Here is a 72,089-nt window from a genome sequence, read left to right on the forward strand (position 1 = left end):
GGAGTGTGGTTCGTGTTTGGGTTTAAGTTGTTTTTAATTCTCTGGTTTGAGTTACAAAGCATGAAACTCAAGAGTGAATCTTGGGAATAGTTGGTGAATGGGCTTGAGTATGATGTTTCTAGGTTGTTGTGGGGTTTATTAAGGATTTAGAGTTGGTTTTGGGACTTAGGATGGAGTTTGGGGTGATTTGGAGTGAGTTAGGCTCGGGAAAAACGCGAAGGCCAATTTCAGGACATCAATTTTGGCAATTTTGGCCCTTTGCTCCAAGGGTTCGGGGGATGTCTCCGGGGTATATTTTTAAGGTTTTGGGGGTTCCGAGAGTGTGGGTTAGGTTCTGGGAAGGTAGTTTTGGATTGGTTAGTGACAAAGAATGTTTTATTTGTGTTGTGATTAGGATTTTGGAGAGGCTCGGGGTAGAGGACCGTGCTTGCGGCTACGTGGCATCGAAAACCAGTGAATTGAAAGGTAAGAAAACTGCACCCGAATGTATGATTGTAAAGGGACTAAGTGCTCCCGAGAGTTGTATTGTGTCAATGTTGGTATTATGCCAAGGGACACGTAAAAGCGGTCTAAGAGTACCGTACATGATTTTAGCGCACGGGGTGCGAATTGGCCACCGGGAGCCAGAAACAATAGGATAACAGAGGGAGCAGCCTGTGAGCGCTAGCCCTGGTTATCATCTGTGCATTATGTATTATGAGCTGAGATGCTTAGTATATGAAATACTTGACTGATGATATACTTGAGTTTATGAGATGCTATATGTGTAGTTGACTTGTTTGCTAGTTGTTCATGCTCTGTTGTTGCTGTGTTTTCTTGCTGGGCCTTGGCTCACGGGTGCTTCGTGGTGCAGGTAAGGGCAAGAGCAAGCTGGACCAGGCCTGAGGTGGAGAGCTCCGAGGTGAAATGTACATAGCCAGCTGTTCGATCACCGTGGTCGAGGAGTGTGTCAGGACAGGGAATTACCTAACTGCTCGTTTTTGCCTTAATATGGCCAGTCAATGTATTTAAACTTTGTAACTTTTGTAAATGGCTTTTAAACTGTCATTTTTGGGATCCCATGTAAATAAATAATGTTTAGTAATGAAAACGTAACTTTTGAGACCAAAACACTTTTAACCCTAGTTCCTCTACTGTTTCAGTAACACGCTTTTACTTTAATGACTTGATTAGCAAGTCTGGCACTTTTTAAACACACAATGTAATGGTCTTGGCTATCCAGGGCGTTACAACTTGGTATCAGAGCGTCCTAGGTTTATGGGTCCTGAAGACTGGCTGGGTATGTACATTCGCTGCGGGAGACAAGCTCAACTCAGGGTTTGGTAATTGTATATGCATGATTATGTGCCTAAGTCATTTGATTGAGATATGAATGTTGATATCTGTCTGATGAATAGGGAGCATGAGATTCTGATAGGGCCTGGCCCTTGACTATTGCATGATGCTATTGAGGCGTGCTTATTAGCATTGCTGTGCATGTGGATGAATATCTTAATGAATTGCTATACTTGTTTGCTTGTGGATGAGTGGAGTTTCGGTGGTGGATTATGGAGAGATTATTACCCTGTCATCATAGCCTAATTGTCGAGTCGTTGTTTGCAGATTGACTTGAATAGTTATGCGTTCAAGGAAATCCATACGACAAGCCGGCAGGTCTGGGGCTAGAGAGGATGACCAGGGCCCAACCCCTCCGCCAGTCCCTGAGAACTGGCAATAGTTAATGGCAGAAATGCAAGCTAGGCTTCAGAGCCAAGAGGAATTGATCAGAATTCTGCAGCAGGCTCCATCTGGGAGTGTTGCCCCTGCTGGACCACCAGCACTGGAACCTGTGGTACAGCCCGTTGATGTTGGCAATAAAGTGGAACCGTTGTATGAGCGGTTCAGAAAGCAGCAGCCCCCGATCTTTGAGGGTGGACCAGATCCACTAAAAGCTGAGCAGTGGATGACCCTGATTACCACCATACTTGATTTTATGAAAGTAGAAGGACATGATAGGGTGGCCTGTGCCACTTATATGTTGAGAGAGGATGCCCTAATCTGGTGGGAGGTGGCATCACAGACTAGAAATGTTGCCACGTTGACTTGGGAAGAGTTTAAAGATTTGTTTAATCAGAAGTACTATAACGTTGCTATCAGGGCAACGAAGGTGAATGAGTTTGTGGGGCTGGTTCAGGGCAGTATGACCGTTACAGAATATGCCTTGAAGTTTGACAGACTTGCAAAGTTTGCACCAGATCTTGTGCCTACCGATGCAGCCAGGCTAGACAGATTTGTTAGAGGGCTGAATGTTATGGTAGCTCGAGATGTGAGGATTACCATAGTTCCTGGGGTGACTACTTATGCCCAGGCTGTGGAGAGGGCTCTGACTGCTGAGGAAGCAGAGAATAGGATATGGAGGGATAGTGCAGCAAGAAGGGAGGGTCGTAGGCCGGTGCCTCCATATTCTGGTTCTAGTAGAGGTAGAGGTATCAGTGATTTGAAGAGAAAGACTCCTGATGCCCCAATCGCTCCTAGGTTTGATAGAGGAGGTCGGGGTACTCAGGGTGGCTGTCGGGGAGGCGGTGATTCGTGGAGGACTTATCCAGAATGCACGAGGTGCAGGAGACGCCATTTGGGTGAGTGTCAGGCTAAGGCCTGCTATGTATGCGGGGTGGTGGGACACCTCAGGAAATATTGCCCGACCACGAAGAAGGGGGAGACAGGGAAGGTGGACAACTTGACTCCAGCTCGAGTGTTCACTTTGACGCAGGCAGAGGCCGAGGCTAGTCCCTTGGTAGTGACAGGTCAGCTTTCTAGTGCTGGCACTCCTTTTACTGTTTTGATTGATTCTGGTGCTACGCATTCATTTGTATCTGATAGGGTGATTGATAGACTGTGTAGACCTAGTGAGTATAGTGCTTCAGGGTTTGGGACTATATTGCCTACAGGAGAGCTGGTAGTGTCTAGGAGATGGGTTAGGGCACTGCCAGTGTTAGTTGATGGTAGGGAGTTGTCAGTGGACTTGATTGAGTTGAGTATGGAGGACTTTGATATGATTCTAGGTATGTATTGGCTGGTTAGATATGGAGCTACCATTGATTGTAGAAAGAAAATGGTGACTTTTGAGCCAGAGGGTGAGGATCCCTTCATTTTTGTGGGAGCGGTGCGTGGACCCCGCGTACCCAGGATATCTGCGTTGAGAGCCAGAGATTTGTTACAGGGTGGATGTATAGGCTTCTTGGCTAGTGTGGTGGATACCACCAAAGTTTCACCAGTTGGACCGGAGGAGACCAGACTGGTTTGTGAGTTCTTAGATGTGTTCCCTGAGGATTTGCCTGGGTTGCCGCCGCGTAGGGAGATTGAGTTTGTTATTGAGTTGGCACCCGGGACAGAGCCAGTGTCGAGGGCACCATATAAAATGGCACCGGCGGAACTGAAAGAGTTAAAGATACAATTGCAGGAACTTCTGGACTTAGGATTCATCAGACCTAGCTATTCGCCATGGGGTGCTCTAGTCCTGTTTGTTAAGAAGAAGGATGGGACTCTGAGAATGTGTATCGACTATCGGGAATTGAACAAGTTAACTATTAAGAATAAGTATCCCCTACCGAGGATTGATGACTTGTTCGATCAGTTGCAGGGTAAGATGGTGTTCTCAAAGATTGATCTTCGATCTAGTTATCACCAGCTGAGGATCAAGGATGAGGACATACCCAAGACAACTTTCCGGACGCGGTATGGGCATTATGAGTTCTTGGTCATGTATTTTGGTTTGACCAATGCCCCAGCAGCCTTTATGGACTTAATGAACAGAGTATTCAAAGATTTTCTAGATCAGTTTGTTATAGTCTTCATCGATGACATCCTGGTGTATTCCAGTTCAGAGGCAGAACACGAGTTTCATCTTCGACTGGTTCTTCAGAGATTGAGAGAGCATCAGTTATATGCTAAGTTTAAGAAGTGCGAGTTCTGGTTACCTGAGGTGACATTCTTGGACACATTGTGGGTGCAGATGGGATTAAAGTGGATCCGTCTAAGATAGAGGCAGTTAGAGATTGGCCGAGGCCAAGGAACGCCTCAGAGGTGCGAAGTTTCCTTGGTTTGGCAGGCTACTACAGGCGGTTTGTAGAGGGCTTCTCGAAGATAGCAGCACCGATGACAGAATTGACAAGAAAGAATCTAAAGTTTATTTGGTCAGACAAGTGTGAGGGCAGTTTCCAAGAATTGAAGCGACGACTTATTAATGCACCAGTATTGAGTTTGCCTTCAGGAGAGGGGAAGTTTGTTGTTTATTGTGATGCGTCGAGGTTGGGCTTAGGCTGTGTGTTGATGCAGAATGAGAAGGTCATAGCTTATGCATCGCGACAGCTGAAGGAGTATGAGCAGCGGTATCCTACTCATGACTTGGAGCTGGCAGCGGTGGTTTTTGCACTGAAGATTTGGCGGCATTATCTTTATGGGGAGAAGTGCGAGGTGTACACTGACCATAAGAGCCTGAAATATTTCTTTACACAGAAGGACCTAAATATGAGACAGAGGCGTTGGCTATAGTTGGTGAAATATTATGATTGTGATATTCTTTACCATCCAGGGAAAGCCAATGTGGTGGCTGATGCGTTGAGCCGCAGAGGTCCAGGTCAGTTATATAGTGTTGTTCAGATCTCGAGAGAGTTGGCTAACGAGATTATTAGAGCAGGGATAGAATTGGTTGTGGGCCGATTGGCTAATATTACTCTACAGTCGACCCTGCTAGAGCGGATCAGGGAGAGGCAGTTGACAGACGCTCAGTTACAGAGGGTTAGAGAGGATGTCTTAGCAGTAATAGCTAAGGGCTATTCTGTTTCAGAGGTTGGTTTACTTCAGTACCAGGGGCGGATTTGTGTTCCAGCTGATGAGGGGATCAGACGAGAGATACTAGATGAGTCTCATACGACGCCGTACTCGCTTCATCCGGGTACCACAAAAATGTACCAGGATTTACGGACTTTGTATTGGTGGCCCGGGATGAAGAGGGATGTGGTAGAGTACGTTGCCAGATGCTTAACCTGTCAACAGGTGAAAGCTGAGCATCAGCGACCAGCGGGGTTGCTTCAGCCATTGGGTATTCCTGAGTGGAAATGGGAGGATATTACTATGGATTTCGTAGGAGGGTTACCCAGGACAGTAGGGTTTCATGACTCAGTATGGGTGATAGTGGATAGATACACCAAGTCAGCCCATTTCCTTCCAGTGAGGTCAACTTATACTGTGGATCAGTACGCTGAGTTGTACATAAGAGAGATCGTACGTCTCCATGGGGTTCCTAAGTCTATTGTGTCAGACCGGGATCCTATCTTCACTTCCAAGTTTTGGGGTGGTTTGCAGAAAGCTTTAGGAACTCAGTTGAAGTTCAGTACAGCCTTTCATCCTCAGACTGATGGACAGTCTGAAAGGACGATTCAGGTGCTGGAGGATATGCTCAGAGCTTGTGTGATTGATTTTGAGGGTTCGTGGAGTAAGTACCTTCCGTTGATTGAATTCTCATACAACAATAGTTATCAGTCAACGATTGGAGTGGCTCCCTATGAGATGTTGTATGGGAGGAAGTGCAGATAGCCTATCCATTGGGATGAGATGGGTGAGAGGAGATACTTGGGGCCAGATATGGTTCAGAGGACAGGTGAGGCCATAGAGAAGATCTGGGCTAGGATGCTCGCATCTCAGAGTAGGCAGAAAAGCTACGCTGATCCTAAGCGTAGAGACGTGGAGTTTCAGGTTGGTGATCACGTCTTTCTTCGAGTTTCACCTCTGCGAGGGGTGAGGATGTTTGGTAAGAAGGGCAAGCTAAGCCCTAGATTCATTGGACCATTCGAGATCCTAGAAAGGATTGGTCAGGTGGCTTATAGGTTAGCCTTGCCGCCATCGTTGTCTAGAGTTCATGACGTGTTCCATGTCTCCATGCTTCGGAAGTATGTCTCAGATGTGACTCATGTATTGAGGCATGAAGATCTGGAGTTACAGGCAGATTTGGCTTATGATGAGCGACCAGTTCAGATCTTAGATCGGAAAGACAAGGTGTTGCGAAATAAGACGATTCCTTTGGTTAAAGTGCTGTGGAGAAACAGTAAGGTCGAGGAGGCGACCTGGGAGCTTGAGACAGCTATACGAGACCAGTATCCGGAGTTGTTCAGGTAAATTTCGAGGATGAAATTCTCATTAGGAGGGGATAGTTGTAATGACCCAAATTCACTAATAAGGCTTAAGGGCCTTGATTAGTGTGCCGAGAGGGCATGATGGGAATTATGTGTGATTTTTATGATTAAGACGGATGATTATGATTTTAAGCATGTTATATAATTATGTGAATTATGTTATGTGATAATTATGATGTGTGAATCGTACCACGTGGGTGCTGTGATGCACGTGCCGAGACGGTCCAAGAAAGCTAGATAGTGGTAACTGGTAATTTGGTAACCTGTGTAACTATTAGTAACCATAGAGAGTAACAGGTTTTATGGGGAAAGTGGTAGAATTGCAAAGCTGGCAAAAGGACGAGTATGCCCTTGGGGTTTAGTTAGGAAGGGGTATTAGTGGAAGGGTAGAATAGTCATTTGGTAGGATAAATGACCATTAGCTGAAGGGAAAAGATCATAAACGTTATTTCATTTGGGGCATGATTCATTTAAGCTGAATATGGAGACCTAGAAATAGAGAAAAAGAAAAGAAGAAGAAGGAAGCTGAATTTGAGTCTTGGAAGGAAAATCAAGAGGGTTGAAGTAATCAAAATCAAGCTTAAGCCAAGAATATTCAGAGGTAAGATTTTGGTTATGGTATATCTAAGTTTCAAGTCTGATTTTTGGTTGATAAGTGTGAATTGAAACAAATTGGTGGCTGGTTTTGTATGAACTCAGAATTGGGTAATCAAAGGGGAAGGAGGTTTAAAGCTAGAGGTTGGACTCACCACTCAAGGTAAGGTTTCTGTGTAATTATTAGGCTTATTTCTGTTAAGGTTTAGGGAGTTTGGAGTGTGGTTCGTGTTTGGGTTTAAGTTGTTTTTAATTCTCTGGTTTGAGTTACAAAGCATGAAACTCAAGAGTGAATCTTGGGAATAGTTATGTGAATGGGCTTGAGTATGATGTTTCTAGGTTGCTGTGGGGTTTATTAAGGATTTAGAGTTGGTTATGGGACTTAGGATGGAGTTTGGGGTGATTTGGAGTGAGTTAGGCTCGGGAAAAACGCGAAGGAAAACCCAGAATTCTGGGCCTGCGAAGGCGCGCCGCGGCACAGTTTTAGCGTGCCGCGGCACGAGGCCCCTGACTTGCTGGGTGCCGCGGCACAATAAAGCTGTGCCGCAGCACAAGGCCAATTTCAGGACATCAATTTTGGCAATTTTGGCCCTTTGCTCCTGGGGTTCGGGGGATGTCTCCGGGTTATAGTTTTAAGGTTTTGGGGGGTTCCGAGAGTGTGGGTTAGATTCCAGGAAGGTAGTTTTGGATTGGTTAGTGACAAAGAATGTTTTATTTGTGTTGTGATTAGGATTTTGGAGAGGCTCGGGGTAGAGGACCGTGCTTGCGGCTACGTGGCATCGAAAACTAGTGAATTGAAAGGTAAGAAAACCGCACCCGAATGTATGATTGTAAAGGGACTAAGTGCTCCCGAGAGTTGTATTGTGTCAATGTTGGTATTATGCCAAGGGACACGTAAAAGCGGTCTAAGAGTACCGTACATGATTTTAGCGCACAGGGTGCGAATTGGCCACCGGGAGCCAGAAACAATAGGATAACAGAGGGAGCAGCCTGTGAGCGCTAGCCCTGGTTATCGTCTGTGCATTATGTATTATGAGCTGAGATGCTTAGTATATGAAATACTTGACTGATGATATACTTGAGTTTATGAGATGCTATATGTGTAGTTGACTTGTTTGCTAGTTGTTCATGCTCTGTTGTTGCTGTGTTTTCTTGCTGGGCCTTGGCTCACGGGTGCTTCGTGGTGCAGGTAAGGGCAAGAGCAAGCTGGACCAGGCCTGAGGTGGAGAGCTCCGAGGTGAAATGTACATAGCCAGCTGTTCGATCACCGTGGTCGAGGAGTGTGTCAGGACAGGGAATTACCTAACTGCTCGTTTTTGCCTTAATATGGCCAGTCAATGTATTTAAACTTTGTAACTTTTGTAAATGGCTTTTAAACTGTCATTTTTGGGATCCCATGTAAATAAACAATGTTTAGTAATGAAAACGTAACTTTTGAGACCAAAACACTTTTAACCCTAGTTCCTCTACTGTTTCAGTAACACGCTTTTACTTTAATGACTTGATTAGCAAGTCTGGCACTTTTTAAACACACAGTGTAACGGTCTTGGCTATCCAGGGCGTTACAATGGAGTTCCAAGTGGGAGACTATGTCTTCCTTAGGGTTTCACCACTAAGAGAGTAAAGAGATTTGGGAAGAAGGGCAAGCTGAGCCCTTCCTTTTTTGGACCATTTGAAATCCTAGAGAGGATCGTTCAGGTGGCCTATAGGTTGACCTTACCCCCGACACTGTCTAGTGTGCACAACATATTTCATATTTCCATGTTGAGGAAGTATGTATAATATGGGACTCATGTATTGAGTTATGAGGATCTGGAATTTGAGACAAATTTGTCCTTTGAGGAGCAGTTAGTTTAGATTTTAGAAAGGAAGGACAAGGTGTTGTGGAACAAGACTATACCTTTGTTTAAGGAATTATGAAGGAACAGCAAGGTCGGGGAAGCGTCCTGGGAGCTAGAGTTAGATATGCGAGATAAGTATCCCGTGCTACTCTGGTAAAATTTTGAGGATGAAATTTCAGTAAGGAGGGAATAGTTGTAACATCCTAAATTACTAAATAAGGCTTAGGGAATTGATTAGGGTGCCAAGATGGAAAATTAGGGAAAATTATGTGATTTAATTATGATTTATGTGTTTATGTGATATATATGTGTATCAACGTATGATTACGTGAGTTATATTATAATATGACTAGATATGCATGATACACACGTGGGCCCGTTTCGTTTTAGAAGGGAAATTTTTGTAATTTGTCCCGTTACGGGTATATTATGAATATATGTGCATATATGTGATATATGTGTGAGACCACATTATTATGATGATATATTTGGGTCACTCAGCACGAGACGATCCTAGGGAGCAAGTTAGCAGGAAAGTCACAACGGGAGCTAATACCAGACTTAGGGTGAGTCAACGGGGGTATTTTTGGTATCTAGTACATTACCGGGTTATCGGGTAACGGGAATAAACTTTTGAGGATATTTTAAATTTAGTGAGATTAAGAGGGAATTTCGAGGATTTTGACAATTTTACCCTCGGAGACGTTTTTGGGTACCCCGAGCCTCGGTAAGGTACTCTTTCTTTCTCTCTCTTGTGTGCACACTCTCTCTCTATCTCAACATATTTAGCATTTCTTGCATTCTAGGAGGAATCGAAGCTAGCTTACACTCGGGATTGCTTGGGTAGAAGCTTAGCATCATTTTGGGAGGTAGAGGCAACTATTTCTAGTCTTAATTCTCTGTGATTTATCTAGTTTTGGATAAATTTTAGAACTCCGAAAACCCAATTCTGAGTTGGAGATTTGGTGAGGTTTTTGCCAAGTTTTAGCTTGGGTTTTGTGGGTAGTGAGGTGTTGGATGGATTGGGAAATTAACTTTTTGAATTTAGCTATGTTTGGATAGGTTATTGATGAGATTTTGAATGAAGAAACAAGGGAAAATTCTGGGTTTTCATGTCGCCCTGTTCTTGGGGTGTCGCGACTCTCATGAACGCTAGGAGAAGAAGGTCCTGAAATCCTTATTGAGGTGGCTCTTCTAGTGCCGTGCTGCGGCGCGTGTGATCCAAAGGAGAGCACTTGGGCTCTCAGACTTGAGCGGGCTGTGATTCTTTTGTCTTGGGTCGTGACCCATGTAGTACCTTTTCTTTGAGAAATAACACTAATTGTGAAACCTGCCCTATAGTGTGATAGCCTATCCTGGAGTTCTCGTTACAAGATAGAACCTTTCCAACAGTCTAAAATACCCCCTAAATGGGGTGAGGTAGGCTTGATTTAGGATCTCTTTGCGAGATCGGACTCAGCTCCTAGTAGTGCCTTCACTTTGAGAAATAACGCTAATCATGCAACGTTCCCTGTAGTGTGATCGGCAAGACTCAAAGAACATGTTACAAGATCAGACCATTCCAATAGTCTAAAATACATCATAAATGGGTGGGGTAGGTTCCATTTAGGATCTTGTTGCGAGATCGGAGACAGTAACTAGTGTTACCTTCCCTTTGAGAATCACTAGTTATGAAACCTGACCTCTAGTGTGATCAGCTATCCTCGGAGACCCCGTTACAAGATTGGACTGTTTAAACGGGATGAAATATACCCTAAATGAAGAAATAGGATAGATTTAGGTTCTCTTTTTGAGATCAGAGTCGACCCCTTAGTATTACCTTCGCTATGAGAAATGACACTAATCATGAAACTGTTGGGGTTTTAAGCCCTAATTAAAACCCAAATTCTTTGTAATCTCATTTTATTATCAATAAAAGAATATAAATCATTTTTTGACTTGGTCAATCACTTTGCTCACATGTTTTATTTTCATGATTATTTATTTAATATAAACTTCTATTAAATCCCGAGCATATAGCTAATCTTATTTTTAGTGACGTAATCACAGTGGAATATAAATATGATTATATGTTCAAAAATAAGTTAGTCCTAAGATTAGTCAGTGCACCGGATTTACACTGACTTGCCAATCTACGATATGATCTACTTACACATTACAGTGTTATGTTCTTTCCAGAACATTAGCAAAGTAGATAAGATCGGATGTATTTGTTACATCGGACAGGACCGATATTGACAGTTGATAAGATAAGTAAACATACCGTTATTATCTATTCTAGTCATATCATATAGTTGACCATAGGTCAATTCAATCTCAATTCTGAGTGGTTAGTATTCTAACTAATTGTATTATTTGAGTTCTTTGACTTGTTCGTTACCAGCTTACCCTACGGACTAGCCCATACTTACATCTTGGGAACTCGGTAGTATAATTGAGTGGGAGTGTTAATCATAGATATGAACATCTATAGCTTCTAATGAAGAAGTGAAACGATGGTTTCCTTTTAGTTTGGTTCAAGGTGTTAAATGATAGAGATCTCATTTCAGTAATTAAATTAGTTTACTGAAATATCATTTACAAAGAACTAAGTGTTTTAAGGATAAAATACAATGAGGGGTAAAACGGTATTTTAGTCCTATCTCATTGTAGACCGTCTATAGAGGATTGAGTGACAATTATGGTTGTAACAATGGATAATTAATAGCGTATCTATATTTGTTATAGAGCGTTCTATGAATTCAAGAGTGCAATTCCAAGTCTATAGTGGAGTCACGAGGAATTAATAAGTTAGTAAATTTATTTGTTAGATTTATGATAACTTATTGGAGCTTGATTTCATAGGCCCATGGTCCCCATTGTACCTTGGATAAAATCATCTAGATAGTCTCAATTAATTGATTTAATCATCAATTAGAATTATCAAAGTTGACCAGGTCAATTTTGGATAGTTTCACAGAGTTGTGTAATTTTGAGAAGAAAAGAGAAATTATGGCAGATTTATTAATTAAGATAAATTGGTATCTAAATTAATAAATAAATTTCAATCAAGGTTCAAATTATAAATAATTAATTTGATAAAGGATTTAAATAATTATTTAATTAATTAAATCAATAAAAAATAATACAGGCCTTGATTTTAAGTCCAATGGGCTTATAATCAAATGGGAAATTTCACGGGCCTATAGCCCATGATAATTTCGACCTAGGGCTTCAAAATGGCTTTTATTTTATTGATTTTTTAATTAAATTAAATGGCCTAATTGAGTCTATAAAAGGAGTGCTTATAGAGAAGTCAAAACAAGGGTTTTTGATAAGTCAGATTTTCTGATAGTTTTATATTCTCTCTAAACACAAGTCATTTTCTAAGCCTCTTTGTATTTTCTCTTCTTCTCTCTATATCTATCTCATGTGTTGAGAATTGCCCACACTAGTCTAGGTGGTTCTAAGGATACATTGGAAGATCGTGAAGAAAATAGAAAATCGATTCAGTTTCTTGATAATACTCTGCGACAGAAAGGATACAAGAGTTAGAGAAACTGAAGGAAGGACTATTAATTCCGCTGCGTATACTGTAAGTATTATATTGTTTGTTTCTCTTTGAATTCAATTTAGAAACATGTTTTAGGCTATCTCGTATTAATTTGTTTAATATCAGATATACATGAAAATAAATAAAGATCCTGTATAAGTTTTTTCCAACAACTGGCCTCAGAGACTTTGGTAATCTTTATTTTCATGCATGAACATGTTTAAAATTGGATTATATGATATGTTTGAATAATTGGATGGTTTTTCATGTTTTTATGAACATATTGATTTTATGTTAATTTTAGCAATTTTTAGGTTATTTTGTTGTGTTTTCTATGCTCTTAATTTTTATATATGCTTTATTTTGTGTAAAACATGGTAAAAATTAATTAGAAAATGGTTTTGGTTTGAAAAATTGCTTAAAAAAAATTTTGGAAAATTTTTGGCCTGGCTGCCCATGCGCGCGCGCACGCCCGCGCGCGCGCACATAAGCCACCATCGATGAACAGTACCCCGTGAACAGTGCCCCGGGTACTATTCATCAATTTTTAATTTTTTTTTTTTTTTGAAAATTAAATAAAATTAAAATTGTGAAAATTTATTATGTATAATCAAAACTAAAAATATCTTTTTTGTTTTATCATTTAAATTTTTTAAAATAAAGATATTTTTGTTAGTTGATTTTAATAATTAGATATTTTCTACAAAGAATCAAATTCAAATTTAAAATTAGACTAACAACTTAATTTTAAATCTTTTAATATATTAAAATATTAGAATTATGATATCAGATATTTAAGATATTTTCATTTAAATTCTTGATATTTTTATTAAATCTTTATTTGAAAATATAAATATCTTTTTATTCTATAGTTTTTTAATATTTAAATTATTTAAAATTTAATATTGTTAGTTATATATTTTTATGGATATTTGAATTTGTTTAACTATTTGAGATATTTTAGGCTTGTTATAACTATTTGTATTTTATTTTTTTAAATGATTAAAATATTAGATAATAGTTGTAACAACACAAGATATTTTTGGAAAATAGTTTAGATATTGATTTTAAAATTTAAAATTGGTTAAATTTTGAAAAATATCATGTTTTTCAGCCAATTAATAAAATATTTTTTTTAATAAATGGGATTTAAATTAACTTTGGTTAATTGTTGATAAATCCTATTTAAATTAAATTAATATATTTTTTTTTTCAAATTAACCTAAAACCAAGTTGATTGTTGATAAATAAAATTTAAATTAACTATTGTTAATTGTTGATAAATTTCATTTAAATTGACTTATTTTTTGTAAAAATTTAATTAATTTGAATTTTTTTTGATAAATTCTAGATAATTAATTGTGGTATTTTTGCAAATGAAATAAATTGTGGTATTTTTGCATAAATTCATAGAATTGCTCATATAGTAACATGATTAGGCCCATCCAATTATAACATGTCTGTTTGCACTATATGTGGTATTTTTGCAATTGGGCTTAGATGCATATAATGGCCCATATGTTTGTTAGATATATGGTATTTTGCCAAATAAAATATTCATAAAATGATAGGTTTTATTTGGGCCCATTAGAAAATGTAAAGTTTAAATTCCTCTCTTGTGGGTGATTCCACTTGTGAAGGCCCATTTGCTTTGCATGACTATAGTGGGCCTAATCAATTAATAACAATTAATAAAACAAAGGTTTAAATTCCTGTCTTTTGGACCTTGTATGGAAGATAGGGGGCCTTTGTAGTGGGAACGACATACTGGACCCAGCCCTCCTCCATACAAGCCCAATTGTTAAGGCTCATTTACCTGAGTTGGACTTAATTGTATAGGTTCATTATATTAGTTAAACCTAAATATTGATTAGCAACAAATTAATTCTAAATTAATTGAATTTGTTTCAATGTGACACTTTAGAATTAATAAGAAATTATAGGACTTTGGGTTTAAAAAAAAAAATTTAATCTGTTTAATTTTTTTTGGAAAACCATAGTCATTAATTTTCTAAAAATAAATAATAAAAATACTATTTTTAATTTTATAATGAGCTGATTTTAAGAATTTGATTCGATCTCCACCGTTGGTTTAACATAGTCAATAGCTTAATGGGGCCTCGAGGCGCTTTGATTCGTCCCCCTACGGAAGGTGTTCATTAGTTATTTTGACAAGGTTAGATTTCGAAAGATAGATAATTATAGGTCAAATTCTACTAGACTCACCCCTACGGTGACTACTAGGACTAAATCTATGATTATTGAAACCGTGGGTCTAGCTCATAAAATAAGAGATTTTGTTTTCTTATTTTGATCGAATAGTAGGTTGTTAATAATGGTGACCATTATTAAATGAGTTTACAACTCTATTTAACTAGTGGTATTTTTGACTCTCGCCAACCGGGACAAGGATATCATAGATTAGTTAAAAACCTAAAGAAATAGAGATATGATTGTTTTTGGTATTTTTTCTCATATCTTACATATTTTTGGTATATGTTGTGCTATTTCTTGAAATTTGTGTGAATAGAAGTTTTATTGAGCAAATGTGATTGATTTCTATTTTATTGATAATTTGTAGTTTTAAGTTAAGTAGTGTCTACTCCCATCCTTTCTCAACTTTCGATGGAGAAACTCACCGGAGAAAACTTCCATAATTGGAAGCAAAATATCAACATAAAGTTGATTGGTGACAACTCCGAGTTCGTCATGATTGAGGAATCCCTAGAACGAGCATCGTCTCCGCACGTTCTTGATAGCATCGTAAATGCTTGGATAACACCGTCTCCACACGAATGTGATGGAACCGTGAATTCTCGGATGGCACCGTGTCTGCACGTTCGTGATCAAGTCAACTATGGTCTGACGCAACTCATGAACGAGCTTCAGATTATTGAACCTATCATGGGTGGACCTAGTAAAGGAGGTGAAAATAAGACCACTGATGTTGCTGCTCATCTAGCTAAGGCTGAAGCTAACCAAGCTTCGTCTTCGAAAGCTGGAAACAAGAGGAAAGGTGGACAAATAAACAACCCCAAGCCTGCAAAGGCTGCAAAGACGAGTGCACAACCATGTGCACAGACGCCTAAGGGGAAGAACATGAAAAACAAGAAAGGTAAAGATAAATGTTTTCACTGCAAAGAGAAGGGGCATTGGAAACGAGATTGCCCCAAGTTTCTAGCAGCTAAAAACAAAGGTAATGATTATAGTTCATTTATCTTGGAAACATGTGTTTTAGAGAATGATAACTCCGTTTGGATTATTGATTCTGGATCTACTAACCATGTTTGTAACTCTTTACAGCTTCTTGAATCGTGGGAGAAAGTGAACGAAGGCGACTTAAAGCTTAGAGTTGGGAACGAAGCGTTCATTGCGGTCCAAGCTAAAGGAAGAGCTCGTCTGAAGTTCGGAAATAAATTTTTAATTTTAAAAGATGTATTTTTTATTCCGGATTTTAGTAGAAATTTAATTTCAGTTTCCATGTTGCAATTAGAACGATTTGTTATGACTTTCACAAGTTTTAATATATCTATTTCTTTCAATGGATCACAATTGTGTATTGCATGTTTGGAAAACGGGCTTTATATTCTGCGACCTAACGAACTCCTCGCTCTTAACAATGATTTATTCAAAGTAGCTAAACCTAGGACCAATAAACGTCAAAAGACCGATAACAATAATATGACGTATTTATGGCACTTGAGACTAGGTCACATTGGCTATGATAGGATTCAAAGACTTACAAAGGACGGACCTTTGAGGGAACTCACCTTAGGTGAATTACCTGTCTGTGAATCTTGTCTAGAAGGCAAACTGACCAAGCGTCCATTCTCTACAAAGGGTGATAGGGCCAAAGAACCACTTGGTCTTGTGCATTCAGATGTTTGTGGACCTTTGAATATACAAGCCAGGGGTGGTTTTGAGTATTTCATCACTTTCATTGATGATTACTCTAGATACTCATGTCTTTACCTAATGCATAGGAAATCAGAAACATTTTCAAAGTTTCAGGAATTCCTAGCAATGGCTCAGAACCAATTAGGTAAAAGGTTAAAGATCTTGCGATCTGATAGGGGTGGAGAATATTTGGATATGCAGTTCCAAGATCATTTAACTGAACTTGAGATTTTATCACAACTTACTGCCCCAGGTACTCCGCAACAAAATGGTATAGCGGAACGCCGAAACAGAACTTTATTGGAAATGGTTAGATGCATGCTTAGTTACTCAACTCTACCAACTTCGTTCTGGGGACATGCAATTGAAACCGCAAATGACATTCTCAATGTCGTGCCATCAAAATCAATCCCCAAAACACCTTTAGAACGCTGGAATGGTCGTGAACCTAGTTTACGCCATTATAGAATCTGGGGGTGTCCCGCTCACGTCCTAAGGAAAAAGGAGGGAAAGCTAGAACCGCGAACTGAAGTTTGCATGTTTGTTGGCTATCCTAAAGGTACTCGGGGTGGACTTTTCTACAGTCATTCAGAAAAGAAAGTGTTTACTTCTACAAATGCTACTTTTCTGGAAAATGACTATGTCCAGAACTTTAAACCTCGCAGCAAAGTAGTTTTAGAGGAGATGGTTAAAGAATTGAATCCAACCAATGTTCCATTGTCATCAACGCGTGTTGATGATGAAATTCCCACTCTTCATGTACAACCGACGCAAGTCGATTTAAATGAAGAAAGTACCACTGTTCCTGAGCAAACAGTCATGGAGCCTCGTCGTAGTGGGAGGGTTTCTAGAAACCCAGTTCGCTATGGTTTGGATGGTGAAACCAATATGGTTGTTGGTGACACTAGTGATGATGATCCATTGTCTTTCAAACAAGCAATGGCTAGCCCAGAAAAGGAACTATGGCTCGAAGCCATGAAACAGGAAATGGAGTCTATGTACTCAAATTCCGTCTGGGATCTTGTGGAAGCACCTAGTGACTTTAGGGCCATTGGGTGCAAGTGGATCTACAAGAAGAAACGAGGTGTTGATGGAAATATCGAGACTTATAAAGCTCGATTAGTGGCAAAGGGTTATACCCAAAGAGAAGGCGTGGACTATGAGGAAACTTTTAGTCCGGTAGCCATGCTCAAATCCATTCGCATCCTCCTATCCATAGCAGCCGCTCTCAACTATGAGATTTGGCAAATGGACGTCAAAACAGCTTTTCTTAATGGAAAGCTTGATGAGGTCATTTATATGGATCAGCCGGAAGGATTTAAAGTATCTGGACAAGAAGGAAAAGTTTGTAAGTTAAATAGGTCCATCTATGGACTTAAGCAAGCTTCTCGTTCCTGGAATCTTAGGTTTGATGAAATAATCAAAACCTATGGCTTTGAACAAAATATTGATGAGCCCTGTATTTACCAACTGAAGGCAAATCAAATAGTGGTATTCCTGGTTCTTTATGTAGATGATATCTTACTCATTGGAAACAATGTTAAGAAATTATCAGATGTGAAGAATTGGCTGAGCACTCAATTCCAGATGAAGGATTTGGGTGAAGCAAGTTATGTTCTAGGTATCCAGATCATCAGGGATAGAAAGAACAGACTCTTAGCTCTATCTCAAGCAGCTTACATAGATAAAGTGCTTGAACGTTTCTCAATGAAAAATTCCAAGAAAGGGCGTCTACCGTCCCGCCATGGAATTCATCTTTCAAAGAAGCAGTCTCCCCAGACTCCTGAAGAGGAAGATGCAATGAGAAAAGTTCCTTACGCATCTGCAGTTGGAAGTCTGATGTATGCCATGTTGTGTACTAGACCAGATATCTGCTATGCAGTGGGAGTAGTGAGCAGGTATCAGTCAAACCCAGGACCGGAACATTGGATAGCAGTTAAGCATATCCTGAAGTATTTGAGACGGACTAGGGATTATATGTTAGTCTACAAGGGTGGTGTTCTGAACCCTGTAGGCTACACCGATTCAGATTTTCAGACTGATGTCGATGACAGGAAGTCTACTTCTGGAATGGTGTTTACTCTTGGGGGTGGAGCTGTGATTTGGAGAAGCGTAAAGCAGTCTGCAATCTCAGATTCCACCATGGAGGCTGAGTACATAGCCGCGTCAGAAGCAGCTAAGGAAATAGTCTGGCTAAAGAAGTTCTATTCGGATCTTGGTGTTATTCCAGAAATGGATAAACCGCTTGTGTTGTTTTGTGACAATACAGGAGCGATAGCCAACTCAAAAGAACCTCGAAGTCACAAGAGGAGTAAGCATATAGAAAGGAAGTATCACATTATTCGAGAATATGTGGCCAGGGGAGATGTGAAGGTTATGAAGATTGCAACTGAAGACAATCTTGCGGATCCGTTTACAAAGACACTACCAGAAGCTACATTTGATAAGCATATCAAGGAGATGGGATTAGTATAATTAAGGCATTAGTTTCAATTAGTGCAAGTGGGAGTTTGTTGGGGTTTTATGCCCTAATTAAAACTCAAATTCTTTGTAATCTCATTTTATTATCAATAAAAGAATATAAATCATTTTTTGACTTGGTCAATCACTTTGCTCACATGTTTTATTTTCATGATTATTTATTTAATATAAACTTCTATTAAATCCCGAGCATATAGCTAATCTTATTTATAGTGACGTAATCACAGTGGAATATAAATATGATTATATGTTCAAAAATAAGTTAGTCCTAAGATTAGTCAGTGCACCGGATTTACACTGACTTGCCAATCTACGATATGATCTACTTACACATTACAGTGTTATGTTCTTTCCAGAACATTAGCAAAGTAGATAAGATCGGATGTATTTGTTACATCGGACAGGACCGATATTGACAGTTGATAAGATAAGTAAACATACCGTTATTATCTATTCTAGTCATATCATATAGTTGACCATAGGTCAATTCAATCTCAATTCTGAGTGGTTAGTATTCTAACTAATTGTATTATTTGAGTTCTTTGACTTGTTCGTTACCAGCTTACCCTACGGACTAGCCCATACTTACATCTTGGGAACTCAGTAGTATAATTGAGTGGGAGTGTTAATCATAGATATGAACATCTATAGCTTCTAATGAAGAAGTGAAACGATGGTTTCCTTTTAGTTTGGTTCAAGGTGTTAAATGATAGAGATCTCATTTCAGTAATTAAATTAGTTTACTGAAATATCATTTACAAAGAACTAAGTGTTTTAAGGATAAAATACAATGAGGGGTAAAACGGTATTTTAGTCCTATCTCATTGTAGACCGTCTATAGAGGATTGAGTGACAATTATGGTTGTAACAATGGATAATTAATAGCGTATCTATATTTGTTATAGAGCGTTCTATGAATTCAAGAGTGCAATTCCAAGTCTATAGTGGAGTCACGAGGAATTAATAAGTTAGTAAATTTATTTGTTAGATTTATGATAACTTATTGGAGCTTGATTTCATAGGCCCATGGTCCCCATTGTACCTTGGATAAAATCATCTAGATAGTCTCAATTAATTGATTTAATCATCAATTAGAATTATCAAAGTTGACCAGGTCAATTTTGGATAGTTTCACAGAGTTGTGTAATTTTGAGAAGAAAAGAGAAATTATGGCAGATTTATTAATTAAGATAAATTGGTATCTAAATTAATAAATAAATTTAAATCAAGGTTCAAATTATAAATAATTAATTTGATAAAGGATTTAAATAATTATTTAATTAATTAAATCAATAAAAAATAATACATGCCTTGATTTTAAGTCCAATGGGCTTATAATCAAATGGGAAATTTCACGGGCCTATAGCCCATGATAATTTCGACCTAGGGCTTCAAAATGGCTTTTATTTTATTGATTTTTTAATTAAATTAAATGGCCTAATTGAGTCTATAAAAGGAGTGCTTATAGAGAAGTCAAAACAAGGGTTTTTGATAAGTCAGATTTTCTGATAGTTTTATATTCTCTCTAAACACAAGTCCTTTTCTAAGCCTCTTTGTATTTTCTCTTCTTCTCTCTATATCTATCTCATGTGTTGAGAATTGCCCACACTAGTCTAGGTGGTTCTAAGGATACATTGGAAGATCGTGAAGAAAATAGAAAATCGGTTCAGTTTCTTGAAAATATTGCGACAGAAAGGATACAAGAGTTAGAGAAACTGAAGGAAGGACTCTTAATTCCGCTGCGTATACTGTAAGTATTATATTGTTTGTTTCTCTTTGAATTCAATTTAGAAACATGTTTTAGGCTATCTTGTATTAATTTGTTTAATATCAGATATACATGAAAATAAATAAAGATCCTGTATAAGTTTTTTCCAACAGAAACTGCCTTAGTGTGATCGGCTATCCTGAGAGACCCATTTAAAAGATCGAACAATTCAAAGGGTCTGAAATACCCCCTAAATGGGTGAGGTAAGCTCGATTTAGGATCTCGTTGCGAGATTGGTTCGGCCCCATGTAGTACCTTCACTTTGAGAAAAAACATTAATCGTGAAACCTGCCCTATAGTGTGATCGATTATCCTCGGAGACCCCGTTACAAGATAGAACCCTTCCAACGGTCTGAAATTTTCCCTAAACGGGTGAGGCAGGATCAATTTAGGATGACGTTGCAAGATTGGAGTTGCACCTAGTAGTCCCATCGCTTTGAGAAATACCACTAATCATGAAACCTGACCTATAAAGTGATTAGCAATCCTTGGAGAACCATTTACAAGATCAGACTTTTCAAACGGTCTTAAATATTCCCTAAATGGGTGGGGTATGCTCAATTTAGGATCAGGTTGCGCGCTTTAAGTCGGCCCCATGTAGTACCTTCGATTTTAGAAACAACACTAATTGTGAAACGTGCCCTAAAGGTGATCATATATCTCGAACACCTTGTTACGAGATTGGACTTTTCCAACAATCCGAATTACAACCTAAATTGGTGAGGTATGCTCGATTTAGGATCTGGTTGCGAGAATAGAGTCGACCCCTTGTAGTACTTTCGCTTTGTGATAACACTAATCGTGGAACTGCCCTATAGGGTGATTGGCTATCCCGGAGACCCTGTTACAAGATCAGGCCTTTCCAACAGTCCAAAATACACCCTAAATAGGTGAAGTAGGCATGATTTAGGATCTCGTTACGAGATCAGAGTCATACATTTCCTTTGAGAAACAACACTAATTGTTAAAAGTGACGTATAATGTGATTGACTATCATCGGAGACTGCGTTACAAGCTCAGACCGTTACAAGGGTCCAAAATTCCCCTAAATAGGTGAGGTAGGATCAATGTAGGATGATGTTGAGAGAATGGATTTGCCCCTAGTAGTCCCTTCTCACTGAGAATTACCACTAATCGTGAAACCTGCCCTATAGTGTGATCAGCAATCCTCAAAGAACCATTTACAAGATCGCACTTTTCAAACGGTCTAAAATACTCCCTAAATGGGTGGGGTATGCTCGATTTAGGATCACGTTGTGTGCAATGAGTCGGCCCCATGTAGCACCTTCAATTTGAGAAACAAAACTAATCGTGAAACATGCCCTATAGGTGATCAAATATCCCGAAGACCCTGCTAGAAGATTGGACTTTTCCAACAGGCCGAAATACACCCTAAATTGTTGAGGTATGCTCGATTTAGGATCTCGTTGCGAGATTAGAGTCGACCCCTTGTAGTACCTTCCCTTTGAGAAATAACACTAATCGTGAAACTACCCTATAGGGTGATCGGCTACCCCGGAGACCCCGTTACAAGATCAGGCTAATCGTGAAAATATGTATATATGCAAGTGCACGCAATCGATTCAAGTAATATATAATAAGTAAAGTATCGTTTCCTCGAAGACTATCTTCCAAGTATCACTAATTGTTCTTTAAATTTCTATTTGGAAACTATGAAATTGATTTTTAAATTTAATTTTAAATTTGAAAATAACTTTAAAAAAACAACTAAATAAAAGATTTAAATCATTCTACTAATTTTATCAATCAATTCTTTATTTCTTTCTTCATATTCTAATAGTAGGTTAACATAAATCGATTCCTATTCGTTTTCAAGATATCAGATCTCGGCCTATATGCAAGATTTCTACATCTCTATGATAAACTTAAACATATAGAAGGCATTAAGCATGGAAACCTAATTACTACATAAACAAAACAGGTACTTTTGTCCAATATGCAACCAATGTCTATATAATGATAGCATATTTAATTCTCATCTTTCGAATTTTTAATCAAAATCATTAAATCAAGCAAAGTGATAAAGTATTTACTAGCATTAAACACACATTATATAAATTAGAATAGAGAAGAGTAATCAAAAGAATGTCATAATTAAATTAGATAGAAATCCAAGTGACTACATTAAACCATAGATAAAAATTGTTCAGACATGACTAAATCAATAAAATAATAATTAAAGAACATAAGATTCATAAACTTAAAGAAGAAAGAAAAATATAAAACTACAGAATTACTAGCTTAAGAAACAAATTAGTCTCTAAAAACGTAATTAGAAACTGACCTAATGATTGAATTAAACACTAAATACAAATTTATAGTAAAAAATTACAAGAATATGTATTTTCCGTGTGTGGGACGCGACTTGGCCTTCTCTGGGTCGCGACCCGTGTCTATTTTGGGGCCTTTCCTTCTCGTGTAAAGTCTTCAGGCGTAGCGACTCAAGAATCTCAAGTCTCGGTCCGTGTCTGAGTTTCCCCTTAGCTGAGCCTCTGCTTCCCTCTTAAGTCGTGACTTGTAAGCCCAAGTCGCGACATTAATTCCTTTCAGCAAGCATATGCGCCTCTAAGTTCACCTTGAGTCACAACTCATAAGTCCAAGTCGCGACTTTAATTCAATTTTTTTTCTCAGATTAGATCTTTCAGCTCATCTCTTCATTAAAACCCATCCTTTAAGCATCCTTAGTATCATTTTTAGTTCAATAATCACCAAGAGCCTCGTTTTTCCACCATTTTTGCTTCTTTTTGCATTTTTCTCGTGATTCATTGCACCAACCTACAACAAAGACAAACAAAAGCGTAATCTTGCACAAAACACACATAAAAACTCAAGATTACCACAAAAACACCTTCTAAAATGAAGTTATTAAGCTCCCCCATACTTACTCTTTGTTCGCCCTCGAACAAAGGACTCAAAACCATCCTAAATCATGAATGTTAATCATATAATTCTCAGAAAACTACTCAACAGTTTAGTCAATCTAGAATTTTGATTAAAACACTCCATCAACACACCTTAGTCTACTAACGTTTTGGATTATCAAATCATCATCATTAAATAAATGAGTTTGAAATCAATTATGCTCCCCAAATTTCTTTCCAATCGATCCATTCAAACCAAATAATTTCATAAGCTTACTTACTTGCTATTCACCACTAATATAAACCATGATATGCATAAAAATCAATAGGACTTTTATAGGCTTATAACGTTGGCTTAGGTAAATGTAGATGAAAAAGGAATTTTTAAGCTCACTTTACTATAAGCACATGACCAAAACTTACCAACTTTACTTCCATAATAATACAATCTCATAATCCCCTTTCTTGTGTTTTTTTTTCCTTTAGAGAAATATATATATATATATTTGTCAATAATAACTACACATCCATCGGTTGAAAGCTTAGGAAGCTTTCTAAAAAATCAAAAGATTGAAAGGGCTCATGATCTTGTTTCTCTCTCTTCCATGGCGAAGAAGAAGAAATTGATTAGGAAGCCTGTGACTCGATCGGTTGCTCGGGGCTCGCTGTCAATTCACGATGTGAATGACCAGGAAGGCTCTACTACTAGAGATGCAATCTTTGAAGGTGAGGCTCCGATTAAGGGGTTGACCCTAATTGCTGAAGCAGTTCATTCAAAGGAAATTTGTGAAAACCAGGTCGATGAGCAAAGGGGTCTCTGGGATGGCTACTCCTTCGTCGAACCCTCCTAGCTGGGCGGATAAGGAGGAGGAAGGAGATTATCAGAGGCCTCGGCTCATAATCAATGGCAACAGTTCACGGCGGGTAAACTCTCATTTTGTGACCAAAAACTAGAGTTTCCTGCACCCTTGATCAAAGATGGTAAGAAAATTGCTTAGGTGGATATTGAAGAGGTCAAATTCCAATCTGCTAATTGGAGCTCTGCAGTTATCTGTATGGTTCTTGGTGCTAATCCCCCAATGGCTGTGTTCGAAGGGTTCATCAAAGATTTTGGGGTCATATAGGGATTTCTCAAATTGCTAGAATGACTATGGGGCTGACTATGGTCAAGTTTAATGATGATGCTACTCGAGACCATGTGCTTGAAAATGGAGTGCTTCAATTTGACAGGAAACCAGTTATCATCCGTCCATGGACTACAGATCTCAGTGCGGTTTGCCTAATCCGCTCAGTACCTCTATGGATTCGGCTACATGACTTAGGCCTTCAGTATTGAGGTAGCAAATGACTTAGTGCTCTTGTGAGTACGATAGGTAAACCGAATATGGTGGACAAATTTACTCGAGAGCGATCTAGAGTTCAATTTGCTAGGGTTCTTGTGGAGATGGATATAATAGATAATCCTCCTCGGATTATACAATATCTTAATGAGTATGGTCAGCTTGTTGAACAGGGGGTGGATTATGAATGGCTTCCTATTAAATGTAAGGTTTCCTCTGGTTATGGTCATTCCATGGCAGACTGTAGGAAGGAGATGAAAACTCAGTGGGTCAAGAAGGAAACTCCACATAAAATTGATTCAGAGGAGGGGAAGGACAAGGGAAATCAACACACGGATAATGCACCTAATCTGTTTAAGGGATCAATTAATGCAACTAATGTTGTTGAGGGACAAAAAATCAGTGAAGATACTTGGCAAACTCCAAAGAATGTGGTTCTTCATTCCAAACAAGGACAAACTGAAACTGATAGTATTTTGGCTGCTAAAGTTCTGACTGGGCAAGGACAGAACAGGAAAAACTCCTTTGAAGTGCTTCAAGGGCAGGCAGAGGGTGAGAAAGGAGGTAATTTTGCTACAAACTTTTCTTATGGATAATTGCAATATTTTGAGTTGGAATATGAGGGGGTTGAATGGTACTAATAAACAGACTGCTGTTTTGGATATTTGTAGTAGAAACAAAGTGGGGGTTGGTGCTCTATTGGAAACTAAAATGAGGGGGAATAAAGTCATGGAGCTGATGGCTCATAAATTTACTAATTGGGATTTTTATTCCAGTCCTGTTACTGAAGGCGGAATATTGATCATTTGGATGAAGATATTTGTGAGGGTTATTATTATAAAGGAGACCAATCAGTATGTTCACTGTTTTGTTAAAATGGCTTGTCAGAGACATGCTTTCTGTGCTACTTTTGTGTATGGGATCAATACAGTGGAGGAGCGGAAGAGGTTATGGCAAGGCTTAACTAGGCTTACTTTCCCTGCAAAGTCTTGGGTTCTCCTGGGTGATTTTAATGCCATATTTAATGTGAAGGATAGATGTGGTTATAAATCTGTTTCCAATTCGGAATTGATGGACTCTTCTCAATGGCTTGCTTGGAATCAAGTGGATCCGCTTAAAAGTACAAGCTCTTTTTTTACATGGACAAATAACCAAGATGGTCAAGCCCGTATATACTCTAAGAGAGATCATGTCTTTACTAATGAGGAATGGCTTGATTTTTTTCCTAATTCTACAGTTGTTTTTCGTTGGGAAACTGTTTCTGACCATTGTTCTTGTATCATTTCTACCACGTCCTTGGAGAATATGGGTGTTAAACTGTTTTGGTTCTATAATTTTTGGACAGAACATAAGGATTTCAAAAAGGTGGTTCTGGATAGCTGGAGGAAACCGATTAATGGGACTGGTTTGAAGGTTGAAGACCATGAGGCTTAAACATAGATTGAAGAGATTTAACAAGGATAATATTGGAGATTTAGGAGTGAATTATCAGGAGGCTAAGGATCATTACCAGGAAGCTCAACTCCAAGCTCAAAAACATCCCGGGACCCTGTTTTTCAAGAGATTGAAACGGCTGCTACTGTAGCTTTCAATATTCAGGAGCAAATGTACCATAGTTTTTTGGCTCAAAGAAGCAAAATTACTTGGTTACGAAAGGGAGATATGAACACCTCTTATTTTCATGCTTGCTTGAAAAAGCATAAAGAAGATAATAGAATTGCCACCTATCTAACGGAGCAAGGTAGATTGATTGATAATTTTCCTGATGTGGTATCTCATTTCTTGGATCACTATTGGAAGTAATTCCTTCTCAGTAGTTGCATAATTTAATTGAGCATAATCAAGGTTTGACTAGCATAATAAATTGTTCGAAATACCTTGTCAACTCGCTATCCAAGAACTGCTCCTACTGCATAATCACTAGCATCACACATTAATTCAAAAGGAATTTCCCAATATGGTGATACAACAATTGGAGCAGAGCCTAATTTTTCCTTCAATGTATTAAATGCCTTTAAACACTCAGAATCAAAATTGAATACCACACCATTCATATGTAAGGTAGATAAGGGCTTCGAAATTTTTGAAAAATCCTTTATAAACCTCCTATAAAATCCAGCATGGCCCAAGAAGCTTCGAACCCCTTTAACAGACACTGGAGGAGGTAAATTTTCTATTGTTGATATCTTGGCCCTATCTACTTCAATTCCATGGCGTGGAATTTTGTGGCCCAAGACTATTCCTTCTGTCACCATGAACTGACATTTATCCCAGTTTAAAATTAAATTTGACTCCTCACATCTTTTCAAAACCCTTTCCAAAATGAAGTAAACATCCATCAAAAGATGGTCCAAAAACTGAAAAGTCATCCATAAAAATTTCAATACCTTTTTCCACCATGTCCGAAAAAATTGACATCATACATATTTGAAAGGTGGCAGGAGCATTACATAACCCGTATGGTATCCTCCTAAAGGCAAATGTTCCATAAGGGCATGTGAAGGTAGTCTTTTCTTGATCCCCCGGTGCTATAGGAATTTGATGATCCGGAATATCCATCAAAGAAATAGTAATAAGGATGGCCGGCCAATCTATCGAGCATTTGAACGACAAAAGGTAAAGGAAAATGGTCTTTCCTAGTGGCTTTATTTACCTTATGGTAATCAATACAAATTCTCCACCCCGTCTCCGTACAAGTTGGAATAAGTTCATTATTGTTGTTTTTAACCACCGACATGCCACATTTCTTTGGAACTACCTGGATAGGACTAACCCAAGCATTGTCACATATTGGGTAAATTACTCCAGCATCCAACCATTTAAGAATTTCTTTCCCTGCCACTTCTTTCATTGAAGGATTTAGCCTCCTTTGAGCATCAATACTAAACGTACTATCCTCCTCCATTAATATACGGTGCATTACTGTCAAAGGACTATACCCTTTATATCTGCCAAAGTCCATCCAATTGCTAATTTGTGAGCCCTTAATACCCTCAGAAGCTTCTCTTTTTCAGTATCAGATAAAGAAGATGAAATAATAACTGGAAGAGTATCATTCTTACCCAAATAAGCATATTTTTGATGATCAGGTAAGGTTTTTAATTCATGGGCTGGTGGTTTCTCAATGGATGGAAAAGGTCTCTCAGGCACTTGCCCTAATTCCTCATATTTCTTTTTATATATTTGCCCTGATGAATTCAACCACTTAACATACTCACTGGCTTCAGTACGATCACACTCTTCAGGACTTTCTATCATACTCAACTCCAATGGATCTTAATAGTCTCAACCCCTTTACTTGGTTCCTCCAATACCCTAACACAAAAGCAACTGTCACTAGCTGAAGGATATTTCAAAGCATTGAAAACACTAAAAATGACTTTATCTCCTTGTACTCTAAGCCTTAATTCTCCTTTCTGAACGTCTATTAGTGCTTGCCTAGTGGCTAAGAATGGTCGTCCTAATATAATAGGCACATCCTCATCTTCCTCCATATCTAATACAATGAAACCTGCTGGAAAAATGAACTTATCTACCTTTACTAGAATGACTTATATAATACCTCGGGGATGTGTTAATAAATGATCAATATATTGAAGAGTAACAATAGTAGGTCTAGCTTCCCCCAAACCAAGTCTTTTAAATACAGACAGTGGCATTAAATTTATGCTTGCACCTAAATCCCATAAAGCTCTCTCACAAAGAAAGTTTCCAATAGTGCAAGGTATTAAAAACTGCCAGGATCTCTTAACTTTTGAGGGAGCTTCTTTTGAATAATTGCACTACACTCTTCAGTTAATGCAACAGTTTCATAATCCTCCATTTTTCTCTTATTAGACAATATCTCAATCATAAACTTCACATAACTAGGCATTTGTTCTAGAGCCTCTAAAAATGAGATGTTAATGTGAAGTTTCTTTAATACTTCAAGGAATTTGGGGAATTGTTTGTCAAGATTAGCCTTTCAAAATCGTTGAGGATATGGAATTTTTGGTGTAGGCTCAAAGTATTTTTGTTTTTATGTTTCTAGAAGGTCTTCAGTAACCTCCTCCTGAATTGGACTAGTAACTTGTTGCTTCTCTGTATTCTTCCCTTTCTCTTCCACTGTAGGTCCATCATACTTAGTCCCACTCCTCAAAGTGATAGCTTGACATTGTTCTTTAGGATTTACCTCTGTGGAACTAGTCAAATTTCCTTGCTGTCTACTATAAAACATTTAGGCCAATTGACCTATTTGTGTCTCCAAACTTCTTATGGAAGACCTTGTCTTTGTCATAAATTGATTTAATTGGTCTGGCTCAATTGTTGGTGGGTTCATTTGAGGAGGTGTTGGATGAGATTAGCGTGGGTTTGGATCATAATATGGTCTAGCATGTAATCCATAAGTTGGTTGATGAGGGGGTTGTTGACGTGGCTACTGTGGATATTGTGGTTGTAACCCTTGATTATTTTTCCAAGACACATTATGATGATTTTTCCAAGTAGGTGTATAGGAATTTGAGTAAGTGTTGGGTGCAGGCCTTGAAAAATTACCTATAACTTGTGCATGTTCCTAAAGCATATTGTTTACATATGTTGAGCAACTAGCTGTGCTCGGGCATTGTCCATAAGAATGAGGTCCTCCACAAATCTCACAACTCATGACATTCTGTACTTGCATTGCTTGCGCGGTGAGATTAGTTTGCTGTAGTTGTTTGGTTAGAGATGCTACTTGAGCGGTCAATAGCGCAATTTAATCAACTTCTAATACTCTCGCTACTTTCTTATTCTCTCGCTCAGTAGGCCAATGATAATTATTCATAGCCATCTCTTCCAATAGCTCATACACTTCATTAGCGCCTTTTCTCATAAACGCTCCCCCAGATTCTGCATCTATAATTGTTCTTGTATTTCCCCCCAAACCATTGTAAAAAGTATGAACTAACAAACACTTCACTATTCAATGATGTGGGCATCTCCTTTGCAATTTCTTAAATCGTTCCCATGCATCATATAAAGACTCCCCATCTAGTTGATGGAAGTTGTTAATTTCTCCTCTTATTCTAGCTGACATGGCAGGAGGAAAATATTTACCAAGAAACTTCTGAGCCAAATCTTCCCAAGTAAGTTAAGAGTTGGCTTGTAAAGAATTCAACCAACTCTTAGCTCTGTCTCTTAGTGAAAATAGGAATAGTCTCAATCGTACAACATCGTTACTCACCCCATTCATTTTAAATGTCGCACATAACTCCAAAAAGTTTGTGATATGTAGATTTGGATCCTCATTTGGTAACCCTCCAAATTGTACACAGTTTTGCACCATCTAAATAATTGACGGTTTTATCTCAAAATTGTTAGCCTCAATAGTTGGAGGAGGAATACTTGAATGTATCCCCGTAACAATAGGGAGTACATAATTCCTTAATGGTGGATCGGCTTCAACTGCGTTACCCATATTTGCATTATTGTTGACAACGTTATTTGCATTCTCAACCATGGTAAAGTCCAGCCTTTTCTTTATCTTTCGATTCTTTCTACACATTCTCTCAATTTCAAGATCTATTGGTATGATTTCCTTTTGTTTATTTCCTCGCATATACCAACAATTCTTGAAACACAATGTAGTCTTGGTCCAACTAAATGTTAAACAATAAATATAAAAAAAATAATGTAAATACCAGTTTAGAAAAATAACAATTAACTATGATATTGGAAATTAAGTCCCCAACAATGGCGCAAAAATCTTGATCATGAAAATATGTATATATGCAAGTGCACACAATCGATTCAAGTAATATATGATAAGTAAAGTATCGTTCCCTCGAAGACTATCTTCCAAGTACCACTAATTGTTCTTTAAATTTCTATTTGGCAACTAAGAATTTGATTTTTAAATTTTATTTTAAATCTGAAAATAACTTTAAACAAAAACAACTAAATAAATTATTTAAATCACTATGAAAAAGACCTAGGGTGTTAATTTCATCAACTTTTCATTTTACTAATTTTATTAATCAATTCTAGATTTCTTTCTTCCTATTCTAATAGCAAGTTAACATAAATTGATTCCTATTCTCTTTCAAGGTATAAGATCTCAACCTATATGCAAGTTTTCTACATCCCTGTGATAAACTTAAACATATAGAAGGCCTTAAGCATAGAAATCTAATTACTACACAAGCCATACAGGTACTTTCATCCATATATGCAACCTATGTCTATATAATGATAGCATATTCAATTCTCATCTTTCGAATTTTGAATCAAAATCATTAAATCAAGCAAATAGTGAATCAAAATCATTTACTAGCATTAAACACACATTATATAGATTAGAATAGAGAAGAAAAATCAAAAGAATATCATAATTCAATTAGATAGAAATCCAAGTGACTACATTAAACCCTAGATAAAAATTGTTTAGTTCATATCAAACATGACTAAATCAATAAAATAATAATTAAAGAACATAAGATTCATAAACTTAAAGAAGAAAGAAAAATATAAAATTGCAGAATTACTAGCCTAAGAAACAAAATTTGTCTCTAAGACGTAATTAAAAACTGACCTAATGACTAAATACAAATTTATATTAAAAAATTACAAGAATCTGTGTTTTTTCGTATGCGGGCCGCGACTTGGCCTTCTCTAGGTCGCAGCCTGTGTTTGTTTTGGAGCCTTTCCTTCTCTTGTAAAGTCTTTAGGCACCGCGACTCAAGAATCTCAAGTCGAGGCCCGTGTCTGAGTTTCCCCTTATCTGAGCCTCTATTTCCCTCTTGAGTCGTGACTTGTAAGCCCAAGTCGCGACATTAATTCCTTCCAGCAAGCATATGCTACTCTGACTTCACCTTGAGTCGCGACTCATATATCCAAGTTGCTTGCGACTTTAATTCAATTTTTTCTCAGATTAGATCTTTCAGCTCATCTCTTCATCAAAAACCATCCTTTAAGAATCCTTAGTATCATTTTTAGCCCAATAACCACCAAGAGCCTCGTTTTTCCACCATTTTCGCTTCTTTTTGCATTTTTCTTGTGATTCGTCGCACCATCCTATAACAAAGACAAACAAAAGCGTAATCTTGCACAAAACACACATAAAAACTCAAGATTACCACAGAAACACCTTCTAAAATGACCCTAAAATGAAGTTATCACAGGCCTTTCCAACAATCCGAAATACACTGTAAATAGGTGAAGCAATCATGATTTAGGATCTCATTACGAGATCGGAGTCGGCTCCTACAAGTACATTTCCTTTGAGAAATTTCCCCGGCACTACAAGAAAAACTGCTTTCAATAAGACCGAAAAAGTATTATCAAATATATACCATAACATTTTTTGATGTGTTAAAGAAAGCAGTGTTATAGTAGGTGGAAGCACTTTGAATAACATTTTTCCATAGTTATAGACATGTGTTATGGTATCATTATGCTATTTATAAATAGATTATATAACAATTTTTTGTACTTATAAAGTAGTGTTATGATACACTTTATAATAACACATTTTCTACATTATAGAAAATAGTTTGCATAACATAATTTTATGCTTATAAACCAATGTTATTGGAAAAGATACAATAACACTTTTTTGTATTATTCTAATATTTGGATAAGCTTGAATTATTATTATATAACACTGTACATTATAATTATTTTTTATTGCTTTAATTCAAATCCACTTCATTTAATATACTCAAAACACCCTTAAAATTGTACAAATATATTTTTGAGGACCGGTACAATTTAGGAAATGTATACAAAGTAGGTAGAACACATTCTTTTATTCTATAAACTTCAACCATAAACTTTGTATAGCATTGCTCCAAAGAAAGACATCTCAATATACCTGGACATTGCAAAAGAAAAAAGTCCTTTAATCATTAAGAACATTAGACTTGTCAAAGACTAGCTTATAAACAATCAATCAACTACAAAATGTCAGAAATAGAAGTCATGCTTACAAGTATAATGTCTGAACTGACCACTAAAAAAGGCAAAGACATTCCACAAAACCGATTTATTAGGGAGAGTAGACTAAGAAAAAACAAGAGCAGCCTCATACTTAGAATAGTCTCATATCTTCAATAAAACCAATAAGCAAAACCATAAAATGAATGACCATCACCAACATAAATAACTATTCAGGGAATGACCAATCATATCTCATTCAGTAACTCCATTCAGGTAACTTTAGCAAACCAATATATATATATATATCATTTTACGAAAATTTTATACACCTACACAAGAAAAGACAAAAGCAGCAGTGAAAATTAGATCCAGTACTAGCATTCCAAAATAAAAAAACAAACAATGCTACAAAAAATGCTAACTAAAAGGTTATCATAGTCTACACATAGGCCATTAGTTTTACTTGGTAAAATGGCTAAATGAATAGAAAAAGAGAAAATAACCCAACAACTAAACACAGTTCAATTACAATTAAGCTACTCAACATATTTAATTGTTTGTACCAAGATTGTATCTCTAGGTAGACAAGAACTAATTATATCTCTTATTAAGACTATTGGATCTTTCTCTTGCCATTGATTAAATATGGTAGTGATTTCTCAAATATTTGACTCAAAAGGATTAAAAACAATTAATCAGTTAGGTCAATGTTTAAAAGGAAAAAAAGAAAGACTGCCACTTAAAAAAATCCACAACTTAAAATATAACAAAATCTCAGTCCCATAAAAAAAATATTTCAATGCCCAAAAAAGTGGCAGAGATTAGCTAAGCTACTAATTAATCCCAATCAAATATTATAAAATATAATTAGGTATGCAAGCTATGAATTAATTAAAAATTCAAAAAATAAAGGCAGAGAATAATGTATGACATACATATTGATATGTATATTCCAGCATGACAGTGTTTCAATGCAAGACATAAGCTAGTTAAAAGTGTACTTATAATGGAATATGAGAATTCTCACAAGAATACCATGATCTAGGGCTCGTGGAAATTTGAACTTACAAAAACCAAACACATCAAAGTTAAGTCAAGACATAATACAAACCCAATATCTCAAAGCTCAAACGTAATGTGAAAAAATAGATAAAAGTGAAAGAGGCAAAAAAATAAATACTATGAAGACAAAATATATACACAAATATCAGATTTACAGTTTTTCTAAATCTGATGAAATAGAGGGGAATCCATAACAGCAAAAACATACCTAAGTACAAGATCTGTGAATTTAATGAAATTGCATGAGCTTTTCTGCACCTGCAATACAGGAGACTTGAAACTATCCTTAGAACACTTGAAACTATTTGCTAACTAAATTATAGTTTGGTTTTGCAATTCTCAACCAAACTTGTTTATTCCCACCATCATAATTAGGATGCAAGTTAATGATATAGCAAATAAAAAAACAATAACATTTTCAAGCAAAAGTTTGTGCAATCTCTTTGACTTCGCTATCAAGGTCCTTAGTGCAGCCAGTACTTCCAACTACAGTTAAATATTGAAAGAAATTTGAATATAAACACAAACATAAATCTAAAAGGCATTAAATAGACCTTGTTAAACTAATATTCTTGAAGCAAACATAAGTGCAAAATAAAGAAACAAACATAAGCAAAAGAAAAGACAAAATAATAATTATTAGATATCCACTTATAAACCAGCTATACAATAGTCAATTACAAACTAAAATGACATTTTGTTAATAAATTAATCAAGAAGAACATTCCGTAATATAAAAGTAAAAATCAAATAAAACAAACATTAATATTAGATATATGTTACTAGAGAACATAATATCAACACAATTAAAATAACCTGAAATATTATTTGTTTTCCTCACCAATAAAAACTCAGGAGCGATGAAGAGGATAATCAAAATTGCAGGTGGTGGGTATGAGGTATGCGCAGCACAGAGTAGAAATCACTAGTAAAAAATATATTATACTTTTTTGAACAAAAACAAAGCCTATATGACGCAAAATTATACTATACTCAAACTAAGATAAGAGCAAATGAATATTGATTTTTAAATTTGTTTACCAGACTATTTGATGCAAAAATAGAAATACCAAATAAATACACAAGATGAGGAAAATTAATCACCTAACTTAATGTTCATTATAAACGAACTAGCATCTTCCCATTCTTTCAAGGATGTAAAATTTGAGAAAACTAAAAAACAAGGTTCATGCATGCATTAATTTAGAGTTGTTCAACTTATTCTTCAATATGAAATTAACTAGCAAATGAGGTAACTAACTAGGCATGGAAGTTATAAAACTTAGTTGGATCTATCTGTAGCTTTTGATGGGCACTAACATAAATTTTGTTTTCCATTTAGGAGTTTGTTGCTTAATGAAAACAAACAAAACTTGCATAATTTTTTTCAAAACATATTTGCCCTCTAGAACACTACTTTTCCTATGATATATATGTTATAACTACTACAACAATTGCTGCAGAAATAAAACATATAGCACAACAGAATAAACCATCAAGAGTTACCCTATAAGTTTTATCATTTGTAGCAAGAAATCACAAAAGAGAAGCCTAAAGCCGTAAGAAATGGATTCTCACTGTCACATGTATTAACCAATAGCAAAAGATGTATCACTAATGACAATTAAAACATAACTAATGGCTATGTCTGGTAAAAGCTTGAACTCATATAGTACAACACTCTAATAAAGTCCAATAAATACTTCAAAAACTTACATCAAACGCTTTACTCCAAAAAAAGGTATATATATAAATATATATATATATATAATGTTAAGTTGTTTATAACAACTTCAATACATGCAGCTTTAATTATATAAATCCGCATACAATGTATCTCAAGAGTTTTCTAAGAACTTTGAAAGCACAATTAACTCATTTTCTGAATTTCCTATTTCTTATAACTCAGTTTTTAGAATTTGTTTCGAGAGAACAAAGCCAAACACTCCAAGTTGTTTATATTTCCTACCGTAGTCTTCACAAACTCCCAAGCTTTTCTCTCATATTCCTTTGTAGCTACACAAAAGTGACATAACCATCTATTAATACCAAGTAAAATAATTCAAACAACACACAGTAACTTTTCTTCCTTATATCACCGCAACACACAAACAAATTTTTCAGAACCTACTTCTCTAAGACACACGAGTTTTCATCCTTCCGTTATCACCGCAACACACAATTTAAATCTCAGAACCTACTTCTCTACGGAAGAATATTTAAGATATTCAAATCCTCTAACATTTGTATGATATTAATAAAAGAGTTAAGATAACATACTTGCATACCTCTTGCAATTAATAATCAAGTTAATTAACTTTACAAAATCAAAACTGGTTTTGGGTGATTTTCTTCGTAGTAGCATATCAGAGAGAGAAAAATAAAGTTAAAACTAAAATAAAATGAATGAAACCAACAACAAAAAAACACACATATATAGCATTGATCATCCATATTAGACACTCAATGTATACACGTGAGGCAACTTTTTAGAAGATAAAAAAAATTGTACATCTTAAAAAAAAACCAAGCAAACTGGCAAGCAATTCCTAAAGAATTGCATTTTAACAATAATCATTCACCCCAAAAATATTTGGAACTACAAGTTGCATATATATATATATATATATATATATATATATACAAGGTTTTAAAAGGCGAAATCGCGAGGCGAGGCGTTTTCTCTTAGTACCACGAGGTGTAAGCCTCGAGGCGCAACGATGCATACGCCTCAACTATAAGAACAAATAAAATTTAAAAAATATAATAAAATTCATAAAACATCCTAAAATTCATGAAATTTCATAAAATTCATAGAATTCATAACAAAGAACACATAAGTCCATATCAAAGTCATAAAAGTACTAGTTATATAAGTCTTAAAATCATATAGATAAAATGCACTAATCGGTAGATGCTGCTGTGAGATGATGGTAGAGAAGAAAAGTGTGAGGGAGAGAGCATAAAATGCATGAAATGTGTAACAGCCTTTTTGTTATGGTTGTCAAAATATGTCTGTGTTGTTTCATCTACAGAGTTTGTTGATCAGTCTTTGAATTGATTTTTGAATATGTTGTCTCTATTCGTTCTACTTAGTCTCGAGTTTCATCTACTGGATGCTGTAGATTAATGAGTACACGTCAGCTTGTGTCAGTATATTTGGAAACATGTTAAATCTGTTTAGCTGGTCGTTTTGTTAATCAGTTAGGTGTTAGGGTTACTATAAATATAATAATCTGTTCCTAACAACCTAACTCTTTTTCTGTTAGTTGTTCATTTTGGTTGAGAAAACAGAATCTTGTTTTTCTCTCGTCTTTCTTTCTTTCTTGTGTTTTTGCAGGTTCGCCATTGTTGAAGGGGGAGCTTGTTGCAGAGCTGTGGGAAGTTCTGATCTGATTCGAAGGGAGTTCAGATCTGGCTAGTAGAGGGGTTCAACTAGCGTGCTCAAGGGGATCTTGAGCGTTTTTTAATCGAGGGATTCGATTCATAAGTTCCAAGGGATTTGGAAATTGTTCTTGAGTGGTTACTCAAGTTTTTAGGGTATTCTGTAATTTTAGAAGTGTTAAGACATTGATTTCATTTTGGAACTAGTCATTGTACTTAACATTTGATTTGTTAGTAAAAGTTACATCTTACCCGACCCAAGCACTAGTCGGCTGGAAATCGTTCCAGTGCAGATGAAGCTTGTAAAATTCTGAGTGTGATTTTACTTTGCTTTAATTGTCCATTACATTCTAGTAGAATAATTTCTTGATTCAACAAGTTAGATTTTGCACCTTCAAATTGGTATCAGAGCCATCTGATTCTATGAGAATCAGTGATTTCCTGGGGTTCTATAAGGTGCCTTTAACCTAGCTTGTCCTTCACTCGGTTCTTGTTTCTGTTTCTTGCATTTATCTACTATTGAACTTTCTGTTGCGACTAACCCTCTTGGAGTTCCATCTCGAAGAGTGTCACCAGTTTGTTTGTTTGTTTTTGTGTATGATGGAAATGTTCAGGGAAGGAGGTTCTACTAGTCGTCCACCTATGCTAGAGGGGGCCAACTACCCTTACTGGAAAACGAAGATGAGAGCTTTTCTCAAGGCAGTGGACGAAAGAGTGTGGATGGTTGTTGAGGAAGGTTGGACCGCGCCAAGGGACAGAGATGGCAAAATCGAAAGAACCAAACCAATGAGTGCCTGGACTCCTGCGGAAATTGAGCTGGCTAACTACAATTCCAAGGCCATGCATGCGCTGTTCAATGCAGTTTCCACCAATCAATTAAAGGTGATCGCCAACTGTGAGGTTGCCAAGGATGCCTGGGAGAAATTGAGGATCAAGAACGAAGGAACTGATGCGGTAAAGAAGTCTCGGCTTAGATCTCTTGCAAAGGCATTTGAAAATCTGTCAATGGACGAGGATGAAACAGTTGCAAAATTTCATGCTAAACTCTGTGACATCTCTAACGAGTCATATGCATTAGGAAAGACGTACTCCAATGCAAAATTAGTTCGAAAGGTTTTGGGAGTCCTCCCACGGCGTTTCAAGTCCAAAGTTACTTCCATTGAAGAAATGAGGGATGTTGAGACATTGGATCTTGATGAGCTGATCGGATCATTACAAAACTATGAGATGACCTTGAAGAGGTGGAGCAAGAACAAGAAGCCAAAAGATTCTGAGAAGGATAAACCAGAGAGTGGAGGGGCGTTTGTTCACAAAGAAGAAAAATCCAAAAGTGTAGATCTGTCTGGAGACATGTCTGATGAAACATTCGCTCTGTTGACCAAAAACTATGCCCGATTCCTCAAAAAGAACTTCAAGCAAACTAACTACGGCGGGAAGGAAAATCAAAACAGAAAGCAGTTCTACAACGGTCCCAAACAAGGTCAACAACCTGAAAAGAAGAATCGTGGAATCAAATGTCGTGAGTGTGAAGGTTTCGGTCACATTCAAGCCGAATGTGCTAACACACTTTAAAAGAAAATGGCGTTGGCTGTAACTTGGAGTGACAGCGACGAAGATAAAGAAGAAAACCGCAGTGGCGATTCTGATGGAGAAAAACAAATTGTGGCATTTATGGCAAGAAGCTCAAAATCCGAAACCTCAGAGGATGAAGAATCATCTGGGTCCGATGAGGAGAGTCCCCAGAAACAAGAAGCGTATGAGCAAATGTTTGCTCAGTGGGGGTACATGGCAAAAAAGACGAAAGCCCTGGATGACCTTAACAAAAAGCTTGAAGCTGAGAAACAAGCTCTAGAAATCCAAGTTCAGCAGCTCAATAAGCAATTGGATGAAAAAGAGAGTGAGATTTACAAGATCACAACTGAGCTTGTCCGAGCCAAGCAATCGTTAGAGTTTATTCCTCCTGGTACAGTTGCTATAAATCAGACGTTACAGCTTCAGAAGCCTTATTATGGTGACAGAACCTCAATTGGTTACAAAATGTTATACAAAAAGGGAAATGATTTGTCAATTGAGGAGCCATCGTTCGTGACAGCCAAATCTGATCCCAGCAGAGATGAGCCTGTAGGTAAGGCTGATGCAACAGATGTCAGCATTAAGGACAACACTGGAGGAAAACATATTTCTGGACACAAATCCGCCCAAGGTAGCAGGTTTGTCCCCATCTACCACTTCTGCAATAGACGAGGCCACATTCGTCCCAAGTGCTACAAATTACAGAACTATATCCAGCTCTTTGTCTAGCGAAACACAATATTTCCGGATAAGACATCAAAAAGGGATGAGCGTTTCAAGAGTAATAGAAACGTAGCTTTGGTGGCTCATACATCTCTTGCTGCGTTCAAAGATGATATGTGGTACTTCGACAGCGGTTGCTCGCGTCACATGACAGGGAATAAGGAGATCCTTATGAATTTTAAGGACTCAAGCGAGGGACTAGTCACATTCGGAGATGGAAACAAAGGACAGATTCTTGGTAAAGGAGAGCTACAAATCCCGGGAGTCGGTCCACTATCAGAAGTGCTCTATGTGAAGGGGCTCAAGGCCAATCTCATCAGCATAAGTCAGCTTTGTGACGCTGACTATACAGTAAGTTTCTCTAAAACTTGTTGTTTAGTTTCATTTGATGGGTGTTCCATTTTGACAGGAAACAGGACAGCTGATAATTACTATGCATTGTCCACTCAAATCAAGTGTCAACGGGTGTTTTTGGACAAACTTGATCTGTGGCACTATCGCTTAGGACATCTTAACTATCGAGATCTCAACAGAATTGTGAAACGAAGGGCAGTAAGAGGGATTCCGGAGTTGAAGATTAATCGTGACAGACTTTGCGGACCATGTCAGCTCGGGAAACAAATTAGAGCCTCACATCCACCAGTGAGTGCTCTTGCAACATCCCGGGTACTGGAATTGCTTCATATTGACCTCATGGGGCCCATGCAGAATGAAAGTTTAAGCGGCAAAAGGTTTGTCATGGTCTGTGTCGACGACTACTCTAGGTTCACATGGGTGGCATTCATAAAAGAAAAATCAGATACCTTTGGAGTCTTTTCTGCCTTATGTCTACAACTCCAGAATGAAAAATCAACAAAGATTGTCAAAGTGTACAGAATCAGAAGTGACCATGGAAAGGAGTTCGAAAACAGGTTGTTTTCTGATTTTTGTGATCAGCTGGGAATTTTGCATGAGTTTTCAGCCCCAAAAACCCCTCAACAGAATGGGGTCGTGGAACGAAAGAATAGGACGCTTCAAGAAATGGCAAGGGTGATGATGGAGGCTAGGAAAATAACCAAAAGGTTCTGGGCTGAAGCTGTGAATACAGCTTGCTATATCAATAATAGAGTACATCTCAGGACTGGAACTACTCAGACAGCCTATAAGATTTGGAAAGATAAAACCCCAAACCTAAGTCATTTGCATATATTTGGTTGTGCGTGTTATGTGCTGAAAGATCATGAGCACCTTGGAAAATTTGATTCCAGAAGTGAGGAAGGTATCTTTGTTGGGTATTCGACCAACAGTAGTGCTTATCGGGTGTTTGTCAAACGGACTCATTCGGTGATAGAATCTATAAATGTCAAGTTTGATGATCTGGAAGTGCAAGAAGCGTCCCTAGAAGAAGAAGATCAACCTGTGCTAATCAGTCCTCCTGGAAGTATTCCTGGTCCTTTGACTCATCATCAAAATCCTACTTCCACCACAAATACTGATCAGACTGTTTCCACTGAGGACCTCCAAGATCCAACTGATCCAGATTCTGCAGTCACCAGTAAGCAACAATCCTCAACTGCTCATGCCAAGCTATACAAGAACGGACCACCTGCCTGGATTCAAAAAGCTCATCCACTAGAAGTAGTCATTGGAGATCCAAATGAGACTATGGTCACACGAAGGAAAATTACAAATTTAATCGCTTATGCTTGCTATGTTGCTTTACACGAACCAAAAAACGTGGCTGAAGCTCTCTTAAATGAATACTGGCTAGCTGCTATGCAAGATGAAATGGAAAATTTCAAAAGACTTGGTGTTTGGTTCTGGTTCCTTTACCGGATGGTGCAAATGTGGTAGGTACAAAATGGATCTATAAGAACAAGTCAGATGAGTTTGGAACGGTTACACGGAACAAAGCAAGACTGGTTGCTCAGGGGTATAAGCAAGTCGAAGGTATCGATTTTGACGAGACATTTGCTCCTGTGACTCGTTTGGAATCAATTCGTCTCTTGCTGGCTGTTGCAAGTCATCTCAAGATTAAACTTCACCAAATGGATGTCAAGAGCGCTTTTTTGAATGGAGTCCTCCAGGAAGAAGTTTATGTCAAACAGCCTCAAGGTTTTGAAGATCCACAGTTCCCCAATCATGTGTACAAACTCAACAAAGCTTTATACGGGTTAAAGCAAGCTCCACGGGCATGGTATGACCGTCTTACTACGTTTTTGATGTCACATGGGTTCTCTAGAGGAAGTGCAGACAACACCCTGTTCATCAGGTACTTAACTGAAGGTATATTTGTGGCTCAAATATATGTGGACGATATTATTTTTGGTTCAACTTGTGCAAGTGAAATTCCTAAGTTTGTTGCCCTCATGACTAGTGAATTCGAAATGAGCTTAATTGGGGATCTTAGCTACTTCCTAGGACTTCAAATCAAACAATTAGAGACTGGTATTTTCATTTCTCAATCCAAGTATACCAGAACCATGTTAGAGAAGTTTGGTCTAGGAAATTCAAAACATGCACATACACCCATAGGCACAACTACTAAGTTGACCAAAGATGAAACTGGCGAGTCAGTAGATCCAACCATGTACAGGAGTATGATAGGTAGTCTCCTTTACTTAACTGCCAGTCGTCCAGATATTAGTTTTAGTGTTGGTCTGTGTGCCCAGTACCAAGCCAATCCTAAACAGTCCCATCTTACTGCTGTCAAGAGAATTTTTAAATATTTAGCTGGTACAATAGATTTAGGATTGTGGTATTCATGTGATACCACCATGTCCTTGGTTGGTTATAGTGACTCTGACTTGGGCTGGCAGTGTAGATGATAGAAAAAGTACGTCAGGGGGATGTTTCTTTGTAGGAAATAATCTCGTGTCATGGCTAAGCAAAAAACAGAACTCTATCTCTCTTTCCACAGCCAAAGCCGAGTATATTGCTGCCGGTAGCTGAGTAATTTGGCTGAACAAGATGCTAACAGACTATGGTTTTTCCCAAGATTCTTTAGTCCTTTTCTATGATAGCACAAGTGCAATAAACATGTCCAAAAATCCGGTCCAACACTCAAGAACCAAACATATTGATATCAGGTATCATTTTCTAAGAAATATGGTTGAGTCTAAACTGTTATCCATCTCTCATGTGCCTACAAATGCACAACTGGCTGATTTATTCACAAAGGCTCTTGATGCAAAAACCTACATTCATTTGAGACAAAGTATATGTATCTGTACCATCTGAGAGTTCTCTTGTTTTGTCTGATCACATTTTTTGTTCTATAGACTCACAGTTTTTATTCCCTGCAGTTGTGGTTTCTGGTTTAGTGATTTGGTCAAAGTTCAACCTTATCTTGATCATCTAAACAAAGATCTTCAGCCTAGTTCTTCTCAGCTAAAAAGGCTACCTTATCTAGATGCAATGGGAAGAGCTGCCTTTCAGTAAATATGTACCTCGGGTAGTTTGCTCCTTCCACTTGGTACATGCTTGAACCTAAGGAGACGGCTACATCTCTAGATAGGAGTGAAAGTCGTAGCTGGTTGCTTTTAAAAAAAACTCAGAGTGAAAAAAATATAATAAAAGAAAAATTTAAGAGAGAGTGAGCTTTCTGCTTTATGTGCATCAAAGCTCACATGAGGACATCTTCACACACACATGAAGAATTCTGGCTGAGGGTCTTCTGTTTCCCAATCAAGAGTAAGGTATGTGCTTTGATATTCTCTATAACCTCAGATGTCCTATGTTGCTTGGGGATAATACTGTGATGTTTATAGTATTTTTGGGTGTTTCTCAATGAGCATTCTCATATTGATCAGGCATGCAATTTTTTTTAACAATGTCTCTTTTTGCATCAATGGTTTTTTGTGTGTGTTCATTGCCTCATTTTTTTTAGTTCCGATACTCAGCTTAGATTTGTCTTAGTCTCATTGGTCATACACTGATATCATTTTTTTTTTATTGAGTGTGGGTTCTTTTACTTGAGTTGCATGAGTGCTATCAATACATTTTTTTTTGGGATTACTGTAAGTCTGTTGAGTTCTCAGCATTTTAAAAAAATTACAACATAAAAGGGTAAATGAGTCATTTCATTTTCTTTTGTGTTCTCGGCTTTATATTTCAAGAGTCCTATTCATTTTCCCACCTCATTTTTTTTCTACAGTCCGACTCTTCTACTTCTTCTCAGTTTTTTGTTTTACTTCTTCAAAAAAAAAAATGGTCAAAACAAAAAATGCCAATTGGCCTCTCCTTCCTCTGGCGTCTTCTCCGTCTCAGTCCGTAGGCCTTGTTCCTGTTCGGCCGTCGCCTCTGTCACCCACGGCGTCGTCCCTTTCACCCACGGCGTTGCCTCAAGTCCGGTCACCCTCCCCGTCATCCTCCACACCCACGGGTTCGCCTCCCTCACCCAAAGGTATGAGCTCTCCACCTACTTCACTTCCTAAACGGTTTACTAGGTCCTCTCTTGCCTCATCCAGTCCATCCACCCCACGGTCCTCACCCAATCCCTCCAACCCTCCCACATCCAAACCCACCCCATCATCCAAAAGAAAATCACCTCCGTCTTCCCCAAAGTCTCCACCAAAGCGTCCCAAGAAAACTTCTAGGGTTCCAGCTACCTCTTTTCCTCCAACCACTACCACTCTTCACCATAGTCAGCCTACCCATCCTTTTTGCTCGGACCATAAACTACTGCGATATAGGGATGAGGTCTCTCAGAGAAAATTATGGTTTGAGTACAATGTTGTTATTGATGATTTTCCCCTCCATAAAGCATTAATAGAGTCTCAGGGGTGGCTCAATACAGTTACAAATCTCACACCACCTTGTCCGACTTTGGTCCGTGAGTTCTATGCAAATATAGATAAAAGGATCCTTAGTGACACAAGTGCTCTCAAGTACCGAGCCTACATTAGGGAAAAACGTTTTCCTTTTTCTCCCTCAATTGTGTCCAGGGTGTTGTCTGTTAGAAAAGAGCTGTCTCCTGCATTTAATCCTCAATTTACACCATCTAAGCTAGAAATGGGGGTTGCTTTGACTGGTTCTGCTTCTTTTGAATGGGGTAATGGTGATTTGCCTGTTCCTGCGTTATCTCATTTTTACAAGGTGCTACATCGCATTGCTTTAAATAACTGGTTGCCGAATACTCATACCACTTCAATCACAACTGAGATTGGTAAGTTCTTATTTGCTGTTGGTACTGGGGTCTCGATTGATTTACCTACTCTTATTTTTGGAAAGATTGTTGATGCTGCTTTAGCCACGGGAACAAGGAATGTTCTCCCGTTTCCTTGCTTGGTTCATCAAATCGCATTAAGAAGTGGTCCAACATTGACTCTCCATGATGTGCCTTCAGCTGTTCCATCATTTGGCAAGTCGTGTAAAGCTCTGAAGTCTAAACAGGTTCTGCCTACTGCTTCGTCACCTCCAGATCCATCTTCTCCACCTCCAGGTGCATCTGGCACTACGATCAAGGGTCTTGCTCCTTCTAGTTGGCAAGTTCAATTTGTAAATCGGTTTGTAGCTTTTGAAAAGAGATATGATGAAGATCAGCAACGACAGCGGGCATTTGAGGTATCCCTGTCTCAACTGGTGGATTCTCTTCGAGAAACTATATTGTTGCATCTGTCTAAGTCACGGGCTTCTCATCCTGAGTCTCCACTGGTTTCTGATAACACTCCTGGGGTTTCTGAGGCCACTCCTGTGGTTCCTAATGCAGCTCAAGTTGCTCCAACTACGACTTTCATGGTTCCTGTTGCAAAAGCTTCCCAAACTCAGGGGGAGTGTGTTCCATCTGCCTCAGCTCCTGCCCATCCAGTTGCTCCTTCTCAGGGGGAGTTATCTTCTGCTGCTCATGGTCCACAGATTCAGGGGGAGCGTTCGTTCGACATCACTCCAGCTGCTCTGAATTCTGACGGTGTTCCCAAAGTCTTTATGAGGCGTCTTCCCAAAACTTGTTCTGGTCGAAAGAAATATGATCTCTGAAGGGGGAGAGTTTGAGAATTTTATGTTTACTTTTGCTTAATATTGTATCAAAGACTGCTCTTTTTGGTTCCTGTATTTCTCATCTTGCTTGGATATTTTTTTTTTTAATCTTTTCTGACAGAGTTCATTTTATTTGTGCAAGATTGAGTTTTTATGTATCTGTTGGTTCTTTTTAGTGTTGCCTTGTTGGCTGTTTATCAGTGATCATATTTTGCCAAGGGGGAGATTGTAACAGCCTTTTTGTTATGGTTGTCAAAATATGTCTGTGTTGTTTCATCTACAGAGTTTGTTGATCAGTCTTTGAATTGATTTTTGAATATGTTGTCTCTGTTCGTTCTACTTAGTCTCGAGTTTCATCTACTGGATGCTGTAGATTAATGAGTACACGTCAGCTTATGTCAGTATATTTGGAAACATGTTAAATCTGTTTAGCTGGTCGTTTTGTTAATCAGTTAGGTGTTAGGGTTACTATAAATATAATAATCTGTTCCTAACAACCTAACTCTTTTTCTGTTAGTTGTTCATTTTGGTTGAGAAAACAGAATCTTGTTTTTCTCTCTTGTCTTTCTTTCTTTCTTTCTTGTGTTTTTGCAGGTTCGCCATTGTTGAAGGGGGAGCTTGTTACAGAGCTGTGGGAAGTTCTGATCTGATTCGAAGGGAGTTTGGATCTGACTAGTAGAGGGATTCAACTAGCGTGCTCAAGGGGATCTTGAGCGTTTTTGAATCGAGGGATTCGATTCATAAGTTCCAAGGGATTTGGAAATTGTTCTTGAGTGGTTACTCAAGTTTTTAGGGTATTCTGTAATTTTAGAAGTGTTAAGACATTGATTTCATTTTGGAACTAGTCATTGTACTTAACATTTGATTTGTTAGTAAAGGTTACATCTTACCCGACCCAAACACTAGTCGGCTGGAAATCGTTCCAGTGCAGATGAAGCTTGTAAAATTCTGAGTGTGATTTTACTTTGCTTTAATTGTCCATTACATTCTAGTAGAATAATTTCTTGATTCAACAAGTTAGATATTGCACCTTCAAAATGAGAGAGGAGAGAGCTTCTTGCGTGAAAAGGAGAGAAATGAAGAGTGTGAGGGAGAGCTGAAATGAGATGATGGAGAGATGCTGCTATGAGATGATGGAGAGAGGGGAGAAATTAGGGGAGATGCTGCTGTGAGATGATGGTAGAGAAGAAAAGAGGGGATTGCCGTGAGAAGGTTAGGAAGAAATTAGGGTTTTTTTTAACTTAAAATCTGATAAAATAAGTCCAAACTTTAAGCCATTTAGTTAGAAGAAAAGCCCAAACCACTATTTTAAGAAAGCCCCACGTGTGAGGCAATAAAACAGCCAAAAAGTGCAGAAACATGAGGCATACGCCTCAGTCCGCCTCAGCACGCCTCGCCTCAGAATCGTCCACCTCAATCCGCCTCACTGCCACTCTATGAGGCGGCGCCTCAAAGGCGTTTTTTTACCGCCTCGCCTCAAGGCGCGCCTCGAGGCGTACGCCTCAACCGTTTTTTAAAACCATGTATATATATATTAAGTATTTGTTGCATTTGATATGTCTGCACTTAGAACTGAAGTCATATAACTCAACAACCATCAAAAGAGCTTCAAATGTATTAGAAAATGAATTCAAATGTGAACCATAAAAGTTTAAATCAATATTGACTAAACTGTACCTGCTTTGGCCAAAACAAGTTAATATATTTTGGAAAGAGTGGTGATATAGACAGCAAAGCACCTGCAGAGCAATACCAACAAGAGATATATTAACTAGAGAAATGCAATACATCCATGAACAAGATACAAAATTCCTATAAATTAGTATAATGTAATAAAAGTAGTACACTTTGATTCATATCATTTTACTAGTAATTCAGGTTGTTGAAAATATTTTTCTTATTAGCATAAAAATACCATTCGATAAACCTAAAAGTAACATAATAAAATTGACCCACAATTTTGCATACAAACCAAAACCAAATTAAACTTCGGACTCAATTTCCAAATCACAAAGGCTAACCATTCTGACTCATCTTACCTCCTTAAGAACTCATTCACAGCCTATAACAATAAGCTGCAATCCATCAAAATACATAATATTTTAGTAACAGTTTCAAATCTAAAGAAATAGAAACATAAGTAAAAAAATCAAATAAAAGAAATGAGATAACAATTACTTGAGCTCTGAATTCATCAGCAACTTCTCTCTAGGAATTCAGCCAGGAGCTCCCTCTCCAACGAGGTATATTGTTAGAGAAGTGGCATCACAACGAAGCCCAATCCCCAATGTTCTCTGTAATCTTAGCAAAGGGCACAAGCCTCAAATTTGACTAAGCAGAGAACTGAAAAACAGAAAAGCAATCATTATTTTAAATGAACAGAAAAACACAAAGCATATCTTAAAATTAACAGCTTATTATCATCCATCACTATGAAATATATATATACACACTTGAATTGGATGAGCACCCATTTACACAGCAAGGACCATCTCATAGAGTTGCAGAAACATAAATCTTAAACAATCAATTCCTTAGACTCTTTACATTTAATTTAAGATAAAGTTCCTAAAAATAAATGCATAGAAGATAAAGTTCCTAAAAATAAATGCATAGAACTAATAGTCCAAACTTTGAACTTTAACATCTAAACATATGACAAAATTCAAAGAATAATAATGCTTACACAAAGAGATTAAATTAGAAATAAATGCTCCATAATCATACTAAATGCAAATTGACATGGTACCTTACTCAAGGGACAAAAACAAAATATCACTGAAGGAATTGCAGAAACAATATGGTGAAGCATACATATATTAAAAATAAAAAAGCCACATAATTATGAATTCTATGCAAGTCCAGCATTTTAACAAAATGATAATTAGAAATTTTTCAATTGCTTAAACTTAAAGAATACATTGTTGCAGGTAAGGCCATTGAACATGGTAAAAAAAAATCACAGTTTGGAAGAAAAAAAATAACTTAGATATTATTTAAGTAAGAAAATGATGAAACTATTAGACTACAATTAAACACAAAGCTATGCTTCAATTAAAATAAACACAAATTGAAATATTAGTCATCGTGCAAAAAAAGAAATCATCGAGTAAATATATAAATATATATCCTATATATGTCTCAATTGATTGAACCCAAAACTCACCATTTTATGTTTATAAAATTTAAGCTTCCCAAAATTTCTACACGTGAATCACATCATCATCATTATACTCATTTTTCATTGGAGAGAGGATAGTATAAATTAATAGAGTCATAATAATACTATTTATATAAAGAAACTTCCAACCAAGTATCCCTTACCTGCCGAGCCTTGCTGTTATTGTTGTGCTCCCTGTCAAGAAAGTGATGCTGACTCAACTCCAAAGGTCTAGACCTTGTCAAAAGTAATATTATATATAATTAACTCCTATGATGAGCTACCAATTATATATAATATCATTCATTATTTATTTTTATTACACTGATTATCCTAAATCTCAAGTTCTTCCTGCAAGAATTATAGAGCAATAAAATTATTACATATTAAAACAATGTCAATTGTAACTTCTTAGCCACACCAATCAATGATTGAAATTCTATGTCCTCAGCTTTTCTAGGAGCCAGCATAAAATAAGAAAACACATGATATAAGAAACAGAGATGCTATAATAAAATCAAAACATATGCAAAAATAGTTCAAAGCAATTAGCAAAATGTGATGCCTACTTATGTTTCTCAAATATAGTAGTTCCCAGATAAACAACAACTATGAATGCAAACAAAAAAGACACACCCATGCAAAATGTAATATCAAGATTCTCACCATGACTAGACAAAATATATAATAGTCTCCCAAGATTCTCACCAATCTCGATCACTACCAGTGCCTAAGAGTACCCCAAGCATTTAGTCACTCCCATGATCAATAGAGATTCACTTGAAAGAAAAAACAAAAAACCCCAACTCCATAACAAGTATTATACACGCTATAGCTTAAGGTATGGGATAAGTGAATAGAACATAAACCAATGCTAACAGTTTTTCTTTCAAACTAATAACTTAGAAGTGGCTAAGGATCACACCAATTCCTTCATTAGAAGACCAGTGATCACAAAAGAATAATACTTTTTTAAATCTGTTAGATTTTAGTGTTGTCCTAGGTCAAATGACACTGATATAATATATATCTATAATAATTTATTTTTCAGAATTAAGTTACAATTTTATCAAAATCTCTTCAACAGATGAGTGAGAGTGCATATACATCAAAGATTTCTTGAGCAGCAAGTTTTAAACGTTTAGTATTACAATAAAGAACAACAAATTAAAAGCTAAGCTATATATTGTATAATTAAATCATCAACTTATTTATGGTCTAAAATAACATATGTAATATATATATATATATAAAAAAACAGAAGATAATAGAAATGGAATAGAAACATGACTAATTATCGTTTTATATATTTAGTTAACACAAGTATGCCATTATAATTTTTCATTTAGAATGTAATAATTAAAAGACGAAACAAACCGAAATCTATAATATTATCTAACGTACTAATTCATTATTAATGACAAGAACTAAAGAATAGACTAATAATTCAGACTACAATTGAAAGAACACCACTAAATTAAGCTACCCTTGATTGATCTCACTAGCGTTATTCTATCGATCGAAATCTCTCTCCCTGGTGGCGATTTATCTCAATCACTATTCCTACAGTACATTCCGCCTCAAAGATTTACACCGGAAAATCAAGACAATTGAGTCAGGCCCGGTGATTGAGACGGAATGTACTATAGGCATGGAGATTAAATAAATCTGAATAAACTTTTGGTTAACATTTCAAGAAGTAGCAGAGGTTAGGACTGAGGTGAAGATGAATTCAAGAAGGTGGAAGAGGTTTATTGAGATGCTTCGAAAAGGATAAGAGAAATTATTGAGGCAAATTTTCAAATATATGGAGTTTGATTTTGGGAAGTGATCAACATCTATTTATAGAAAAGAATATAAGACATAATTCCCCTCATTGCTCGATTTTAAAATTTAATTTAACCTTAGTTAGTTAATTTGATCATGGAATATATATATATTGTCTCGGAAATTGGAGGGTTGCCAGTCTATATTTTAGCATAGAGTATTTTTAGAAGGCAAAATGCAACATGAATTGATTGATATATAAGCAAGACTCAAATGTAGATAAAACTGGTAATCTTCTTTTTTATCAACACAACTATAGAAGCCCACCGTGTAAATTATTGAGAAAAAAATTCACTGGAGAATATGGAGGAAGAGGTTGAAAAGAATGCTCATGTTGTAAAAGCCATGAGTTACACTCTGAAAACTTTTATGTTGAAGAAACTTTAGGTTGCCCTCAAATCTAAAGAATTCAAAGTCTATCACAAGTATCTATTATCGACAAAAAAAATCCAATTTAAATTCAGTAGTTATCAAATATTTTCACTGCCATAATCATAGCTGCCACTAAAGCTGTGGAAGAGGCTCCTTGGTACAGGTGTATTATGAACCTCTCAGACAATCATATATGTGTGATCTACTTGGTTAAGAACAACATCCCCCTTTGTCATGAGCCAAGAAAACTTTTTAAAGCCAACTATATCTAATTGTGATACATTAGCATAAGATCATATTGACATAAGTAAGTTCATACAGCAGAGATTTATGCTGAAAAATCTCCAACTCTCTCAAAGTTCAAGCGTTACTTGGACATTGTAATTTTCAGCAGGAAGAATTAAATAAAACTTCTATTAGGGGCATGATAAAGTAGCAACCGTGAAGAATGTTTAAAGAGAGTTCAAGAGTTAGTTATGTAAGCTAATTCAGTGAGTGACAAAGAACTAGTGTAATCTGTTGAGATCCAAGTCCAAGGAGCACCCAGAAATTTAAGCAAGCGTGTGAGGTAAAGATGATATCAGAATATAAAAATGTATTCATGTAAGTTTTAAAGAGTGATAATAAGGCTTTAATATACAAAACCACAAGAACAAAGTTAACATGACAATTAGGAACCGCCCATCACAAACCCAGGTTCCCTCTATGCAGACATTTTACAACAAAGCAAATATCCAAATAAAAGGAAAAAAAATTAGGTCTGCATTAATTTTAATCGAAGTCAATCTAAAAATAAATCAACACAATAATCGAACCCACAAAATACCTTTTGTTGCAGCAAATCCTCGTCGACCTCCCCGCCGCACGCCCAAAGTCGCGAGCCCCCACCATCCCGTAGCACACCTGCAACAAACAGAGAAAGTGCGAACGAGAGAGTGTATCAGTGAAAGAAAGAGAGAGCGACATAGATAGAGAAATAGAGCTACCTCGAGCTCTCGGAGGGTTGCGACTTCCTGTGAAGATGGTGGTGGCACTGCCTTCCCGTGGCTGAGTGTGACGGTGGCGCTGCCTTCCTCCCGCGCATTGGAGGGAAGAGAAGTGGAAATCGTGGCTGACGAGAAGTGGAGTTACCGTTAAAAGGGCCTTTCTTTTTGTTTTTGATGAGAATATTTTGAGTTTGTTTTTGCTTTTGTTTTTTTTTTTTTTTTCCTCCATTTTAACTTTACAGCTTTCTAACTTTTTAGGTTGCGTTTTATAATATATTTCCAATCAGCTTATAATTATGTATTATAGAAAGAGGTATTTAGTGTAGTGCCTAAATAAGTGAGGTAGGATCGATTTAGGATGATGTTGCGAGAATTGAGTTGCCCCTAGTAGTCCCTTCTTCTCTTTGAGAAATACCACTAATCGTGAAACCTGCCTTATAGTGTGATTAGCAATCCTCAGATAACCATTTACAAGATTGGACTTTTCAAATGGTCTAAAATATGCCCTAAATGGGTGGGGTATGCTCTATTTAGGATCTTGTTCTGCGCTTTTAGTCGGCACCTTGTAGTTCCTTCGATTTGAGAAATAACACTAATCGTGAAATGTGCAATATAGGGTGATCGTATATCCCGAAGACCCCGTTACAAGATCATACCTTTCCAATAGTATGAAATTTACCCAAAATGGGTGAGGTAAGTTCGATTTAGGTTCTTGTTGTGAGACTAGAGTCGACCCCATGTAGTACTTTCTCTTTGAGAAATAACACTAATCGTGAAACGTGCCATATAGGGTTATATTCTTTCTTGAAGACCCCGTCACAAGATCGGATCTTTCCAACAGTCTAAAATTCACCCTAATTGGGTGGGGTATACTCCATTTAGGTTCTTGTTGTAAGATTAGAGTTGACCCCAAGTAGTACCTTCGATTTGAGAAATAACACTAATCGTGAAACATGCCGTATAGGGTGATCGGCTATCTCGGAGACCCCGTTACAAGATCAGACCTTTCCAACAATCCAAAATACCCCCTAAATGGGTGAAGTAGGCACAATTAAGGATATTGTTACGAGATCGGAGTCGGCCTATACTAGTACATTCCCTTTGAGAAATAACACTAATCGTGAAAAGTGACGTATAGTGTGATCGACTATCCTCAAAGACCGCGTTACCAGATCATACCATGCCAAAGTTCAAAAATAACCTCTAAACGGGTGAGGTTAAATCAATTAAGGATCACGTGGCAACATCAGAGTCGTCCCTTCTCTTTGAGAAATAACACTAATCGTGAAACCTAACCTATAATGTGATCGGCTAACCTCGGAGACCACATTAAAAGATAAGACTGTTCCAACAGTTCGAAATACACCCTAAATGGGTGAGGTATGCCCAATTTAGGATCTCGTTACCATATCAAAGTCGGCTCCTAGTAGTACCTTCGCTTTGAGAAATAACACTAATTGTGAAACCAGCCTTATATTGTACTTGGCTATCCCGGAAATCCCGTCAAAAGATCGTACCTTTCCAACAGTCGGAAAAACCCCCTAAATGTGTGAGGTTGGCTCAATTTAAGATCTTGTTGTGATATTGGAGTCGGCCCATAGTTGTACCATTTCTTTAACAAATAACACTAATCGTGAAAATTGTCCTATAGATTGAAACCTGCCTTATAGTGTGATCAGCTATCCTTGGAGAACCATTTACAAGATCAAACTGTTCAAACGGTTTGAAATACCCCTTAAATGGGTCGGGTATGCTCAATTTAGGATCTCATTGCGAGATCAGAGTCGGCCCCATGTAGCCCCTTCTATTTGACAAACAACACTAATCATGAAACATGCCCTATAGGTGATCGTATATCCCAAAGATCCCGTTACAAGATCAGACCTTTCCAACAATTCAAAATACACCCTAAATAGGTGTTGTATGCTCAATACAAGATCTGGTAGCAAGATTAGAGTGGACCCCTTGTAGTATCTTGGAGACCCTTATACAAGATCAGACGTTTAAAACAGTCTGAAATACACCCTAAATAGGTGAAGTAAGCACGATTTAGGATCTTGTTATGAGATCGAAGTCGGCCCGTAAAAGTACATTTCCTTTGAGACATAATACTAATCGTCAATAGTGACGTATAATGTGATAGGCTATCATCGGAGATTGCATTACAAGTTCAGACCGTTCCAAGGGTACGAAATTACACCTAAACGGGTGAGGTAGGATCAATTTAGCATGATGTTGCGAGAACGGAGTTGCCCCTTGTAGTCCCTTCTCTTTGAGAAATACCACTAATCGTGAAACCTGCCCTATAATGTGATCCACAATCCTCAGAGAACCATTTACAAGATCAGACTTTTCAAATTGTCCTAAATACCCTTAAATGGGTGAGGTAGGCTCGATTTAGGATCTCGTTGCGCGATTTGAGTCGGCCCCATCTAGTACCTTCGATTTGGGAAATAAAACCAATCGTGAGAAGTGCCTCATAGTGTTAAAATCTTTCATGAAGACCCCGTTACAAGATCGGACCTTTCCAACAGTCCAAAATACACTGTAATTGGGTGAGGTATGCTCCATTTAGGTGCTCATTGTGAGATTAGAGTCGACCCCGAGTAGTACCACTGCTTTGAGAAATAACACTAATTGTGAAACGTGTCCTATAAGTTGACCAGCTATCTCGATGACAATGTTACAAGATTGGACCTTTCCATTAATCCATAATACCCCGTAAATGGGTGAAGTAGGCACGATTTAGGATCTCGTTACGAGATTGGAGTAGGCCTATACTAGTACCTGCCATTTAAGAAATAACACTAATCGTGAAAAGTGACGTATACTGTGATCGACTATCCTCGGAGACTACGTTACCAGATCATACCTTGCCAACGGTCCAAAATAACCTCTAAACGGGTGAGGTAGGATCAATTTAGGATCCCGTGGGGAGATCAGAGTCGTCCTTTCTCTTTGAGAAATAACACTAATCCTGAAACCTAACCTTTAACATGATCGACTAACCTCGGAGACCACGTTAAAAGATAAGACCATTGCAAAATACTCCCTAAATGGGTGAGGTAGGCCCAATTAATATCTCGTTATGATATCGGAGTCGGATCCTAGTAGTACCTTCATTTTGAGAAATAACACTGATTGTGAAACCAGTCTTATAGTGTTATTGGCTAACCCGAAAACCCCGTCAAAAGATCTAACATTTCCAACATTCAAAAATACTCCCTAAATGTGTAAGGTAGGCTTGATTTAAGATCTCGTTGTGATATCAGAGTTGACCCGTAGTGGTACCTTTTATTAAGAAATAACACTAATCGTGAAAAGTGTCCAAAATAGATTGAAACCTGCCCTATAGTGTAATCAGCTATCCTCGGAGAACCATTTACAAGATCTGACTATTCAAACGGTCTGAAATATTCCCTAAATAAGTGGGTATGCTCGATTTAGAATCTTGTTGCGAGATTGGAGTCGGCCCCATGTTGTACCTTCTATTTGAGAAACAACACTAATCGTGAATTATGTCCTATAGGTGATCGTATATCCCGAAGACACCTTTATAAGATCTGAGTTAACCAATAATACGAAATACACCTCAAACTGGTGAGGTAAGCTTGATTTAGGATCTCGTTGCGAGATTAGAGTCGACCCCTTGTGGTACCTTCGCTTTGAGAAATAACACTAATCGTGAAACTGCCCTACAGGGTGATCGGCTATCCCGGAGACCCCGTTACAAGATCAGACCTTGCCAACAGTCCAAAATGCACCCTAAATAAGTGAAGTAGGCATGATTTAGGACCTCGTTATGAGATTAGAATCGACCTCTACAAGTACATTTCCTTTGAGAAATAACACTAATCGTTAATAGTGACGTATAGTTTCATCGACTGTCGTCGAAGACTGCGTTACAAGCTCAGACCATTCCAAGGGTCCAAAATTTCCCCTAAATGGGTTAGGTAGGATCAATTTAGGATGACATTGTGAGAACAGAGTTGCCCCTAGTAGTCCCTTCTCTTTGAGAAATACCACTAATCGTGAAAGTTGATCACAACCCTATAGTGTGATCAGTAATCCTCAGAGAACAATTTACAAGATCGAAATTTTCAAACTGTCTAAATACCACCTAAATGGGTGAGGTATGCTCGAATTAGGATCTCATTGCGGGATTAGAGTAGACCCCTTGTAGTCCCTTTGATTTGAGAAACAATACTAATCGTGAAACTTGCCTTATAGAGTGATCGTATATCCCGAAGACCCTGTTACAAGATCGGACCTTTCCAACAGTCTGAAATACACTTTAATTGGGTGAGGTATGCTTCATTTAGGTTCTCGTTGTGATATTATAGTTGACCCCTAGTAGTACCTTGGATTTGAGAAATAACACTTATTGTGAAACGTGCCCTATAGGGTGATCAACTATCTCAGAGACCCCGTTACAAGATCGAACCTTTCCAACAATCCAAAATACCCCCTAAATGGGTGAAGTAGGCATAAATAAGGATCTCGTTACGAGATCAGAGTTGGCCTATGTTTATCCAAAAAACAGCTGTTGATGAAGTGGCAAGAATTTTTGACACGTGGCAGAGATACTGCTCGCCTATCGGCCAGAAATATTTCTACATGCAAGAACAAGTTTTATATACGACCAGACTGGTCGTATACTCCGTTCATTTATGTAAAGATATGTACAGTTGTAATGATATCCGAGAATATCTCTTCATTATGACTTGAAGATCTATTTATTAAGGAAAGATATTATTACTCGATTCATGTAATCCTTCTTGAGCCTATAAATACACAAGAAATAGCTCAAGAAAGGGGATCCTTTTCTCTTTTTTCCGAATTAGATTACTATTATCCATCGTTTGTATTGTTTTCTTCTTCTAAGGTCTGTGAAACACAGGAACCCTAGTTCTTTGATCACACCTTTGGAGATCAATACCAATAATAGTATCAAGTGGACGTAGGCTATTACCAATCACTGGGGCCGAACCACTATAATTCTCTATGTTCTTTATTTTCCATTAGATCATTTTCTCAAGCTCTATATTATTTTTCTGTCATTTTCTAGACTCCGTGTCGTTGACCAAAACTAGGGTTAACATTCTGGTGCTTTCATTGAGAGCGTTGAACTCAAGAATATCTAATGGAAAAAACTACCAAGAAGACTAGACAGGCTGCCGCTGCACCATCCCAACCTCCTCCCCCAAATGTGCCTGAAGACAAACCTCATTTGGAGTTTGATGAGGAGGAGTTGGACTCTGAGACCCTGAAGACAACACTGGGGGTGTTGCAAGATGAGTTGGCCAATCTAAGGGCCAACCAGGAGAATGCTGCCGAGATAATGGCGTCGCAGCAAAGGGAGATAGAGCGCCAGCGCCAACTGCTGAGCGATCGGCAGGCGGAGATACACCATCAGCAGAGGGATGCCATGGCAGCCCTTGAAGCAGCCCTCCAGTTGGCTAGGAATCAGACTGTGCCAGCCTCGTAGCCTGATCAACCCCCAAGCAGGCCACCTCAAAGGGGTTTCACTCCTAGCCCTCCGCTCCAGCCAACAAGCCCTCAGAGGTCGGAGCAGCCACCTATGCCTCAGGATGATATCCCACCTAGGGATCCTGAGACGCAACCTCCATCTCAGGCTAGTCGAGGCAATCCCTCGTGCCCGAGGCAGAATAGGGTCGGGCAACAGCCCCGCAGCCCTAGACGCCCAGGGGGTGAAGAGTCGAATCCACCGAGCAGGGGGCAGCATCCTTCTACCAACAGAAGGAACTCAGAGACAGGCTCTGCGGTCAAGGGCCCCCCACGGCATGACAAGGCACGGGGACCCACCGACCAACGCAAACCTCCCCCTAACGCTCGGGAAATGCCAACCCAAGGAGGCAACAGAGGAAATAGTCAGTCGCATCATAGCCAATCACGGTTCAGAGATGGCCACGACTACAATGAGTCCGACTCAGGCAGAGGAAATGCTAGTCGGAGGAACGAAGAAAGAGGTGGAGGCAGGAGCCCCCCACCTAGAGAAGACCGACAAGCAGGACATAACGCTGGGGGGCAGCCCAGACAAAATAACGTCTTTAGCTAGCTCGGAACCAACGAGTAGCAGCGAAGAGACGACGACTTGAGCGATGTACTCAACGACCGCCGAGAAAAGCACAATGAGTACATTCCCCCGGCACCAGAGGCCCCAGCAATTCTGGAAGCTGTCAAGGCTCAAATCGATGCCTTGAACCAGGCTATACAGCAGCTGGTCGGGGGGCGGACATCGCATATCGAGTACAATTGGAGGAGAGGCACCCCTTTCGTACAAAGGATTGTTGTGGCAAAAACCCCCAGCAAGTTCAAGATGCCAACTCTGCCAAATTTCGACGGGTATGGAGACCCAGTATCTTAAGTTAACAAGTTTGAGATACAGATGGACATTCAGAAAGTCTCTGAAGATGCTCCCTGTAGGATCTTCCCAGCGACACTTTCTGATGCCGCGCCAGGAGTGGTTCTTTAAGTTCCCTCCTGCAAGTATAGTATCCTGGGAAATGTTCGTGAAGGAGTTTTACAGACAGTTCTACGCGGGTCGTGTGCACCCCACCGAGGCGAACCAACTGGTCGAGATACACCAGAAAGAGGGGGAGCCTTTGAAGGATTACGTTCAGCGTTTCATGCGAGCCGCAGCAGGAGCCAATACTATGGGCGATGAAGGCAAGATGATGGCCCTAACCGCTGGGGTTAAGCGCCATTCTCCCCTTTGGAGTGGCCTCGGGAAGCATGGGGTTAAAAGTACCCATGAGTTTTTAGATAGAGCTGATCGGTACATCAAGCTCGAGGACGCGATTGCCAATGAAGGGAAATCACCAGCAAAGGACAAGGGGCCCAAGGAAGAACCCACCAAAGCCGCCAACGGGTCTAAGCCCAATGGCAACGGCAAAGGCAACGGGAATGGGAATGGCAATGGTAAGAATGGTGGAAAGCGGGCGAGTAACGAACCCTCGACCTCCGAGAGTAAGCGCCCCAAAGGTAATTGGTATGAACCGAAATTCACCAAATACACTGCCCTTGTTGAAAGCCGAGCTGAGGTTTACCAGGCGACCAGCTCGAGCGTGCCCTACAAACGACCCGCACCAATAAGAAAAGATATCTCCAAGAGAGATTCAAGAAAGTTCTGTCGTTATCATAACGACTATGGGCACAACACCAATGAGTGTAACCAGCTGAAGGATGAAATTGAGTTCCTGATAAGACAGGGACATTTAAGAAGATATGTACGAGCCACGGGAGGTTCTCAGCGAGAGGCTCAAGGTGGCAACGAGTTGGCGCCTGCATGCCAACACTCACCACCTTTACAGCCAGCTCCCGTGGCAGGTACCCTACTCGCCATCTGTGGAGGCCCACATCTTGCAGGAGATAGTGGAAAAGCGAGGGAACGATATGCTCGAACCCTACGCCACGACTAGGACATCGAGATGATGAGTGTCGTGGATCGTGCACCAAAAAAGGCTCGAACAGAGGAGGAACTGATCACCTTCTCTGACGACGACGCCCAGCATGTGCGATTCCCACACTCTGATCCGCTGGTCGTGGATGTACAAATCGCGAATATGATGGTGAAAAGGGTGTTGGTTGATACAGGAAGTTCGGTCAACATCCTATATAAGTCCTCGCTGGAAAGGATGAAATTGTCTGTAAAGAACCTAGAGCCATGCAACCAAACCATTTATTGTTTTTCCGGAGAAGGGCTCACCCCAGTAGGGTCAATTAGACTCCCAGTCACAGCAGGCACTGCGCCTGCTAATAGGACATTACTCACTACTTTTATAGTAGTTGATTGTCCTTCAGCGTACAATGCTGTGATAGGGAGACCAATTCTAGTCGACCTTCGAGCCGTCACTTCTATACGACACCTCATCATGAAATTCCCAACGGACGCAGGGATAGGATGCGTGTTGGGAAACCAAAGGGAAGCGAGGGAGTGCTACAACACCTCAATCACCAAGGAAAAGAAGGGTGTATCGAGAGATGCCACCAGGAAGGAGTTGGAAATGGCAACTGATCTTCAAGCCCACTCAGGTGATAATCTCACCAAATAGGGCGTTGCCCAAAGAGAGGATAGAGACTTAGATCCTCGCTTTGGGGATTTTGAAGAAGAAGTGGGACCCATTGAGGACCTTGAAGAGGTCCAACTCGATGAGGAAAATCCGACCAGAGTTGTGAAAGTCGGTAAAAACTTAGAGACAACAACAAAACAAGCACCGGTAGAGTTCTTAAGGAGGAACCAGGATGTGTTTGCCTGGTCGCATAAAGACATGGTCGGGATAGATCCTGCAATCATTAGCCATGTCCTGAACATTGACAAAAGCTTTCCACCCGTGCAACAAAAAAAAAGGCTATTCGAAAAAGACAGATCAAAGGCTTTGAAAAAGGAAGTCGAGAAGCTGAAGGAGAATGGGTTCATCAGGGTGGCATTTTATCCATCGTGGGTCTCCAATCCCGTACTCGTGCCCAAGTCGAATGGCAAGTGGCGTACGTGCGTGGATTTTACAGACCTAAATAAAGCCTGCCCCAAAGACTGTTTCCCACTTCCGAGGATCGACCAACTGGTCGATGCCACTGTAGGACACGAGATCATCTCATTCATGGATGCATACTCTGGGTATAATCAAATCAGTATGCATCCCCCTGATGAGGATCACACTAGCTTTCGAACCGATACAGGGCTCTACTGTTACAAAGTGATGCCCTTTGGTTTGAAAAACGCTGGTGCGACTTACTAGAGACTTGTAAACCACATGTTTAAGGAGCTGATCGGTGCAAACATGGAGGTTTACGTCGACGACATGCTGGTTGAGTCGAAGAAAGCAGAAGGGCATGTAAGGGGTTTGCAGGAATGCTTCGACGTCCTGAATAAATATTGGATGAGGCTAAATCCCCTTAAATGCTCCTTCGGAGTAGGATCAGGGAAGTTCTTAGGATTTATAGTTAACTCAAGAAGAATTGAACCTAATCCTGAGAAAAAAAAAGCCCTGATCGAGATGAAGTCGCCAGTGAAGATTAAGGATGTCCAAAGCCTGACTGAGAGGATTGCTGCCCTAAGTAGATTTATTTCAAAATCAACAAACAAGTGCATCCTATTTTTCAATCTAATCAGAGGCAATAAGAAATTTGAATGGACAGATGAGTGCGAACAGGCCTTTCAAGCACTAAAAACACATATGGCGCAGCCACCCATCCTGTCAAAGCCGGTCGATAAAGAGAATTTGTTCATCTACCTGGCAATCACGGATTACGCTGCTAGTGCGGTACTTGTAAGAGAAGAAGAGGGTATGCAGAAGGCTGTCTATTACGTAAGCAAAAGGCTAATCAGAACAGAATTAAGGTATCCCCCCATCGAAAGGTTAGCCTACTGCTTAGTTTTGGCCTCAACGAAGCTGCGGCCTTACTTCCAAGCTCATCATATTACAGTACTGACCGACCAGCCTCTTTGGCAAGTTCTGCAAAAGCCAGAGGCTGTCGGAAGATTACTAAAGTGGGCAGTCAAACTTGGGCAGTTCGACATATCTTACTTGCCGCGAGCAACGATAAAAGGACAAGCCTTAGCGGACTTCATCGCCAAATTCACAGAGCCTGCAGGTGGCAAGCAGATTAAGAAGCCCAGCGAGCCTGAATGTCAAATCCGAGCACCCTCGTGGAAATTGTTCACAGACGGTTCATCTAACGAATCCCACGCAGGAGCAGGAGTGATATTGACACGCCGGAAGGGCATCGATTTCACTGTGCAATATGATTTGACTTCACTGCTTCTAACAATGAGGCTGAATATGAAGCATTACTCGTTGGACTGCGATTAGCCAAGGATATGAACATAAAAGCACTTGACGTCTATAGTGATTCTCAGCTGGTGGTGAATCAAGTCTTGGGAGAGTATCAGGCACGAGGATTGAAAATGGTCGCCTACCTGAACAAAGTAAAGGATCTGTTAGCCCAGTTAGATAGATATAGTCTCCAATAAGTACCTTGCGATCAGAATTCCAATGCGGACGCTTTGGCGAAGTTGGCAAGTGCAAAAGATGCTGATACTCTGAACATAGTGCCAGTCGAGCGACTATCAGAACCAAGCATCCAAGCAGCAGAATCCTCTCTGGTCATCCAGATGGAGGATACATGGATGGCACCATTTGTAGAGTATCTATCAAGCGGCGTGCTGCCAACGGACAGAAACAAAGCCAGGACCCTTCAGCGGCAAGCTGCTAGGTATATCCTTGTCGATGGAATCCTGTATCGAAGGGGATACTCACTGCCACTTCTCAGATGTGTTACAAAGGAGAAACCCAAAGGGTTAATGAAAGAGGTGCACGAAGGTTTCTGTGGGGACCACGCTGGGGGCAAAGCCTGTCAAAAAAGATCTTAAGGCAGGGATATTTCTAGCCAACCATGAATGAAGACTCAATGGAGTTCGTGCGAAGATGTGAAAAGTGTCAGAGATTTTCTAAAATCCCACGAGCAGCTCCCAACGAGTGAAAGCAGATGCAGAGTCCATGGCCCTTCACAGTTTGGGGAATAGATCTAATCGGATCTTTGCCTGAAAAGGTGGTGTAAAGTATGCAGTGGTTGCCGTCGACTACTTCACCAAATGGGCCGAAGCAGAGCCACTCGCGACCATAACGACCAAGAAAGTGCTTGATTTCGTAGTCAAAAACATCATCTATCGATATGGATTACCAAAGAAGATAGTCTCAGATAACGACTCCCAGTTTGACAGTGATCTATTCACGGACTTCTGCAAACGTCATGATATTATCAAAAGCTTTTCTTCAGTCGCTCATCCCCAGGCAAATGGGCAAGTCGAAGCAGTTAACAAAATGCTGAAAGATACCCTAAAGAAAAGACTCGAAGAAGCTAAGGGAGCATGGCCAGAATAGTTGCCTGAAGTCCTTTGGTCGTACAGAACTTCCCACCGAATAGCAACAGGTCATACCCCATTTTCCTTAGCATACGGGTATGAAGCCATGTTTCCTGTTGAGTTGGATCCACCCTCGCACCGCAGATTAGCATACGACCAGGACTCTAACAGCCAGCTACTGATGGAATCCTTGGACTCGATTGATGAAAGGCGTGAACAAGCCCAGCTCCGAGTAGCTGCATACCAGCAGAAGGTCGCCCGGTATTTCAACTCTAAAGTGCGAGAAAGAAAATTCAATGTTGGAGATCTTGTACTCCGAAGAGTTTTCCTTAACACCCACGACCAAGCTGCTGGAGTACTCGGGCCAAATTGGGAAGGGCCTTACTAAATTGATGAAGTCCTTCACCCAGGCACTTATAATCTTGCACGCTTAAACGAAGATCTCGTTCCTCGCTATTGGAATGGAGAACACCTGCGCAAGTATTATCAATGAACAATTCTTCTTAAAGAATTGGCTTGTATAAATTTTACTTATTACAAGTTTTGGAAAAATGTAAGATCTTATTGATCACTCGTAAAGACATGTTTAGTCCATTTATTACGAGAAATAAAAGGGACTGTGCTCAGCCAGTCATTTCTTGCCAACTATTGTATTTATTACAAGTATTTTCTCATTACGTATGTTGTTTTGTTGTATTATAATTCTAATCATATTGCTATAGCAGTAATGTTCGAACAGGTTCTGGTCAAGGCAAGTGATCAAGGACCTAAAACTCCTCGATCACTTGGGGGGCATTCAAGGTACAAGTAAGCAAAGCATATTGTTAAAAGGTATGTAAACACATGAGCAAAATAAGTGAAAGCATGCAAGGGCACTTAGAGTATTTTTTAAAATTTTGATATTTTGTTAAATCAAACCAAAGTGCTATGCCAAGTTCGGTCATGTGAACAGATAGATGTTATAATAATATGCAAATATATTATAATATCCAAGCGAATCCTTTTACACTGCAAGCAGTAACTGCTTGGATGTAATTGTTCAAGTAAAAGTAAAAGCTGCCCATGCAGCAAACCAAAAAAAATTATATTGTTTTTACAACACGACCCATAGGTCGTGTAGTTAAAAAAGAAAAAAACATAAAGAGAAAAGACTAAGGAGCTTGAGGAGCTGGAGGATCTTGGGGAAGGTTCTGGTCGACAGCACCCGCAGCCTCGTTGTCTGCACCGTCCATCCCAGCGGCCAGTGAGATTTCGGGGGAAGCAGGGACCCTTGATCTTTCTTCCTCAACCAACTGAGCCGCACAGCGAGCAAGCTCGGCATCTCTCGCATTCTCAGGAAGGTAGTCAAAGTTGGCACCCTGATTGTGCTTCCAGAAATCATAGAAGCATCTCAGGGTGGCATTCTTGTACCTTTCCAAGTTGCCGGTGTTGGCCTTCTCCAACTCCTCAACCCGACCCTCCACAGTTGTGGTCTCCTGCCTGCTCGCAGCCAAGTCCAGTTCGAGCTGTTTGGCCATTTTGTAGTTAAAGCGGTTGGACTCCTTGAATTGGTCCCTCTGCTCACAAACTTTCTCCAGAGACTTCTGCTTCTCCTCCAACTCCTTAGCCAGTTGGGCCTTTTCCTCAACCACCGTTGCCAGCTGATCAACATGTTTGGCCTCAGCAACTTTGAGTTCATCCTCGTGCCGTTGCTCCGAAGTTCTGGCCTGCTCGGTACCGCCACCCAAGCAGATTCGGCTGGCAGTGAGGGTCAGCATGGCCTGCAGTCAGAACAGAAGTCAGACAAACAATAAACTTGGGGACCTATTTCCATAGAAAGAGATGACTTACACTAGTGAACTCATTTAGGGCACGGTTCAGGATCGGGTCAACTCCCATCGTCTCTGTAGCAGCCATCGCCTCTCGGCAGCGGTCGTGCTTCACGATCTTGGTGATCCTCTCCTTGATCAGTTTAAAGGCGCGACCAACCATCTCCTTCCCAGTTGAGGTAAGATCAACCTGCTAAGGTTGGTCGGTTGGTGCCGCAGGAGGAGGAGTCGATATGGCCAGAGCAGAAGGAGTTTGCTGCTCGTGGGGAGAAGGTGGAGTCATGGTGGCGGAGGGCCTATCCTCCAAAGGGCCTGTCTTCCGAGCTTTCTTCGCCTGAGGCGCTTTGCTGCTCTCCCCATGGTGTCTCTTGCTGGTTTTCTTCTTGCTCGGGGGAGCTGCGGCAGCCTCTGGAGTGATGTAGAGATCGAACACATTGGCGGATTCCATATCTGAAAAAGAAGGACAAAGTTGAACAGTAAGATAGCATGAATAACCAAGTACATTACATCAGAAAAAGAAGCAAAAAAGGATTGCAAAGTCAAATACCCGAGCTATTATTACTGGTCGCTATCCTACAGACTCTACTAGTCTTATACTCATTCTTTGACATGAAGAAGTCTGGACCTAAATGTGGAGCATATTTAAAATTGTTGTCCCCGTCAAATAGATGACAGGGAATTGGCAAATTGTCTAAAAGCAAAATAACTATACCATTGTCATTCGACAAATCGTCAGAGAGTTCGATAGGCTCAGTGGCCTTCTTCTTTCCTTTCCCCAAGGGGGCCGAGGGCCTCTTTGTTGAAGGAGTGCCAGCAGGTTCCCTGATTGTGACCCCAGTCGGTCTCCTCCGTGGTGGTAACGCTAGAGGTTGCTGCTTGGGTTCCTCCTCGACAAAGGCACTCCCTTCTAAAGGCACCCTCGTGTCCGATTGAGGGGCCCAGAGGCCAACCAACCTAAGGTATGTAACCAGATGCTTAACGCTCTTTTCTTCATCAGACATGCTGGCGAGGAGCGCAGATCTCAACTCCATATCCGGAGTTGGGTTTGGTCGCAGCCATGGGCCTGGAGGACATCAACAGTTTACTAATTGTGGAGGAGAACACTAAGTGAAGAAGTAACAGCAAGTGATACGAAAGTTTTACCTCCTTGTGCGAAGGCCAGGTTGTCTGCGATCATATCAGCTGTGAGGAAGTGTTAGGAACGAGTTTCCTAATACGCAGCGGAAAGGTGGTATGGTTGGCCCAGTGTACAACAAAATTTTTTGTAACATATTTAAACTACCTTTAAATATGCGGATCCATTAATATACATACATTAATCATAAACAAGATACTAATAGAAATCATACCTCTTGAAGCCTATCAAGTGTCATTGCTATCTTTTCGTATATAGAACGATCTTCCTATCCAAGCCGCTCCCACGTACTCACACCAAGATCTTCCAAAGCGTTCTCTACACCTCAAGAAATGTGTGGGCACTTAGAGAATGAAGGATAGTTTATTTGTGATTCTTCTTGATGTACTCAACTCATGAGATCAAGAGAATAGGCCTGAGAATTGGTTCTTTATTTTCAGGGAGAGAGAAAACTATCGTTCTGTTTTTTTTTTTACAGAGCGAATGTTCTTAGTTGTCTCTTATCTGAATAATTTTCTGATCAGTCATACTTATCAGAAAAAATTCAAAATTTTAAAAATTAAAACTGTAACCATTTTACAATTTAATTTTAATTATTCCATTAATGGAAAAATACGAAAAACCAATTTTTTGAATTATCCATTAATTAATTAATTAAACAAATAAAATTGAAAATCTCATCCCTGAAAAAATACTGCTCTACACGCCACACACAGTCTATGGACTGTGTGTGAACGTGTAGCTTCCTAATTTCTAGGGATATTAGTTTTTCAAATTTTATTTAATTATTTATTCAAATTTCTTTGTCAGATAAGATCTAACAACCTGATAGCTAATTCAAATTTGAATTCAAATTAACTATCTTTTTAATTAATTATCAAATATAATTAATTATTTGAATAAATATCAATCTTTTAAATTCAAATCCAATTTGAACTTATCAGATTATTTTCTCCCACTCAAATAAATATATTTAATTAATTCTACAAATTAATTAAACCCAAAATTTTTGAAAATAAATATTTAATTAATCATAATTTCGAAAATTACAATTAATTAATTATTTAATTAAATTTCGAAATTTAATTTAATTATTTAATATAATTTCGAAAATTATATATAATAATTAAATATTAATTAATTTTGTTAACTACAACTAATTTGTAATTAATTAATTAATCACTATTATCATATAATTGCATATTTGGCCTGAAGAACAAATTTCTTGCTAAATATGTCTTTAAACTATTTTCCCTTCATATCAACTCTTACCTTGAACAGTGTTGATAGAGCCGCTATGGGGACCTATGGACCTATAATTCCAAGCTCCAATAAATTTGAGATTATTAATTAAATAATCTTAATTTATTAATCTCATGATTATTCCACTATAAATATGAGACTGCACTCTTGTAATTATAGACATTTCATTTACTGAGTACTTTATAATCATAAAGCGTCCATTGATATAATCATTGCATACAACTTGACCCTCTAATAATGGTTCATAATTAATCGGTAATAAAATTACCGTTTTACCCTTTTAATTATCTCTTGTTTCCTTAAGTACCATTGACTCTACTAGTGAAGGTTAATTCATAACTAAATTATGAATTTGAGCTCAATAACCTTTCAGTCCCAAAAGTCAACCCTTAAGAGAACCATCATTCAATCTCTTGCGAGAAGGTATAGATTCCATATCTGTATACTATGTCCCCAGCCATCTATATTAATGAGTTCCCAAAACAAAAGTTTTTAGCCTGATCATTCTGACAGACCCTAACAAGTGAATCAAAGAACTCATATAACATAAACAGGAGTTCATAGTAACTTCAGGATTAAGATCTATTTGTATATGATCATCAGTTGATATATTTAATTAATACTTCGAAACGGTATTTAACTAAGTATTAATAAACATATCTGGTCCAGTTCTATATATTCTCTAATATATAAAGCACCTCCACTAAAGTGTCATTCCACACTAGTGATCTGGATCTAGATCACATGTATTCATAATACTAGTGGACCGTACTTGCAGTAATTAATCTAAAGATCCCATAACTTTATTTTACTGCGAACTATTCAAGTTCATTTATCTCAAACACAATCGTCTCGTATTAATACGTGTTTGAGATTACATACTTGAACTTAGGAATTTTCCTGATATTTACATAATATTATCATAGAATAATATAGTCCATAAAATATATGCATAACAAATTCAATTTATTTATTTATTTCAAAAAACAATGTCTACTACATATGCTTTCAGGGCACATTTCCAACAGGAAGTACTCCTGATAGTACCTCCCCACATTTGAGATGTGGGTTGTGTCAGTCAGGAAGGTGCGCCCGGTTTCCTGATGATAGAAGTGGAAGAACCCCGTGCCTTCTTGGTTGGGGTTAGATTTGAGGTCGAACAGGTAGTTGGCCTCATGAGGCGATGGCACGGGCCATTTCTTTTGGCTGTACAGGATATAGAGTGCAGCAAGCATCCTATATCCGTTTGGGGTTATTTGAAAGGGGGCAACTCCAAAATAGTTGGCCACCCCTTGAAAAAATGAGTGAAGAGGCAAGGTAGCCCCTGCCTCGATATGAAACCTCGACCAGGCGCAGAAGGCGCCTCCAGGCAGATTCGCCCTTTGGTCTGGTTTGGGTGTGACTAAGGTCACCCCTGGGAGATCGCATTTCCTTAAGTAATTGGCGATCATTTTGATCGTCACCCTGCTTTCAGAAACTACATACCACTCAACATTCGGCTGAATGGCGTGTTGAGGGTGGGCATGTCTTTGGATGTTAGGGTCGGGAGCATTTTCATCTCAACCACTAGTGGAGGGAGCATCAGCCGAAGCAGCAGGCTGATGAGAAGGGTCGGAGGTTTTCCTTTTCTGGGCTTTGGTTTTGGTGCGAGCCATATTTTGGGTCAAGATTGGGGAAGTGTTTGGATTGGTATGAGAAAATGGAATTTCGGGTATCAATGATGAGGGTTGTTCTTCATCCTTGAGCAGTTGAGCTAGCAGGTCGTCGTCAATGGGTCTTTCTCCTCCCCACGGGTCTTGCATGCAAACTGCAAACAGACAAAGGAGGAGATAAGACGCACAACCTGGGAGCTTATGTTGAAAGTTGGAATAACATTGTTCGCGTCTACGACCAGCAACATTCTAACCGAAACATTAAGTTTTATGTGAACAGTTTGAAAAATGGATCAAAAAGTGAAAGTAAAATTTTTTTCTGGAAAAAGCTTTTTCAACTCCAAAGGGGCGGGAAAAACCCAGTTTTTCAGCTAGCCTAAAAATCAAATTTTTACTTCGATTTTACGCCCTAAACCCATGATCCAGACTATCAAACTAATTCCTAACTTCTACAGAGCAAAACTACACTACCCTATCAAGCATCAAATGGTATACACAATATCCTCACGAATTTCTACCCAAGGAGTAGCTAAGGACTATTCTATTTCTGAGGTTTGTTTGCTACAATATCAGGGTCAAATTTTTGTTCTGACTGATATGGGAATTAGATGAGAGATATTAGATGAATCGCATACTACACCGTACTCACTTCATTCGGGTACCACGAAGATGTATCAGGATTTACGGACGTTGTATTGGTGGCCCGTGATGAAGAAGGATGTGTTGGAGTACGTGTCCAGATGTTTGACCTGTCAGCAGGTGAAAGCTAAGCATCAGCAACCAGCGGGGTTGCTACAGCCTTTGGGTATTCCCGAGTGGAAGTGGGAGGATATTACGATGGACTTTATGGGAGGTTTACCCAGGACAGTGGGGATTCATGACTCGGTGTAGGTGATAGTGGACAGATACACCAAGTCAGTTCATTTTCTTCCAGTGAAGACGACTTATACGATGGATCAGTATGAAAAGTTGTATGTGAGGGAGATCGTACGTCTCCACGGGGTTCCTAAGTCTATAGTATCAAACCAGGATCCTATCTTTACCTCTAAGTTTTGGGGTAGCTTGCAGAAGGCTATGGGGACTCAGTTGAAGTTCAACACGGCCTTTCATCCTCAAACTAATGGACAGTCTGAGAGGACGATTCAGGTGTTAGAGGATATGCTTAGAGCATGCGTGATTGACTTTGAGGGATCTTGGAGTAAGTATCTCCCGTTGATTGAGTTTTCATATAACAACAGTTATCAATCAGCGATTGGAGTGGCTCCATATGAGATGTTATATTGGAGGAGATGCAGATCGCCCATTCATTGGGATGAGATGGGTGAGAGGAAGTATTTAGGACCGAACATGGTTCAGAAGACTAATGAAGCTATCGAGAAGTTCCGATCTAGAATGCTTGCTTCACAAAGTAGACTATTAAGCTACGTTGATCCTAAGCGTAGGGACGTGGAGTTCCAGGTTGGGGGCCATGTGTTTTTGCGAGTTTCACCACTGCGAGGGGTAAGGAGGTTTGGGAAGAAGGGCAAGCTGAGCCCTAGATTCAATGAACCTTTTGAGATCCTGGAAAGGATTGGACTGGTGGCTTACAGGTTAGCTTTGCCACTGTCATTGCCAGAAGTTCATAACGTATTCCATGTTTCTATGCTTCCGAAGTACGTTTCAGATACTACACATGTGTTGAAGTATGAAGACTTGGAATTATAGACATATTTGTCTTATGAGGAGCAACTGGTTCAGATCTTAGACAGGAAAGATAAGGTTCTACGGAACAAGACGATTCCTCTGGTTAAAGCATTATGGAGGAATAGCAGGGTCGAGGAAGTGACCTGGGAGCTTAAGTTAGCAATGCGGTATCAGTATCCCGAGTTATTCAGGTAAATTTCGAGGACGAAATTCTCAGTAGGAGGGCATAGTTTTAATGACCCAAAATCACTAATAAGGCTTAAGGGCCTTGATTAGCATGTCGGGAGCGCACAATTGGTTTATGTGTGATTTAAAAGATTAAATGCATGATTATGTGAAAATCATGCTTATATGATTATATGGATATGTGAAATGCATGTGTTATGAGTATTATTATGCATGTGGGCCCTATTTAGCTTATAAGGGCATATTTGTAATTTTGGCTCGTTGAGGGCATAAATGTGATTATTTGTGGTAAATTGTTGAGACCACATTATTGTATGGATATATTTGTAGCATATGGCTCGAGACGATCCTAGTGAGCGGTTTGGCGAAATAGTCATGGCGGGGATTTATACCTTGCTCGGGGAAGCCTAGGAGTATTTTTGGGAATTTAGGGAATATATTGGAGATTATTAGATACTGGGTAAATAATTGGTGATTAATTGGATGATGGGATTTAAGGGGTAAATATTAGGAACACTTGAGGAATTAGTGGGAATCATGAACAAATGACTATTTTACCCCTAGATTGAGTTAAAGGTTAGTGTTATTTGGGAGGGCAAAGAGGTCTTTTCCTAAAACTAAGGATATGCTTAGATTTATTAGGACAAAATAGAGAAATTGTAATGCCTCACGTCACTATGGCTGCTTTCTAGAATGACGTGTGGCCCTACAAACCAACACGAGACTTTCCATCGTGCTTTGTCCTCACTCGCATGCTTTTTAGGAAAACTTCCCAAGAGGTCACCCATCTTGAGATTACTCAACGTCAAGCATGCTTAACTTTGGATTTCTCAAGTGATGGGTCACCGAAAAGAAGATGCATCTTGTTGGCATAGGTGGTACCCATCAATCCATTTAAGCCCTCTTCAAGTGTGCAGTCCCATACCTACACAGTCTTAGAATCATCACACTTGACCTTCCCCAGGTGGTGTGGGATTACACAGCTTTACCTGGTCTTTCCTCTCACAAATCACGGGATTCTTACTGTCACAATCACCCCCCCCCCCTTACGGGCCTGATGTCCCTTTCAGCCACACTTCCGGCTGAGTCAAGGCTCTGATACCATTTGTAACACCCCGCGTCATTATGGTTGCTTTCTGGAATGACGACTAGCCTTACAAACCAACACGAGTCTTTTCAGCGTGCTTTGTCCTCACTCGCACGCTTCCTGGGAAAACTTCCTAGGAGGTCACCCATCTTGAGATTACTCCAGGTCAAGCACGCTTAACTTTGGAGTTCTCAAGATGCATTACTTTACCCGGTCTTTCCTCTCACAGATCACGGGATTCTGACTGTGACAGTCAGAATCCAAAGTTAAGAACTCCAAAGTTAAACGTGCTTGACCTGGAGTAATCTCATGATGGGTGACCTCCTGGGAAGTTTTCCCAGGAAGCGTTCGAGTGAGGACAAAGCACGCTAAAAAGACTGGTGTTGGTTTGTAGGGCTAGTCGTTATTCTAGGAAGCAACCATAGTGACGTGGGGCATTACAAATGGTATCAGAGCCTTGACCCAGGCGGAAATGTGGCCGACGGGGACGTCGGACCCCTAAGGGAGGGTGATTGTGACAGTCAGTATCCCGTGATCCGTAAGGGGAAAGACCGGGTAAAGCTGTGCAATCCCACATCGCCTAGGGAAGGTCAAGTGTGACGATTCTAATACTGTGTAGGTATGGGACTACACAGTTGAAGAGGGCTTAAATGGATTGATGGGTACTACCTATGCCAACAAGATGCATCTTCTTTTCGGGAGCCCATCACTTGAGAACTCCAAAGCTAAGCGTGCTTGACCTGGAGTAATCTTATGATGGGTGACCTCCTGGGAAGTTTTCCCAAGAAGCGTGTGAGTGAGGACAAAGCACGCTGAAAAGACTGGTGTTGGTTTGTAGGGCCATTCGTTATTCCAGGAAGCAACCATAATGACGTGGGGTGTTACAGAAACATATAGAATGGTCATAGGAAGAAAAGAAAGGAAAATTCTCTCAGCTTACTTCTCTCTCTC

General features: G+C 38.9%; 1 long non-coding RNA gene and 1 other non-coding gene across 5 annotated transcripts; one reads left to right on the plus strand and one right to left on the minus strand.

Moving 5' to 3' along the window:
• The first annotated feature begins 29,442 nt into the window (after positions 1 to 29,442).
• Positions 29,443 to 29,549, plus strand: LOC133802800 (small nucleolar RNA R71). The gene has a single exon (XR_009877546.1). It is a non-coding gene; the product is annotated as a small nucleolar RNA R71 (small nucleolar RNA).
• A 1,297-nt stretch (positions 29,550 to 30,846) lies between these two features.
• LOC133801714 (uncharacterized) lies at positions 30,847 to 51,978 on the minus strand. 4 transcript variants are annotated; one of them, XR_009876920.1, is made up of 8 exons: positions 51,440 to 51,978; positions 51,280 to 51,356; positions 48,419 to 48,491; positions 47,273 to 47,437; positions 47,134 to 47,169; positions 46,772 to 46,833; positions 33,669 to 35,476; positions 30,847 to 32,333 (listed from the first exon to the last, which is right to left on the minus strand). It is a non-coding gene; the product is annotated as an uncharacterized LOC133801714 (long non-coding RNA). The 4 variants fall into 4 exon arrangements; XR_009876921.1 differs by having other exon boundaries at positions 33,669 to 33,718; positions 51,440 to 51,896; XR_009876922.1 differs by having other exon boundaries at positions 30,847 to 33,946; positions 51,440 to 51,895.
• Between the last annotated feature and the right edge of the window lie 20,111 nt (positions 51,979 to 72,089).

The sequence above is a fragment of the Humulus lupulus genome, chromosome 9 (assembly GCF_963169125.1).
Source record: "Humulus lupulus chromosome 9, drHumLupu1.1, whole genome shotgun sequence".
Taxonomy (NCBI): domain Eukaryota; kingdom Viridiplantae; phylum Streptophyta; class Magnoliopsida; order Rosales; family Cannabaceae; genus Humulus; species Humulus lupulus.